At 51.1% G+C, this 69,155-nt stretch overlaps 3 protein-coding genes, 2 long non-coding RNA genes and 1 pseudogene across 5 annotated transcripts; 5 read left to right on the top strand and 1 right to left on the bottom strand.

The window, feature by feature from the left end:
• Window positions 1–18,994: 18,994 nt before the first annotated feature.
• Window positions 18,995–20,799, top strand: LOC135974029 (uncharacterized). The gene is made up of 3 exons (XR_010591139.1): window positions 18,995–19,091; window positions 20,385–20,535; window positions 20,742–20,799. It is a non-coding gene; the product is annotated as an uncharacterized LOC135974029 (long non-coding RNA).
• Window positions 20,800–21,559: 760 nt separating this feature from the next.
• Window positions 21,560–22,705, top strand: LOC135974027 (maestro heat-like repeat-containing protein family member 1). Its single transcript, XM_065559853.1, has 3 exons — window positions 21,560–21,665; window positions 22,132–22,181; window positions 22,516–22,705. The coding sequence occupies exons 1-3, from the start codon at window positions 21,572–21,574 to the stop codon at window positions 22,678–22,680; spliced, it is 309 nt and encodes a 102-aa protein (XP_065415925.1). The 5' UTR covers window positions 21,560–21,571; the 3' UTR covers window positions 22,681–22,705.
• Window positions 22,706–25,319: 2,614 nt separating this feature from the next.
• LOC135974028 (uncharacterized) lies at window positions 25,320–26,808 on the top strand. Its single transcript, XR_010591138.1, has 3 exons — window positions 25,320–25,442; window positions 26,129–26,208; window positions 26,694–26,808. It is a non-coding gene; the product is annotated as an uncharacterized LOC135974028 (long non-coding RNA).
• Window positions 26,809–26,981: 173 nt separating this feature from the next.
• On the top strand, window positions 26,982–35,311 carry LOC135974091 (maestro heat-like repeat-containing protein family member 1). The gene is made up of 13 exons (XM_065560399.1): window positions 26,982–27,044; window positions 27,572–27,667; window positions 28,164–28,519; window positions 28,926–29,020; window positions 29,256–29,405; window positions 30,091–30,245; window positions 31,534–31,690; window positions 31,780–31,946; window positions 32,633–32,764; window positions 32,909–33,023; window positions 33,369–33,524; window positions 33,708–33,890; window positions 35,300–35,311. Exons 3-13 carry the CDS (start codon window positions 28,405–28,407, stop codon window positions 35,309–35,311), a joined length of 1,437 nt encoding a protein of 478 aa, XP_065416471.1. The 5' UTR covers window positions 26,982–27,044; window positions 27,572–27,667; window positions 28,164–28,404.
• On the top strand, window positions 35,281–41,604 carry LOC135974026 (maestro heat-like repeat-containing protein family member 1). The gene is made up of 5 exons (XM_065559852.1): window positions 35,281–35,527; window positions 36,372–36,506; window positions 36,781–36,850; window positions 37,561–37,620; window positions 38,758–41,604. Exons 1-4 carry the CDS (start codon window positions 35,402–35,404, stop codon window positions 37,578–37,580), a joined length of 351 nt encoding a protein of 116 aa, XP_065415924.1. The 5' UTR covers window positions 35,281–35,401; the 3' UTR covers window positions 37,581–37,620; window positions 38,758–41,604.
• Window positions 41,605–47,469: 5,865 nt separating this feature from the next.
• LOC135974090 (paired amphipathic helix protein Sin3a-like) lies at window positions 47,470–61,342 on the bottom strand (annotated as a pseudogene).
• Between the last annotated feature and the right edge of the window lie 7,813 nt (window positions 61,343–69,155).

Genomic DNA, 69,155 nt, shown 5'->3' with positions numbered 1-69,155 from the left:
TCATTACTGTTTCCATCATGTTCTTTTAGAGGAGAGTGTGTTTGAAGTGGGGAAAGGGGGTTGGTAATTGGAGAGGACAGTCACCTTTACCAGGGTACGGACACGGGGGCAGGTTCAGCAGAAGGTCACACACACATTGCAGTCACTAGGAACCCTGGTCAGTCTGGGAGGTGGTTTTCATGTTCTGGGGGTGACGGGGGGAGGGCTATGTGACTTTGTGGCGGGGGAGGGCGGTTAGAGATCTTAAGCAGCGGTCCTTAGCCTGGATCACAGAGCCACGCAGCAGGGGATCTGTAACCGTCCTCCCCCGCCACAAAGTCACATAGCCCCCACACACAGAGTCCCGAAAAGGAGGGGTGACAGGCTCCGTTGAAACAACCAGTCCACCACTACGGACCACTCTAGGAGCAGGAGCCTGTCATTACTCGAGTTTAGAAGCGTTCTTTCCATCACTACGCCCGCTCCCCACCACAGTCTGCGTCCCAGTTTCAACAATTTACCACGAAATCCGTAATAAAGAAAATGGTGTTAATTAACAAAGTTCCATTTATTTTATTTTTAAACGTGTGTTGGAAGGGGGGAACAGGGTGAACGGGGTATATAACTGCAGAGGATAGTCAACATTAAGTGGGTAAAGAAACAGGGGCAGGTTCAGCTTCTCTTTAAACAACCTTAATAGTCACAAGTTACCCTGCTCACTGAGGAACCTAGCTTTCAAAGCCTCCAGGATGCACAGCGCGTCCCGCTGGGCTCTTCTAATCGCACGGCTGTCTGGCTTGGCGTAATCAGCAGCCAGGCTATTTGCCTCAACCTCCCACCCCGCCATAAAGGTCTCCCCCTTGCTCTCACAGAGATTGTGGAGCACATAGCAAGCTGCAATAACAATGGGGATATTGGTTTCGCTGAGATCAGAGCAAGTCAGTAAGCTTCTCCATCTCCCCTTGAGACGTCCAAAAGCACACTCCACCACCATTCTGCACTTGCTCAGGCGGTAGTTGAAGAGTTCTTTTTCAGTGTCCAGGGCGTCTGTATAGGGCTTCATGAGCCAGGGTATTAACAGGTAGGCAGGGTCCCCGAGGATCACTATAGGCATCTTCACATCCCCAACAGTTATTTTGTGGTCCGGGAAGTAAATACCTTCCTGCAGCCATCTAAACAGACCAGAGTTCCTGAAAACAAGAGCGTCATGAACCTTGCCCGGCCATTCGACGTTGATGTTTGTAAAACGTCCCCTATGGTCCACCAGTGCTTGCAGCAACATTGAAAAGTAGCCCTTTCTATTAATGTACTGGCTGGCCTGGTGGTCCGGTGCCAGGACAGGGATGTGAGTTCCATCTATAGCCCCATCGCAGTTTGGGAATCCCATCGCGGCGAAGCCATCTATGATGACCTGCACGTTTCCTAGGGTCACTACCTTTGACAGCAGTAGCTCAACGATTGCGTTGGCTACTTGCATCACAGCAACCCCCACGGTAGATTTGCCCACGCCAAAGTGGTTCGCAACAGACCGGTAGCTGTCTGGCGTTGCAAACTTCCAGAGGGCTATGGCCACTTGCTTCTGGACAGTCAGGGCTGCTCACATCCAGGTGCAGGGGACAGCAACTCACAAAGTTCCAGGAAAGTTCCCTTACACATCCGAAAGTTTCGCGGCCACTGTGATTCATCCCAGACCTGCAGCACTATGCGGTCCCACCAGTCTGTGCTTGTTTCCCGGGCCCAGAATCGCCGTTCCACAGCATCAACATGACCCATTGCCACCATGATGTTCACAGCGTGGGGTGCCATGCTTTGTGAGAGGTCTGTGCCCCTCTCAGACTTAAGGTCCTCACCGCGCTGCCATAGCCTCCTCGCCCGATTTCTCAGCATCTGACTCTGAAAAAGGTGGACGATAAGGTGCAAGGTTTTGACAACGGCCATAACTGCAGCGATGGTCACAGCGGGCTCCATGCTCGCAGCGCTGTGGCGTCCGCGCTGTCACTCACCAGAAAAGTGCGCGAACTGATTGCCCGCCGGCGCTTTCAGGGAGGGAGGGCGGGAGTGACGGTTGAATGATGACAGTTACCCAAAACCACCCTCGACACATTTTTTGCCCCAGCAGGCACTGGAGGCTCGACCCAGAATTCCAATGGGCAGCGGGGACTGCGGGAACTGTGGGATAGCTGGCCACAGTGCACCGCTTCCAATGTCAACGCTTGCCCCATTAGTGTGGACTCACAAAGTCGAATTACTGTCCTTAGTGTGGATACACACGTTCGACTTTGTAATATCGGTTCCACAAATTCGATTTAAGTAAAATCGAACTACTCTCGTAGTGTAGACATACCCTGAGCAATATTTTTATACTCCTTCCTGGTCATTTGTCCAATCTTCTACTTCTTGTAAGCTTCTTTTTTGTGTTTAAGATCAGCAAGGATTTCACTGTTATTTACTATTCTTTCTACACATCGGGATGGTTTGTTCCTGCAACCTCAGGAAGGATTCTTTAAAATACAGCCAGCTCTCCTGGACTCCTTTCCCCCTCATGTTATTCTCCCAGGGGATCCTGCCCATCAGTTCCCTGAGGGAGGCAAAGTCTGCTTTTCTGAAGTCTAGGGTCCGTATTCTGCTGCTCTCCTTTCTTCCTTGTGTCAGGATTCTGAACTCAACCATCTCATGGTTACTGCCTCCCAGGTTCCCATCCACTTTTGCTTCCCTACTAATTCTTCCCGGTTTGTGAACAGCAGGTCAAGAAGAGCTCTGCCCCTAGTTGGTTTCTCCAGCACTTGCACCAGAAAATTCTCCCCTACACTTTCCAAAAAAGGAATTTTTTACCCATATGTCAGAGAATAGCAAAGCTGGCCAGGTGCATTGTGGGGATTTCACCTTCCCCTTTGCTGCTGCAAGAGGCAAGATACTGGAGTGGACTGACACAGAATGATTTTGCACCTTGTGGTCAAATCTCCTTTTCTCATGTCAGACAGGGTTTGTGGGGAGGCCCCGGGGATCCCTTGGATTAAAATTCCCAACAAAAGCCACGAGCAATCCTCCCTTAATCCAATCTGGGGGATGCAAACCCCAAGGGCCCTAGCCAGACAGCCCCAGCCCACCTTGCCTCTGTGATGTCAGCAGTGGCCCTGTGACACGAAGGGGGCAGGCAGCCTGTGGTTCAGTGTGCTCTGGGAGCTGGAGGAGGGAGCACACGGCTGTCTGGGCTCTGCTTTTCAGACAGTTGGGAGCGTTTTTGGGAGCACATAGCACCTGTTTACACAGAACTCGTGAAGGAATCCACATCCTCACTGTCATCTGTGATTATATGTGAGACATCAAAATTCTTCTGTGGCTCGACCATCCCAGCACAGGGGTGAGGGACCTTTCCTCGTGTATCCTCAGGGTTAGGAAAAAGAAGTACGAAATTATACCAAGCTCTGAGAATCAGCCTTTCTTTAGGTAAATATCTAAAAAGCAAAAATGGAAAACAAGTTTAAAATCACTGATTTAAATCAAGATTTCCTGTGCTTGCTGATTTAAATCACAATGAAAATCATTGATTTGACTCGCTCTGATTTAAACCAGTGCATACTGCCGTGAACTTGGTGTGGGGTGGAAAGGGGTCATTTTAAATTGTGTTGGATGTCAAGTAATTTTATCCCAAAACTTAGTACAAATATTTAGTTTAGAGAAACAAGAAATGCTAGGCTAGTTCTTACTCTCTCTTTTTCTGACAATTCAGGGTGTGACTCCACTATTTTAGTCACAGGGGCTCTTTTACATACCTTAGAGGACACCGTGATTAAAGCCAAGCAAAATAATCACTGTTATTAACCATGGCTATTTAAAGAAAAGAAAACACTAAACAAAACAACAAATGACAGAACACAAATGATAAAAGGCTCATTTCTGTCCAGTCTCATCTGTATGCTCCTCTCTGGAGAGCTTTTAACAGATTACACCTTTGTGAGCAGGCTGGCCTTTGATGGGGCACTTTTCTTTTGGTAAATTGAAACCAGGTCTTATTTCCCAAAATTATTGTGAGTCATAGATACTAAGACTGTTTATGGATGGGCAACATAATTTTAAGAGCAGGCGGATCCTATTAATAACTAGACTGTTTATATAGATGGGCAAAGTAAGCAATTTTAACTCAATCCTCTGAAATAGAAGAAAGTAGTTAAATTACTTAGTTAGAAGAAACCATTTAAGGAGCTGGCTTGAGACTGGCCAATTAACAAAATATTTAGAATCTTAAATTCAGTTAAATCCCACTATTTCTCCGTTTCCCAATGATTAGCCCTTGTCTCTTTCCCAAATGCATGGTCTAAGCATTTAGTGGTTAACAGGAGAAACTGTTAACATCTTAAATTACAACAGCATTTCCATATCACAACAAAACTGTTGCAAGAGTTTATCACTCTAATCCCTTGGCAGGGTTTTAGTTAACTTCTCTTACCAGCACATGCTGAAGTTTTGGGGAGGTTTCCTTGGGCTGGTTTCTTCCCGAGTCTTCTCTCTTCTGTCTGTGTCAGCTTGCTTGTAGAGAGGGAGAGGATGAGTTGAGTTTGAGCAGGGTAGCAGAGCGTGTGCAGGGTGCTCACTTAGAGTTTTTATACTCGTCTCTTCCCTATTTCTGTGCAATTTTAGAAAAACACACCTCTCTCGCCCTTTCATTGGCTCCGTACATTCATGGAGCCTCTTCATCTTATGGACAGGTAGTTTGTTAATGTGTATATGTGTTAGGGTTGTACGTCTTTCTTGACAGTTATATTTCCTTTGTTTTTGTTGGAGAGATTCTCAGAACATCTTCAAATTTAGTCTTTTAACTCTTAACTTATTCAGTTCATTTTCTGAGGTATTTCTTCAGTTTCATTAGGGTTCAACAGGAAATGAGATTCTGTTTTTAAAAAGTCCAAACCTGTGGTTTATGTACAGGTTTTTAGTTCTCGAAGCAGTCTTTTAAAATTAAATCATTCTTAACGAGTCTTTAGCTTAAATACGATTGAAGAAGTTGTTGATTCTCTAGAACAATTGTTGATGATGATTCTTCTTATCTTTCTGAGTTGGGGGAAGGAGTGGCTAGAGCTCTGCCAGCAACTAATTACTTCCCCATTAATATAATAAATAGTCTAAACTTAAATGTCTTCTTATAATCAGCTGAGCAAGGTCATTAGATTTCATGTTAGTACATAATGCATTTTACCACATGTAGTAATGTATTAGAAAACCAATTAGATACTTTGCATTCAGTTAAAATACTTTGCAAATATGCAAATATGCCCTCCAAAACAGTTTGCCATTTCAATATTTTAGAAATCAACTAAGGTTTTCTACAAAACTTTTTCTCAACTACACGCATTCTTCTCTAAAGTTTTAAGGACACAAGCAGAAGGTTTTCTTGCAAAGAGGGGCTGGTAGAGCCCACTTTACAGCCTAGATTTATTGTTCTAACACATCCCTACATTCATTTTGGAATATCCAACATAAATAACATCCTCACCTTCTCCTACAGGGCCAGATCTTTCCTAAAACATTTCTCTTTATAACATTTCTTTTATTGAGATAAAGGATTAGATCTATAATAAACGGGCAGCTTATAGAAGAGAGAAGTGTTCTGCTGTGAATAAAACACTCTTTTGGTTGGTTTGACTCTTGACCCAAGCGGTTTGTTATAGCAATTAAACTTCTCTTAAATATTTTGTGCAAAGCACAAATGCCAATAATCAACACATATTTTAAACATAGCACAGAAAGAAACTAGTATAAAAGTTAAAGCAGATTAAAATGAGCACAGCTGCCTTTTAAAGTTTGTACAGACACTCTTGGGGGACATAAACAGTTTTGTGGTCAAGGAGATGTTATTTTCCGGACATTTGCATGTTTCTGGATGACAGAAAGCTGAAGACTTCTGCAATGTCTTTGATTAGCGTGAACATTTTATAACCTAGCTAACTAAAACTGGGCTACTGTTCTATTTTCAAGCCTCCTGGTGACAATATACTTATAGCTATGTTTGAATGTTCAGTAAAGGCACAAACATGTTTGTAATGACCTAACATTATAAAAAGAAGTGATAATAATGCTATTCATAAAATTTTACACCAATATTGAGGTCTCACCACCTCATAGCGGTCTTGTCTCTCCAGCCAGGCAGGCAGCAAAAGAACTACGCCTGGGTCCCTTGGGCCCACCTAGAACCGTGTGTGAGTATGGTGGGGTCTGTGTCATGGGAAGGAAGCCCCAGGGACTCATTCATGTTGGTTCTTGTCTTAGGAGCCGATATGGATCTTTACGGCCACCTCCGCCGACTGCTGGTCCGGTCTGGAGGTGAGTAGGAATTCTCCCCAGAAATGGATCCTCCTCTCCTCCCATTGCTGTCCTGTCCAGAGCTACCTGCAGGGGACCACTGGGAATCTGCATGGAATCTCCATGTACTTGGGGAGTCAGGGTCTCCTGATGGAGGAGGTTTGTTTTCTTGCAGCATTTTAGCTTTATTTAAACCCCCAGACATTTCTAGCCCTTCTGGACTGGCAGGGAATTCTCTGGTGGGACCCCAATGCAGCACTGCCATCCCGGCCTTGTCTGCACTCTCCTTGTCTCCTGAGGGAGATCTGTTATTAACTAGAGAAGCGGGGACAAGCAGAGCTGGGGAAGTCCTGGCCTCTTGGGTAAAATCTCTAATGGAATCCTGCTGGTTAGGGAAAAATTGGGGGCAGATTCTCCTCAAATTTCCCCCTGGCCCCTATTGCCCCTCCCCATGTTATCTCAGCTCCCTACCTGTGGGGTGAGGTGTTTGTCAAATGCCTTGGCGATGAGTGTGCAATATAAATTCTCTAGGCTGTGACTGGTGGAAGTCCCTCTCCAGAGGTGCCCTGCAGTGTGATTAGTTCCCCACACATATTGTCTACCTCACCCCCCTGGGATTTCTATCAGTGACCAGGCAAGGAGGAAATGACCCCTACCCCTTTGCACTTATCCACAGCCACAGACCAGGGGAAGGAGGATACAGCAGCAACTGGGTGTTGCAGCCCTTCCCTGTCTGGGCCTGCTTCAGGTAAGTAGGAAACAGGGGTACCGACGCCTCAGATTCACCCCGTTTCCTGCGTAACCTTCTGGAACCTTCATGTTGAAATGTTTCCAATTCATAGTAAGTTGTTACAGATAAGGCTGCAACAAAACCCAGGTTCAAGCCACTAGGTCAGTTACAGAAAATGTATTTAGGCGACACTATGAATGATAAAACCAAACTTCATCCAAAATAAAACGATTAGTTAAGCAAACAGGTGCGCAATTACCACCTACACTGTCAACACTAACTGTTGTATTGTGGATCAATGCGGGATCAGTCCACTGACAACAGCGTGAAGTACAGCCTTAGAACCCTGGGACATAACGGTACCGTTGGGGCGTTAATTGGAGCGCTCACCGAATTAACAAAACAACTCCCAGGAGAAGCCATTCTCATACTATTGAACGTGCAACTGCCCCTTACACTAATTATATTTCCATCACCTCCTTATTGACTTTACATTACACGTGGTTTACATTAACATCTGCACCAATATCCTTCCCATACTATTAGTATAGATAACATTTTAATAAAACAGTCACAATTCTCAAAAACACTCATTAAAAGCCCTGCTTAAGCCAGTTATAACCAAAACCTAACAGTAGCATAATCCCGGGCCATGTCCTTGCTAACTCTTACTTTCCCATAACAGGATCTCCAACTTATGGCTAACTTTCCTCACACTAACAACTTCAGTTTTCTAAACTCTTCTACACTTAAGCTAACTTAGGCCCCAGACCTATTTTCTACTTATTTCTTAACCTAAACCATCCCATAGGTAGGCCAAATTCACAGCCATGAAAAAGTCATGGACCATGAAATCAGACCTCCCCCATGAAATCTAGCTATTGGGGAAGGGCAGGCTACTACCATGCCCCTGACTCCAGCTGCTAGTCCCCTCTGGGCTGGGGAGGGACGGAACTGGCACTTCCCCTGCACAGCCGCCCTCGCCGGGGAGATCAGACCCCCCCTCTGGGTACATACCCCGGTTGCTCGGAAGGCAGCGCGGAAGTGAGGGTGGCAATCCCACAACCCCCCTATAACAGTTTTGCGACTCCTCCGCAACTCCCTTTTGGGGCAGAACCCCCACTACAACATTGTGACATTTCAGATGTAAACATCTGAAAACCTGAAATTGGGTTTCAAATCCTATGGCCACGAAATTGATCAGAATGGACCGTAAATTTGGTAGGGCGCTACCTATAGGCTATACCTGCCCTTTGCCAACTCCCTCCAGTGGGTCGGCCCCCTCCTTCCCATTACTGAGGTTCTGCTTGTGCCTGGCATTCGACTTTTCCAGAGGCCTTGTGGTCTGCACTGCCTGAATGAGGAGGGCTCTTGGAGTCTCCATCTCCCTGCGGTTCTCCCTCCCCAAGCACTGCACGCGCTAGATTTCTAAATCCTCCAAGCTGTGTTTGCTGCAAACTAGTCCCCACCCCCTGCACTGCTGAGACCCCATTGTATACTGTGTGGGAGTCGGGGGCTGTGATTGTTGGCCCCAACCTGTGACAGTGAGAAGGAGAGCTGGGGTGGCTTTGCCTCTGTTTAGAGAATCGCTCCTTTCTGGGTCACACAGGTGTTCTCTGTAACTGAGAAAGTTCTTTGGTGACCCAGGTGTGACTGTATTTGTTACTCAGTGAAATCAGGTTCATTGAAGTGTCACAAGAGGACTGGAACCTGCTGCTTTGGGTACAGAAAACTCCCTTCCCCTCAGCACTATCATTCACATCATTCCCCTGGCGGTTCAACCAGAGACCTTTAATGGAGAAATTTAACCCTTCTCTTCTATTGACAGACACAGCAGTGCAGGAGACTGCAGTGTCAGCCAGAGATGGCAACCCACCTGTCACAGAGTCTCCTGGTCCAGGTAGGCAGAAAGCGGCATGATACACAGCCAGAATTCCTTTCCAAGGCCAAAGTTGCTGTTCATCTGCACTGTCTTTTACAGAATCAACATAATGTTTAGTATCGGGGGCAGCCATGTTAGTCTGAATCCACAAAAACAACAAGGAGTCCGGTGACACCGTAAAGACTAACAGATTTATTTAGGCATAAGCTTTCGTGGGTAAAAAAACACTTCTTCAGATGCACAGAGTGAAAATTACAGATGCAGGCATTATATAATGACACATAAACTAACATAATGTTTAGTTCTAGTTTGTGCAAACAGTATACTTCCCATGGGATCCTTCGGGGTGAACAGTGGTATATTAACGCAGGGTGCTATATTAGAGAATCACAACAGTTATTATGAGAGTAAACATCTCATTAGCCTCAAAATTCACAAGGATGTCCACAACTTTAAACTAGCTTTGACGGGGACAGGTGAGCAAAGCCCACAGGTAAGTGGACAACATGGAGACCTGGGAGATGGGTCAGAAATAGGAGGGGGCGTGGGCTATAATGGCAGAGAGAAAGGAGGGTCAGGGCAAAACTGGGAGGCAAGCTCAAATCAGTATCTTAGATGCCTATATACAAATGCGAGAAGTATGGCTAACAAGCAGGAAGAACTGGAAGTGCTAATAAATAAATACAACTATGACATTGTTGGCATCACCGAAACTTGGTGGGATAATACACATGATTGGAATGTTGGTATGGATGGGTACAGCTTGCTCAGGAAGGATAGACAGGGGAAGGAAGGGGGAAAAGGGAGGAGGTGTTGCCTTGTATATTAAAAATGTACACACTTGGACTGAGGTGGAGACGGACATAGGAGACGGAAGTGTTGAGAGTCTCTGGGTTAGGCTAAAAGGGGTAAAAAACATGGGTGATGTCATCCTAGGGGTCTACTACCGGCCACCTAACCAGGTGGAAGAGGTGGATGAGGCTTTTTTTAAACAACTAACAAAATCATCCAAAGCCCAAGATCTTCAACTATCCAGATATATGTTGGGAAATTAACACAGCGGGGCACAGACTATCTAATAAGTTCTTGGACTGCATTGCAGTCAACTTTTTATTTTGGAAGGTTGAAAAAGCTACCGGGGGAAGCTGTTCTAGATTTGATTTTAACAAATCGGGAGGAACTTGTTGAGAATTTGAAAGTGGAAGGTAGCTTGGGTGAAAGTGATCATGAAATCATAGAGTTCACAATTCAAAGGAAGGGTAGAAGGGACTACAGCAAAATAGAGACAATGGATTTCAGGAAGGCGGATTTTGGTAAGCTCAGAGAGCTGATAGGTAAGGTCCCATGGGAATCAAGACTGAGGGGAAAAATGACCGAGGAGAGTTGGCAGTTTTTCAAAGGGACACTATTAAGGGCCCAAAAGCAAACTATTCCGCTGGGTAGGAAAGATAGAAAATGTGGCAAAAGACCACCTTGGCTTAACCACGAGATCTTGCATGATCTAAAAAATAAAAAGGAGTCATATAAAAAATGGAAGCTAGGACAAAGTACAAAGGATGAATATAGGCAAACAACACAGGAATGTAGGGGCAAGATTAGAAAGGCAAAGGCACAAAATGAGCTCAAACTAGCTACGGGAATAAAGGGAAACAAGAAGACTTTTTATCAATATATTAGAAGCACTAGGAAGACCAAAGACAGGGGAGGCCCTCTGCTCAGTGAGGAGGGAGAAACAGTAACAGGAAACTTGGAAATGGCAGAGATGCTTAATGACTTCTTTGTTTCGGTCTTCACTGAGAAGTCTGAAGGAATGCCTAACATAGTGAATGCTAATGGGAAGAGGATAGATTTAGAAGATAAAATAAAAAAAGAACAAGTTAAAAATCTCTTAGAAAAGTTAGATGCCTGCAAGTCACCAGGGCCTGATGAAATTCATCCTAGAATACTCAAGGAGGTAACAGCGGAGGTATCTGAGCCTCTAGCTATTATCTTTGGAAAATCATGGGAGACAGGAGAGATTCCAGAAGACTGGAAAAGGGCAAACATAGTGCCCATCTACAAAAAGGGAAATAAAAACAACCCAGGAAACTACAGACCAGTTAGTTTAACTTCTGTGGAGTCATAGAATATCAGGGTTGGAAGGGACCTCAGGAGATCATCTAGTCCAACCCCCTGCTCAAAGGGGGACAACTCCCCAGACAGTTTTTTTTTTAAACTCTAGTTCCCTAAATGGCCCCCTCAAGGATTAAACTCACAACCGTGGGTTTAGCAGGCCAATGCTCAAAGCACTGAGGGAGGTATCCCTGTGCCAGGGAAAATAATGGAGCAAGTAATTAAGGAAATCATCTGCAAACACTTGGAAGGTGGTAAGGTGATAGGGAATAGCCAGCATGGATTTATAAAGAACAAATCATTTCAAAGCAATCTGATAGCTTTCTTTGATAGGATGACGAGTCTTGTGAATGAGGGAGAAGCGGTGGATGTGGTATACCTAGACTTTAGTAAGGCATTTGATACGGTCTCGCATGATATTCTTATCGATAAACTAGGCAAATATAACTTAGATGGGGCTACTATAAGGTGGGGGTATAACTGGCTGGATAACCATACTCAGAGGGTAGTTATTAATGATTCCCAATCCTGCTGGAAAGGTATAACGAGTGGGGTTCCGCAGGGATCTGTTTTGGGACCGGCTCTGTTCAATATCTTCATCAACGACTTAGATATTGGCATAGAAAGTACGCTTATTAAGTTTGCAGATGATACCAAACTGGGAGGGATTGCAACTGCTTTGGAGGATAGGGTCAAAATTCAAAATGATCTGGACAAGTTGGAGAAATGGTCTGAGGTAAACAGGATGAAGTTTAATAAAGACAAATGCAAAGTACTTCACTTAGGAAGGAACAATCAGTTTCATACATACAGAATGGGAAGAGACTGTCTAGGAAGGAGTATGGCAGAAAGGGATCTAGGGGCTATAGTGGACCACAAGCTAAATATGAGTCAACAATGTGAGGCTGTTGCAAAAAAAGCAAACATGATTCTGGGATGCATTAATAGGTGTGTTGTGAGCAAGACACGAGAAGTCATTCTTCCGCTCTACTCTGTGCTGGTTAGGCCCCAATTGGAGTATTGTGTCCAGTTCTGGGCACCGCATTTCAAGAAAGATGTGGAGAAATTGGAGAGGGTCCAGAGAAGAGCAACAAGAATGATTAAAGGCCTAGAGAACATGACCTATGAAGGAAGGCTGAAAGAATTGGGTTTGTTTAATTTGGAAAAGAGAAGACTGAGAGGGGACATGATAGCAGTCTTCAGGTATCTAAAAGGGTGTCATAAGGAGGTGGGAGAAAACTTGTTCATCTTAGCCTCTAAGGATAGAACAAGAAGTAATGGGCTTAAACTGCAGCAAGGGAGGTTTAGGTTGGACATTAGGAAAAAGTTCCTAACTGTCAGGGTGGTTAAACACTGGAATAAATTGCCTAGGGAGGTTGTGGAATCTCCATCTCTGGAGATATTTAAAAGTAGGTTAGATAAATGTCTATCAGAGATGATCTAGACAGTATTTGGTTCTGCCATGAGGGCAGGAGACTGGACTCGATGACCTCTCGAGGTCCCTTCCAGTCCTAGAGTCTATGAATCTATGAAAAACTGCTTATTAACTCGTGTGCACGGTTGCAGCAATTAGCTAAGCAGTTGCAGTGACTGCTTGTGCAAACGATCATTGTGATCTGTAACTGGCTGACTGTGTGTCAAGCAACCATGGCTGTGGTTGGAACTGTGGGTGCTACTGAGCACACACATTCCATTCCTGGAAACAGACACCAATGCATTTTTCGTCACTGAGATGCCCACGTTTTTCATATGTATATTACAAATGGCTTTGTGAGTCATGATCAGATTCTGTCTCAAGCACTGCTGGTTTGGTGGCTGTGCAGTGAGGTGGGCCAGAATAGGTAACTTCTTGGTCAGAACCTACCTTGTAAACTCAAATACCTCATGGAACCAAATGCTGTAGGTGATAGAGCCGCCTTGCTGAATCCCAAGGAAGAGGAGAGGTACCACAAAGATTTTATCCTCAAGGAAGGGGGATCCCACATTTCAGTGCTGCAGCTCTGTACATCTACCTCCATCCGAGCCTTGCAATGTCTCTGTCTCCTTGGGGTTCTCCATCTCATGTGTTACGTCCTTCTGGCTGAGGGGGACTCAATGGAATCCCCTTCAAAGCCCCTAGTCAAGCAGAGAGCCTCCCCATGTAAATGGAGGTTCCCCCCTACCTGGAGCAATTCCAGCCATCTTGGGAGCCGCAGACCAGCACAGAGAATTGAGCCTGGGTCTCATTCCACATGGCAATGCAGGGCACCGGGCACCAGAGCACTGGCTTGGCCTCCCAAGAGTGAGGTGTGAATGTTCTGAGGTCTGTGCAGTAGAAGAGAAACTCCTGTGATCTGTTTACATTGGTTCTTGTCTAGGAGTCAATATGGGGTTTTTGGACCGTCTCTGCCAAAGACTGATTCAGACTATTGGTGAGTAGGAATTCTGCCCAGAAGTGTCCCCCACGATACAGATTTACCCCAGTTCCTCTCTGATTCCTATTGCCCTTACATAGAATCAGTCCCACGACACCTCACCCCACCACTACCCTTCTGAATTACAGGATGGACACCTTTCCGAACGGACAGGACAAATCTGGACTCCAGCCAGCCAGGCCCCACTGACTCTTCTGTCCCAGGTAGGAGTCAACAGCCTTTCGCTGTGACAAATCACCACATGTCTATTTCTGTCCCATCAGGAAGTTCCATCCCAGTGCACACGCGATCATTCAGTGCCTCAGTTTTCCTAGCTTCATAATGGGGCTAACAAGACTGACAATCTTCACTGGGGTCTGGAAGGTGTGGGTAATGTTTGTAAAGGGACTGGAAGAGGAAATGCCTGATCTCAATGTTAAGTAACATGACACTGTCTGGGCAGTGATTGGTGGAAATCCCTCGCCAGGGGTTCCATAAGGTGCAGACAGTTCCCACACAGTTGTATGTCCCTGTCGCCCCCAGGGCATTCTATTAGTGACCATGATTGCAGGAAATTAACCCAGCATCTGCCTGTATCCACAGACACAGAGGAGCAGAAGGCGGCCCAAAAACAAGACCCGGCGCCACAAACCCTGGCTGCAGGAGCGGGCAGCCACTGCAGCACTTTCTGTGCTGAACCTCCTGATCCAGGTAGGCCCATGCCCAGTATTGAGTGCCAGGAATAAAGCCGGGGAAAGTAGCCACAGTGACATCCAAACCCCAGTGCTGAGAGGGCAAGAAGAGACTCCACCCAGGCTCTGTGCCCTGCCCTCTGCTCCACCTTACACGCCAGCCTCCGTGCCATCCCACGCTGGGCTAAAGCCCTGCTGCCACAGGGCAGCACTGGAATCATCACCGGGCAGCCTGGGTGCCAGTAAAGGGGGAACTGACCCAACAGGCAGCTCCCTCCACCAGCTCAGCTCCCCAGTGGCTCTTCATAAGAATATAAGAATGGCCATGCTGGGTCAGACCAATGGTCCATCTAGCCCGGTACCCTGTCTTCTGACAGTGGCCAATGCCAGGTGCTTCAGAGGAATGAACAGAACAGAGCAATTATCAAGGGATCCATCATCCCCTGTCATCCAGTTCCAACTTCTGGCCATCAGAGGTTTAGGGACACCCAGAGCATGGGATTGCATCCCTGACCATCTTGGCTAATAGCCATTAATGGACCTATCCTCCTTGAATTTATCTAGTTCTTTTTAAACCCAATTATACTTTTGGCCTTCACAACATCCCCTGGCAATGAGTTCCACAGGTTGATTGTGCATTGTGTGAAGAAATACTTCTCTTTGTTTGTTTTAAATCCACTGCCTATTAATTTCATTGGCTGACCCCTGGTTCATGTGTTCTGTCAAGGGGTAAATAACACTTCCCTAGTCATTTTATGATATTATCGGTCTTATTATCTATCCCTTTCCTAATGATTCCCAACATTCTGTTAGCTCTTTTGACTGCCGCTGCACATTGAGTGGATGTTTACGGAGAGCTATCCACAATGACTCCAAGATCTCGTTCTTGAGTGGTAACAGCTAATTTAGACCCCGTCATTTTGTATGTGGGATTATGTTTTCCAATGTGCATTACTTTGCACTCATTGACACTGAATTTCATCTGCCATTTTGTTGCCCAGTCATCCAGTTTAGTGAGATCTCTTTGTAACTCTTTCCAGTTTACCTGGGACTTAACAATGGTGAGTAATTTTGTATCATCCACCTATTTTGCCACCTCCTTATTTTATCCCTGAACAGCAAAGGCCCCAGTACAGATCTTTGGGGACCCCACTATTTATCTCCTTGTGAAAACTGAAAATGTATTCTTACCCTGTCTTTTAACCAGCTACAGTCCATGAGAGGACCTTCCCTCTAATCCCATGGCTGCTTACTTTGCTTAAGAGCAACCTTAGTTTCCTGCTGTTCATTTTAGGCACCAAGCGAAAGGCCTATTTGTCACCCAGGGGACAGCTTGCCCCAATCAGCGAGGAGGAGGAAACGCCAAGGAAGATCAGCGTGAGTGAGGAGAGAGCGGGAAATCCACAGCACACTGGGGAAGTTCCCATGGCACAGATGGTACAAGGTTCCCTCCATCACCAACTCAGCCTGGACTCCCGCCCCCTACTGCCTTTCCCACGACACACTGACCCTCTAAGGCTCTGACTCCCTTTCCTCATCTCTTGCTCCCAGATTCACTGCCATTCTCTGGCCCTAGAGAACATGCTCTGACCCCCCCTTGCCAGGGCAGGTGTTGCAGATGGGAGGAGAGAGGCGACTCCATTCCCAGCACCTGGCTCTGGTTTCTTTCTTCTTTGCTGGCTGGTCAGCAATGGGCTGCATTAGGGAACCAGGGAGAGAAATAATCCTGAGCTTCACCTCTCCCCAGAGTGTCCCGCGCACTCACCTCTCCCTGGGCCCGGGGCAGGGTTAGCTGTTAGCCCAGCTATACCTGTGGAGAGCAAGGCTCCGGGAGGGGAAGTGGCTGGCCCAAGGCCAGAAAGCAGGAGTGTACATCCCTGGTACACTCTGGAAGTGACCATTGTAGGAGGTGAGCAGGCAGAGACAATGGGCCAGATCCTTGGCCCCTGGTAAGGCCGCATGAAGGGACATTAAGCTCTCCCTTCCAAGCTCCCGCGTGGTTTCCTCAGCCCAGCGCGGGGGCAGGGAGGAGCCCTTGGATGCTGTCTCCCCATCCCTGACCTGTCTGCGTGGGTCTCTAGACTGTCAGCCCTTCAGGACAGACATTGTCTCTGTCTGCGTTGTGCTGCACCCAGTGCAACAGGGCCTGATCCTCACTGGAGCCTCTGGGTGCTGCCATAACATCAGTAGTGATAAGTAATCAGGGCAGGCCCCGCTCTTCCAAACCGCGCCCCGCCATCCCTGCCATCCTCTCAGCACACACCACCCCAGCTGGCGCCCGGTACAACTATCCTGTTGAACCAACCATAAGTGATACTAGGCTAGTGCAAACCAAGGGGTCAAATGCCCCTCCCAGAGAAGGGAGAGTCCGGCACCAGCTGGAAGCTGCTCTCCACCAGGCCATAACTTTATTCCTTCCAAGTCTGGGTAGTGGTAACCCAGCTGCTGATGGAGACTCTACACATTGGGGCTTGTCTGCCTGACACGTCATCGCCATGCCCTGCGTCTCTTCTCTTGCACAGGGCCTTGCTTGCGTGAGGGACATGGATGAGGCTGCCCTGAGGAAGGACATTGGCACCCTCTTCCCAGCACTCCACTCCATGGTAAGAGATGCTGGGATCACTCAGGCAAAATCCCGGGGCCTGTTGGCTTAAACTGGGTAGGCTGTGGGAAGAGCTGTCCCTGCCTCATCCTGTTCCCATTGGGGGATGGATCCTAGAGAACTCTCCTTTGGTTTCTTTTCCTCCCACTCACCCCACCCCCTTTGACCGGGAACATCAGCATCCCGCACCTTGTTCCAACGCTCCACATCTTCGGTTCCTGACCCGTCAAACTCTGCTTCTACATGAGCCATGGCCCCCGAAGCCTCGGCGTCACTCATAGACTGATCCAGCTTGCTGGCCTGTTCTTTAGATGGGAATTAGAATCTGCCTCTCCACCCTCACCCCTTCACTCTGTCATCCGAGGGCTTGGCCTGAGAGACACTTGATCTAGTTTGCCTTTGCTGCTGTTGCTTTCTTCCCCTAGGTGTGTCATCTCCCCAGAGAGGCCCTGGAGGAGCGGAGAGAGGCCCTGGACTCTCTGATCCATCTGGGTAAGAAACCCATTCACCTTTCCCAGAGAAGGAGATTTCCCAGAGCCTGCGGAATTTCAGAGCCCAGGCATAGAACTATATTCCCTTCCCCTTTATGATTCACTCACCCCAGTCTGATTCACTCCTCTTCCTGCAGCTCACTTGTTCCTGGTGGAACTGCTCGTGTTCCTGTTCAGGAGGCTGAACAAGGACGAGGAAGAGGAGACCTGCGCCAGTCTCTTCATTCTGGACCGGATAGTCCAATCCAACAGTAAGTGACCCCACAGCGAGGCCTTGTCTTTTGATGTCTTATGGCCTCTTGTGCAGTTAGCAGCGCTTAGCACTGGGCCTCACTGGGGTCATTTATACCTGTCTGCAGTAGATAATCCAAGTCCTGCAGCCAGGGCCGTAGCAACAAAGAACGTGGCCCCCTCCGAACGGTGGCCCCCTCCGAACTATGTCCGGGCGGAGCCCCTTACAATGCAGAAACTGGAATGTGGTATTTATTTTGCCACTTTTAGGGGCCCCCTTCCTTGCGGGGCCCCCTCCGGTCGGAGGATACGGAGAGCGCTCGCTACGCCTCTGCCTGCAGCCCCTCAGCCGATGCTGCGGCAATGAGAGAGGACAGTCACTGCTGGAACTGCAAGCGTGGGCAGATGCAGCTGGTTACCCATGGGGGTAACCTGCCAGGAGGGTCATGTAGGGACATTGAGGTTGCTCTAAGGTTCCTGAGATCTCAGGTCCCTGCACACCCCAGTTTAACATCAACCCTGCCGAGCCGTGTGTCTGTGTCTCTTACAGTTTCCGAAATGACGCACAATACCGAGAAGCTGTTCATAGCCCTGGGGCCACTCCTGCAGAGCACAAGCATACGGGTGAGTCTGGAACCATGGCCAACGCGGCCAAAGCTAGTGAATGTCTGCCTGCCAGTGCAGAGCCTGCCAGGACCCTGTGCATCAAAACAAATGACCCATCAGTGCTCCATAGTGTAGGGCAGAAGGTGGGGGAGAGAATCCCTGCAGGGCTCCGGCTGCATTGTCATCTCTGGGCTGCCTAGCAGTACGTCACCAAACCCCCTGCTGAGAAAGGATCCCAGCCTGGACTGGGAGGGGACAAGGTCCCTCCACACTGTGTGCAAATCATTTCTGTTTCTCTCTGGGTCTGGCAGGTCAGAGAAGCTCTTGCTTATTTTATAAGGACAATGGGGGCGCATGGGCTCTTGGAGAAATCTGCCTCAAGACCCTTAATTGACTTCTTGGTGCGTCAGTGCACCCTGACCCTCGACAGCATGGTAAGAATCCGCAGAGACTTGGTGACGGGAGTCCGTGAACAGGGCAGAACATGGGGTCAAGGGATAGGGAAGGGGAGCAGCTGCAGATGGGGATGGGCAGGCGATGGGCAGCAAATAGGACTTGGGGAGCAGATGGAACTGGGGACGGCACCCTCCGTCTACTGATGGAAGATGATGACAAATAGAAGACAGTGTTTTTTCCTTCCAGCCCATTCTCTCTGATCCCTCTCCCAGTTGCCATGCGTGCTCTGTCCCTTGAGCAGGAAGGGCAGGACCCCTGGCTTCCTCCTTCTCTCGCCTCACTGTGATCATCCACCTTAGGAGACTAAGCCATGATGGATCTGGTTTTCACCAGGCAGAGGGGTGGAGCCTAGAACTGGCTCCACACAGACCCTGGTCTGGTTATGGCACAGTCACAGCCAGGGTTGCGCCTTTTCTCTTCAAGCCCCATTTTCACCCCCTGCCATGCCCATTAGAGTTACCGTGCCACGAAGCTCTCCACCGAATCTAAATCTCCCTGGTGTCTCCCTTACTTCTCACCATCAGGAGGAAGCAGATGGGAGGCGCACTATGGAGCTCGAGGTCCGCCAGCTCTGCTCCAGCACCCTGCAGTCCCTGGCTGACTCCCCCAGAATGGCCAATGTAAGTGACCCTGCCCCTCTCCATTGGACACAGGCCTCTCTGGGTCTGAGCTTTTCGATGAGACAGGCCACAACCAGACTTATTTATCTGAGCCTCCCCGCTCCAGAACATCATGGGGTTGGTTAAAATGGACCCTGGATCCGAGCCAGACCTGGGTCTTTGTAACAGGGAACACTCACCGGCTGAGTGCCCCTGCACGCCAGCGTTTGGTGTCACAGGGGCTCTTCCGCTCGAGTATCCCCTGTGGTCAGTCAGGCTGGTTCTGCAGCTTCCATAGCTCAGTCCCTCTTCATTGGTCCTTCTGTTAACTTTTCCCTGGCTGTTACAGGCTGGGGTCTATACAGCCCATCACATTCTTGTTTTGCAAAAGCCAACCCTAGCCCAGGAGTTCCTGCCTCTCACCCACACTACCCTGGTGCCTACAGGAGAGTCCACTGAGCTGGGAGACACTACATCCAAATCTCATCTCTGCTGACCATTGCTTAGGTTTCCACACACTGCACAGACCTGATTACTGACCCAGGCGTCAGAACGAAGCCTAAGCAGTCAAGTATTAGCCAGCCCCCTCCACACACTGAACAAATTAACAGCGAGGTTGCGCACAGTCACTTCAGGCAGAGCTGAGACTAGAAGCCACATTTCTAATAAGGCAGACCCAAGTATTGTGCACTCAGCTACACTGTCTTTCAGATTGAGCATGCCCAATATACGTGCTTTAGTTACTACAGGTGGGGATAGACCCCCGGGGATTCCTGATCTCCACTCTTCTATACAGTCTAGCAAAGAGTTGTGTAACCCTCTGGCACAGTGTGTGTTAAGTCCCCCTCTTGTCCACACAGCAGACAGCAATTGCGTCTGTGCTTCAAGTGGCGCAGGTCTGTGTGGGGATGTGAAGGTCAGAGCTCAAACCTCCCTGAGCACCTGTCATGGTTTCACTTGATAGTATTGGGTTTCCTAGTCTCCTCTTTATTTATCAAGCTGGTGTATTGCGTTCCTGCCGTGAGAACACAGCCTTTCCCAGTGGGACTGGAGTTAGGAAATACTGTGCTGTCAATGACGATGCTACACTCTACAAAAGGCGGGGGGTCAGTCATGTGTCACTTGATTTGGTGCTGGAGGCAGACACTGATAGGTGTGAAGGGGGAGGGAGTGGGGATCGCTGCATGGTTCAGGCTGGGTAGAGAGGTCTGGCTGGCGGTGGCGAGGCCAGGGGTCCTGTCTAGTGTAGGAAAGAGAGAGCTGGTGCAGGAAGAGGATATTTCCCTACTGAGATGGCTTTTCTCTGCTCTGCAGGTTTTATGGCCTGGGCTGCTCCTTCAACTGAGCCCAGCAGCCCATGGGCCAGCCCTGCCTCTCCTCCTGCAGACCTCGGTCGGGGTGGTAAAGAGGATGCAGGAGGAAGGCAGGCTGCCCTTGGCCAGGAGGTGCGGCAAGGCGAACAGAGGTGAGTCCCAGTATTTTATCCACCCGCTCTTAGTCCTTCTGTAGCGAGAGGCATCTGCCCCCAGGTGGGGTGGGGATCAGCTCTTGGCTCTGGTTCCGGCTCACTGCAAGGACACAGCCAGCCGTCAAGGGCGCAGGCAGAGCTCAGAGACGAATGCAAAAGATCCCTCCAGAGCCTGATGGGATGCCCCCCCTTTCTGTTCACAGGGTGTCGGTCAAGCCCCAAGTCCACTCTACCCCAGGAGCTGCTGGCTCGGCTGCTGGTGAGTAACCCGCAGCCAGGAGGTTCCTTATGCTCAGTGGGAAGGGGCCGCTCCTGGAGGTGGCATGCAGTGTGTGGTGGCTCTTCTCCCTGCAGCCCCCAGAGGAGCTGGCTCGTCACATTCCTCGCGTTCATAGCACATCGTCCCAGCGCCTCTCGGCATTTAACAGAACCAGAGAGCTCTCTGAGCCAGCCACCTTCCTGGCTCCCCTGATCCTGGGGCTGGAACGGGTCCCCCAGCACCAGTTAGTGCAGCCCTCGGACGGCTCCAATAGAAGCCAGCTGGAATGAGCCCTTAGGGACTGTTGTGCAGGCCCCCTCCTGCCCCCTGGCCTCCAGCATCCTCCCTTACCAAGGGGCAGGTGGGGAGTCCCTTTATGGCCCAGCTGCCTCTTTTGGGCTGCTTCAAGCTCCCCTTGTGCTGCTCTAACCTAGGCCAAGGATCTGACCCAGCAGCTGCCTGACGGCCTCTGGATAATCCTGTCTCCCTTCATCTGAGCTAGAGCCAGCCCAGGAGTGAGAGGATGGAAGGAGCCAATAGCTGGTCCATGGAGTGTCCCTGATCAACTGAAATATCCATCTCAATCCTGTCCTGGTTGTCAGCTCCACCTCCCTGCTGTCTCCTTCCCTCCATCACTGAGCTCTCCCCCTGCACCTGTAGGGAGCTCCCTTCTCACACTGCCTCGCAAGGGAGGGGTACAGCCACCTCTGCCTCTTTGTCCGCCAGGTGCTCGGTGCGTCTTCGTTTATGACGGTGCAGGTCAGAAGGGCAGCCATGTTCCTCCTCTTCAAACTGATGAGCATGTTCCAGGCCGGGTCGGGCCGGTTCTGGAATAACTACAAGACGGAAATGCTCCTCTACGTGGAAGGTGAGGAGGGAGTGTCTCCCCTTGCAGGAGCAAAGGGAGGGGACACCGTGATGCTGGGCTCAGAGAGGGAGAGGCCAGGGCCTCCCTCTGAATCCAGTATAATATGATGCTGTGACCTTGGAATCCGAGAGGATCATGTCAGGATCATAACCCTTGGTTCATCTAGCCCAGCCCCCCATGCCTAGACAGGAAGGATCCTTTCCAGGACCGTATCTAACCTTCATTCGACATCTCACACCCTAGGGAAGGATCTTGGCAAGCAGAACTCCTGGGTATTTCACATCAAGGGGTTTGGGTCTGAGGAGCATTGTTGTCCATCAGCAATTTGCAAAGAGCCATGGGTCCCCTCGGGGCCCGTGAGTCGGCAGCTCCTCCCCACCCCCTGCCAAACAAGAGCCAAGTTGAAGGCTGCTCCTCAGTAGAAGGGTCTAAACACAAAGGAAACTGACCTGCCCATCTCTTCCAGATCACAAGACCTGCTTCTGCCAGAGGGAGTGGGAGCAGCAGCTGCTGCAGGTAAGGGTCAGAGAAATGGAGGGCTGGAAAGGAACTCAAGAGGTCATCTAGTCCAGCCCCCCCCCCCCCCCCCCACGCTGAGGCAGGATTAAGAGGCCCCTCAGCAGCACTACATTGTGGGACAGAGGAAGCGGCTGAGTCCAGCAGATGCAATTGGAGAAGCACCAGGGGCAGCTCACAAGGATTCAGAAGCATTAGGAGGGACGTGGGGGGTGACAGTGCACGCTCCCTCTTCCCCTCCCCTCCCAGCTGTGGTGGGTTCCTGGCTGGAGCTATTGAAAGGACCAGTTTCTTGGCCCCTCTCGGTTCTAACTGGCTTTTCTTTCCCTGGCAGTTCCTGGAAGACCTTCTCTTTTTCATCTCGGACCACACCTGGCTGGGTTGTTTCATCACTAGTATCAGGCGCCAGCTGGCCTACGGTGATAAGCGGCCCGGTGACAAGGTCAGTGACCTGGAAGGAATTGGGGTTCAGTGCCTAGTTCAGAACAGCAGTCGCTAACCAGGGGCAGCTTGGGGTCAGTGAAACAGACAACTATACCCAGTGGGCTCTGTGCATGCCCCAATGCATCCAGCATGATGGTGTCTCTTTCACAGAGCTTTCTCTACAAGTGCTGGGGCACCGTGATGATGTTTTTTCCAGCAGAGAGCATCAAGCCCCAGCTATGGCTTCTGGTGGAGATGGTCGATTTCCGAGAAGAAGAGGAAAGAGAGGTGAGGTCTTTGCTCCTCCACTGTCAAGTGATCCCTCATTCTTTGTCAATCCCCTGATGCTACATGTGTATGTTCTGCCTTGGACAAGGTCCAGTGGATTGAAAAGATCTTCCTTATACCCATGCCCATGGCAATGACTTTGAGAGCCCATCTTGGCCCCTTGGCTTGTTGCTCAGCATTCCCAACCTCCATCTTTCTGTCTCTCAGGGATTCGCCCGAGCACTTGGGCTGTGTGCCAGGCAACAGCTATACGAGATTTTCGCCATCCTGGAGCACTGGGAAGAGTTTGTCAGCAGGGTGCAGCTCCAGCCTTCTGCCGGTGGCTCTCTGGAGGTACGGTCCCACCTAGCATCTCTGTTCTTTCATCCATCCCTTCACCAGCCTTTGCAGGTAAAGGGACCTGCCAGGGAGGACCCTGCTTCCCAGAAGCCTGTTCAGCGAAGAGCTGAATTTCCAAGCAGTGGCTCAGCCTCCGTGCAGGGAGCCCTTTCCTTACTCCTCCGTGGAGTTGCAATCACAGCACAATGGGATGGATCCAGGGGGGAAGGTGGGTCCTGTTGTCTAAGCTCTCCAGGGTATCTCCTGGGGAGCTCAGACATGCTCCATGCAGCCCCATAAACAAGGCTCAGAGAGGGCCCAAAAGACACTGCCAAGCCATCAGCCCCCGCTGACACATTTCTAGCAGAACAGACCCTTGGTCTTCCCCTGAACTGGGCTATTTCACAGACCTTCCTGGCAGACTCACCAGGGCTGGCATGTCTGACATTAACCTGCATCCCCCCTTCCCATGCACCACCACCACCACCTTCCCAGTAACTCTCTGGGCCAGTGCAATCCACTGTAGTCCCAGTGACATCTCTGGAGTTAGGCTGAATTAAAGCAGCTGCTATTGCGTCCCCTTCAGCTGCCGGGTCACCTCAACCACCCAATCCTGGGGAGCTGGGAAGGGCCTCGGAGTCCAGGCAATTCAGCTCAGCAGAGTAGCCTTTGGTTGCTAAGCCGGATGGGTGAAAAATCCTCCCCTGGCCCCATTTGTAAGTTAGGAGCAGCTGGAGGCCATCCCTTCTCCTCACTCTTTCCTTTGCAATTCTCAGGAGCCAGCTTCCATCGAGCAGCTGAGAAGCCTCCTGCTCCTCACCTATGGGCACGTGGTCCACTCAGGCCCCACGGATCTCATCCTAGAGACCATAGGCTTCAATATCCTGGCTCCCATGCGACAACATTATTTTCTGAGCCCAAACGTAAGTCAGAGCCCTCCCCTGACCACCCACACAGCACCTACCCGGGCTATGCACAGCAGCACAGAGCTATGTCTTTGCATAAACTCAGCTCAGAGGGCTGGCCCTTTGCCCCAGGAGGGACAGGAGACATGGGAACAGCACCATTCTCTGTGACTGCCCCATCTCAATTAGCTTCTCTGATTCCAGGCCCATGGAAGCTAATGGAAGGACTCCTATCTGGGCCTTGTTAGAGTGTAACTGAGCATCACTTGGTGCTATTGTCCCAGAGACGACTGTACCCTGTTTGGTACCTCTAGGCTTGTGCTGCACTCACGGATCAGAAGATAAAGATTTAGGGCCTTTTTCCCCACACACTGCCGTCAATGGTGTAGCTGGACACAAAAGGCGCACAGGGGGATTCAGGCCCCTAGCCCGGTTGACAGGCTCTGGTGCTGAAGGGGGATTTTTGAGATAACTCTAGGTTGTTTTCTTGCCATCGGAGGTTTGAGGCCAACGTTCAGTCCTACGCTGGTTACGATGCCCCTATGTGCGTCCCAGCGAAAAGGAGAGGGGATGCTACTTTGGTTTAACTGAATGTTCTCTTTGGAGAACGGATGCCTTGGTAGGGAGAGCCCAGCCAACTGCAGAGAGCAGCAGATTCCTGTCCCAGATCGGCCAATTACGACCTGATTGTCAGGGGAGCTGAGCAGTCCCAGGGCCCACTGACAGCTCTGGGAACTGCAAGTGCTCAGCACCTCTGGGAATCAGCCCATTCCTTGCATTCATCTCCAGAGATATTCCCCTAGGCCAGGGGTTCTCAAACTGGGGGTCTGGACCCCTCCGGGGGTCACGAAGTCATTACATGGGGGGGTCGCGAGTTGTTAACCTCCACCCCAAACCCCACTTGCCTCCAGCACTTATAATGGTGTTAAATATATTAGAGAGGGTGTTTAATTTATTAGGGGGGTCACACCCAGAGGCTTGCTGTGTGAAAGGGGTCATCAGTAAAAATAGTTGGAGACCCACAGCCCTAGGGAATGCAAAGATGTTCCACTCGGCAAGCCAGGTCCTTTCCCTTAGGGTGTGAGGGCAATCCCGCCTAGGACAGCAGCTCCCTTGTAGAGACTCGCCCTGTAGCCTTGTGTCTCAGCTCTCTATTGCCTGTGGCTGTTTCCTCATTGTTCTCTCCCCCTCCTGCCTGTGAGCCCAGGACCCACTGGTGAGATCTGCTTTTCTGAGAAGCCTCGCGCTGGTGGGTGAAGCTGTCACCCAAGTGAGCAGGATTCCCTTGGTGAGCCAGGACACATACACCGTGCTGTCCCCCCTGCTGGTGAGTGAGCACGCTTGGGTCCTGGGAGGGGTCCCTAGGGCAGATGCACGTGCCACAGTCTCTAGCGTTTAAAGGCCATGTGCTGTGTTTGCGACCCGGTGCCCAGGGTTCTACATTGTGCACTGCAAACCCAGTGCTGATGCCAGATTCTTCTGGTGCGATTCCAGCCCAAGGAATTAAATGACACTATTTTCCATTAGCGGATTCATGCAGCTTACACCTGGGACCATTCCCCATCCCACTTCTCAGGGATCTGCCTAGAAGCCAGAAAGCGCCCTGGGGATTAACTCCAAGGGTTTTCACTCCGGGACATGATCCTGAGGAGTTAATAGGCGCAGCCCTCCCTTGGTTTGCAGGAAAATATTCGACCTCAGCTGTTCAGGACTCTAATGCTCCCCGTCACAAAATCGCCTCTGCCCAGATCCCCCTTCCCTGCTCCGTGGCAGATGCTGAAGTTTCCAGATGTGCCGTCAGGAATGGCGAAATAGGGGCTCTGGTGAATGTCTCCTGCATTCTGGCCACATGGCCGCTCCCAGGCCATCTTCCCAGCTCCGTGCCCCAGTGCACTGCACGCTGGGGCTGAGGGTCGGTGGGGGCGTCAAACTGCGTTTGGAGATTCCACATCTTGCTGAGGAACTGGGCTCCCCCAAATTCTTTTGCTTTTGACTCTCTGCTTTGTGCTGCAGGAGATGCTCAGAGGCAAGGACCGGGCCCGGCTGCAGAGCCCCGATCACCAGCATGCCCTGCTGGCCATCTCATACATAGGGTACGTCCATGGGGCCTGACTCAGCTGCGGAGCCCAGCAGCCAGGGAGGGGCAGATGGAGGGAGAGGAAGTGGGGGAGGGACGAGCTGCAATAAGAACCGGAGGATATTTCTCCCTGGTGGCTCACTAACGAGCCATACCCTACTCGGCCTCTGGGTCTCTTTATCCAGCCCCCATCTCTGCGTCTTGCCTGGTAAGAGGGAGCCCCTCCCGTCAGCATGAAGTGCTGTGAATGGGTGCAGCCGCAGAGCAGGGCCCAGGATCAGCCCCAGAGAGCAGCTTCCCCAGCAGAGCCCCTGCCGGGCCCAGGGGGCAAAGGCATCTCCAGACAGGACCATTCCCTAGGCGGTGGCTCTGCTGGAGATGCCCCCTGGAGCTCTGCTGCTAAGGGAGGGAGCTGTCCCTCGAGCCATCAAACTCAACCTGACTCATGCCAGGACCTGTCTCCGGTCTAATGGCCCCGTCTGCTCCGTTCCTCCCAATCAGGAAATTTGAGCCTCGCCTGTCTAAGGAACAGGAGGCTGAGACCATCGGGACTTGTATCGCCAGCGCCATGATTCAGCGCCCAGCCCTGGCGAAGCTGAGAGGGATTGAGGTGGCAAAAAGCTCCGCTCTCCGGGCAGAGGTTAGTGAGGCATGGACAAAGCTGCAGCTTCCACCTGCCTCCTTGGCTGGGAAATTCAGCCACCCCCCTGCTGAGTAGCTGGACCCTGGCCCGATGCAGAGAACTGCGTGTCCAGCCAAATCCAGCCCCTCGGTTTATTTTCCAAAGGGCTGGTGACAAGTGGCTACGCAGTTAACTCTGCAGTGGGGTTGGCAGGGAGAACAGCTGTAGAGGTGAATGTCTGTGAGACTGTATAGAATTACCCTGGATTCTTGGCACAGAGAGCTAGAAGCTACCCCCGTTTACACCAGCTGAGGCTCTGGCCCAGAGCGTTAAATAGCATTTGGTGTAAAGGGAGCAAAGCATAGATTCGGGACAGCCACACGGCCAGGCCATGACTCGCCCTGCCACAGAAACAGAGATTGGCTGGAGCGGGATGAACAGCTCAGCCCTTGTGGAGCCAGCGGGGTGTTGGGGGGCAGCTGGGGCCCCTCCAGAGCGGGAGGGAGGAGGCCTTCCCTCCAGAGCCCAGCTCAGTACATGTGTTGGGGAGCCCAGGTGGGAGGAAGGATTCTTTGGGGAAGGGCAGCCCGTGGTCCAGGTGAGACCCATGTCTATGTGCAGGGGGATCAGTATCACCTGGGTAAAGGGACCCCGAATACCAACAGCACCTGGCTCCAGACGGGGGGATCCACTCGTCCCCCTGCCTCGTGCACCCCACCTCCCTTGCTATTTACTTCCCTGCTTCTCTCTGCTCCAGTCTCTCCAAGAACTGCCCTGGGAGGGCCTGGATCTTGTGCTGCAGACATTCCTGGAGCAGCACCTGACCCCCACCACGCTACTGCATCTCTTTCTGGTATGATAGGGTGGGGGGAGGGGCCCATTCACACTGGCCATCTGGGGATGGGCCGGCTGGTCAGGTTCTACCCGAACCACAAGAGGGAAGGCTCCAGTTGATCCCGAGGGGGCTGAGCAGGCCTCCCAGCTGCTATGAACTAGCCAGTCCCCCTGGGGCATACACCCAACCCTGGGATCCAGCAAGACAATCCTAGTCCTGCTCCAGGGGTGTCACTTTGGCCTCCTACATTTGGCCTGGAGCCCCTGTTCCCCTGAAGGAAACAGCCCCGAGACCCTACAGGATCAATGGGGAGAATCCTCAAAGCACTGAGCCCAAGACCCTCAGACCTGTGCCAACGCCCCCCAGACAGGAGAGGAGCGCTGAGTTCCAGTGTCCGGAAGCGGAGGAGAAGAGGTTAAATGCTCCATGTCCTCTCCCTGCTGGGGCAGGAAGCAGGTTCTGGAGGTCGCCCCAGCATTGCTGCCGCTCACACGACTTTCTCCCTACTCCCCAGCACTTGCAGCCGTGGATCTGCTCTCCCCGGGCCCAGGAGAGGAGCCGAGCTGTGAGAGCCAGCGCCCGGCTCTTCATGTTCTACCGCTTCAAAGCCATCACCAAGGTGAGCAGCGCAGACCCTGCTGCCCCCCCCACCCCCCCCAGCACTCACGGGAAGTGGGGGGAATACAGACAGAGCTGGGCTCGTCCCGACCTATGCCCTCAATTTCTGTTTGGTGGCCCATTAGGACCTGAAACCCATGGTAGAGCAGGGCTACATGGCCGGGCTGCTGACAAGCCAGGCCTTCGATGCTCAGGAGGCCACCAGATACTGGGCATCTCAGGCTCTCTACTGGCTCTTCACGCCTTGCAAAGGTAAGATAGAGCGGAAGCAGTCGCCACTTCTCAGCCTTCACAGCCCCGGCTGTTACCTAGCGAGCAGGGCTGCAGAGAGAACATGGCGCCTTCATCGCAGCCCTGACCAGAGGGACACAGAGCAGAAGTGGGTTGGTACCTCCCGGGCTGACCTGGCATCTGCCCTTCACCAGGTGCCTGGGACCATCTGGGACCTCCCCTGATCCCACCCCAGCCCCAACACACCTTCTACATCAGGGTGAAGAGTGGGCAGTTGGCCTAGAAGCCAGCTGAGAGCTCACCCTAGCTGGTCGTTCCCAGCTGCGGCTGGAGTCTGGCTCTTTGGCACCTCTGATCTGGCTCGAAGGGGAGGGGGAAGAATCCGGCCCTGAGAGCTCTGCCTGAGCACTGCTGGTTTCTTGTGCAGCTGTCGTGTACACCAAGACAGGGGCGGTGGTGAGCGTGCTGAGCAAGACGCAGAAGGATGCCAGCTGCAGAGAGAACCCTGTCCATGTTGCTATGGTGAGTAAAAGACTGTGGCTGGCGAGACAGACACACACATGGGAAAGGAGGGTTATTGGCTCCTTCCCTCGATGAGGAGCCGGCAGATGGAAATTCCTGGGTATGGGCTCCAGTGCCCACTCACATAGCCCTGGGCACAGGCTGCCAGTGCCTCTGTCCCCGTTCCCCGAAGAGCAAACCCACCTCCCTGGGCCGGGGCTCGCTGCTCACACTTGGCCTGTGCCTTTCCCTGCAGCTCATCGCGAAGCACCTGCAGTCGAGTGACCTCATGCCCTTCAGCTTCACCCTGCTGGTGGGCCTGCTGGAGAAGGAGGAGTGTGCAGACCAGCTGGCGGGCGTCATGGAGGCGGTGCTGAGAGAGCAAGAATCAGAGCTGCAGGGCCAAGTAATGGCTGGGCATTGGAGGCACCATGCTGACATCTCGGGCAGCTCCATCTTGCCCCGTGCCTAGAATTCCTGGGGCACGAGGGAGGATGTGGAGGGGAGACATCCCTTCTCACCATCATTGATCAATGGGACCCATCCATGCCCTGTCTGCAAGGGGGCCGCTGGGCACGGCCCTGTAATGGTTTTCAGGCTTTGATCCCAGGAGTCTGGCTTGCCCAGCTCACTCCCTGGGAAATGTGCCCTATCTCCAGACCCATCCCCCAGCTGGAGGAACAGAGCCTGCGGTGGGGTCCCCCGTGTCCACTGACTCTTTGCCCAGTGGGCATGGATTGACGTACAGGATGGAAATGCATCCCAGACGCTTAGACCCCACTCTGGTGCTGAAGCAGCCCAGGCATGTTGTCACAAGGGGAGGTACAGCCGGGATATCCGGGGGGTGGGGTGTCACTGGGCAGCGGGATTGGGACCCTTAGTTCTACGGTGCTGGATCACGGGTGGGGGTTTCAAGGTACCGAACCCAGAACCCCCCTCGGCTCAGTCACTCGCTAGGAGAGTTTATCCATGGCCTCCGCCGGGCCATGTGACCGCTGCCTTGTTTCTGAGCCTGCCCAGTTCCTCCTGGCCCTTGCCTGCCACCCACCCACAGCGGGGGTAGGGTCTCAGCCCCTGCTTTGCCTCCGCAGGTGCAGGATCTCCAGGCGGCTCTTTCCTACACACTGAGCCCACCCCGGGGGGGGCGGCTGAGTGAGGGGACGAGAGACATTCTCCACCTACTGGCCAGAAAACACACCAAGACCGCGGTCAGCATCCTCCTGAAGATGCCCTGGCCTTACAAACGGTGAGCGCCAGCCCCAGGGAAAGGATAGAACACCCCACTCCGGCCTCCAAGCCCCCCCTTAATGGGATCACTCCACAGCACCACGGTTACATGCAGCACAGACCCTCCCCTTGCACACAGGCCCCCAGGGAACAGCCCTTCCCCGGCATAGCCTCCCTGTCCCTTGGAGGGCTCCGTGTGCTCTGGGACCCCCGGCTCAGGGCTCCCCCAGCTGAGCTATTCCTAACACAGCTGTCACCCTCCCCCACTTCGTTCTGTGCACTGCTAACCAGTCCACCCCATCCCAGTTCGGCTGTGCAATGGCTTGGCTGGCTGGAGGCCAGAACAGTCTTCCAGCCCCCACTCCCCCCATCACTACACAGACCAGGAGAGACCCCATGTGAGCAGGGTCACCTCCTCTGTCAGCATGGCCCCCCGCTCCCGGCAGGGCATCCCTCCAGGCTGAGGCAGGAGAGGGGCCAACCTAACTGCATTGCCCCCACAGACGCCCCTACACTGAGCATGTCCCCGCAGGGGCACCCCCTCCCCCCAGCTGGGAAATGCCCTCTCCCCCATGGAATCCCAGCCTGGTATCTTCCCCATCACCGCACGCTTTTAGACGTCTCATCCCACCCCTAGAGGCTGGTCTTCTCCGATTCACCAGCCTGCCAGGTTCCCCTGTGCCAGCAGCGCCTTCCCTGCATCCTGCCCAAAGCCGACAAGCACAGAGCCCATTTTACAGCCTTCTCCAAACCCCGCACCCCAGAGCCATGGCGTGGCCAGAACTGGAGCCTTGTTCCTCCTGAAACCCCCACACTCTGCCCCATGGGGAAGGAGCTCCTGCTCTCCTTGGCCGCAGCTCCCACTCTGTGCCACCCCCCCCAGTTCAGGAGATCCAGCCCAGCACCTAGCCCTAGCCCCTCCCAAGGGTGGGCACCTCCTCACACCAGCCCCCACCCCTGAGCCCAGAGTCACTGCTTTCCCCCATGGGGGCTCTAATCCCAACCCCTCTGGTTCCCATCAGGAGAAGGCAGCAAGGGAGGGAGGGGGCCCCCAAGCTGGGAGAAGTGAGTCTGGCCACGTCCACCCATCCCTTTCTGTGACACAGCGCCCCCTGGCAGTGCCCAGGCAGGAGGGTATGAACCCCTTAGGACTGGACAGTGCCTGAAGGGCCTTGAGGTCAGCCACCAGCAGGCTCAACCTGCTGCTTCTGGCCCGTCACCCCTCGGAGGGCATCATCCCTGGTGTGTACCAACTGGGCCCGTCCTCTGTGTGAATTCCTTACCTGCCGTCCCTCTGTCCGTCACAGCCCCAGCAAGGCCATCTGGAGATTCCTAGGTGCAGACCCCATGCTGACCAGGGAGGTACTGCACATCCTGCTGGACGACAGCCCAGAGAAAGGCCGGGCTAACCCTGGGCAGACCCAGGACAGGAGCTGCCCCCAGCCAGCCCGGCTGCCCCCGGCGGTAAGTTCCCATCGCTGGCATTCAGCCCTCTTTCCCGGCTGCATTCTGCGCACGGCCACGGTCTTCTGACTGTATCTTTTCCCTTCCAGACCACATGCGGCCTGTGGGAGCTGATCGGGGCCTTGGGGCAAGCGGACACGCTGGAGGGACGCGAGGACGACCTGTTCGCCTCTTGCTTCCTCGCCATCGCCTGCCCCCCGGCACGGCACCTCTCGGGAGCCCATCAGGACTTGCCCAGTGACACCAGTCCACGCAGGTAATGTGTGGGGCCGATGGATCCCAGCACCCATGCAGTGTCTGGGCTAGCCCCTAGGAGGGGGAAGCTTCCTTCTTGGACCTTCATTGTCCAGGGACTCCCGACACCTTCGGGGGACCGAGGGTTCAGATCAGCCAGGCTTCTCGTGCTTAGGAGCGGGCAGAACTGCCCCCGGATACTCAGGGAGCCAGAGAGCTCCTCAGAATGGGCAGCTCAGCAGGGTGATGAGGGAGCTGAGCTGGGGGTGGGGGGAGGGGGAGCAGAGCTGGGGAGCAGGGCAGAGCTGGCTGCTGTCTCTATTTACTGTCTACTTTGAAGGCTTTGGGACAGGCCCGGCCTGTCACTGAGCCACTTCACCCCTTTTCTGCAGTGGGCCCTGGGGGGCAGGGCTCAGGGCAGCAGGGCATTCAGGGGGGCACTGCATGTACTTTTCTCCCCAGGGTCAGTTTCCTGGGCGGGGCGGGGAGGGGCAATTTTCACATCTTTGGAGGCGAGCGAAGGTCACATCTGCAGACACTCCCCCCTGCCCCCACAGTTGCGGGGGGAGAACCAAAGGCAGAAGTGGGGCAGCTTCTAGGCTCACCCTGATCCCTTCAGTGCTGCAGAAAGGGAGTCCTGCCCGCCCCCACCCCGCCCAGAGAGCAGGAATCCCTGCATCACCATCTCCTGCCTCCTTCTCTTCCCAGCATGGCCGTGCAGGCCCTGGCGCGGGTGCTGCGCCTCAGGGGCAGTCAGCCAGCTGTGGAGCTAATGGACCAGGAGCGAGGCTGGCAGCTGCTGGAGGAGGCCCAGCCCGAGGGGTTCACTCTCCTTAGCAGGTGAGGACAGAGGCTGGAGGAGTCACGTTCTCGCTCTGGAGCCCAGTGGGGCAGAGATGGGAGGGGGTGGCCGGGACCGGGCCGGATTCCGGCACGTGCAGGGTTGTCATGCACACATCAACACGAACTCTTGTTCTCTCCCAGGGCCATAGTGACCCACCCAAACCTGGCCCTGAAGAGCATCCCAAAGCTTCTCCTTCCCAGCCTCCAGGCCAGCCAGGAGGGCGAACGCATGGCCTGCACCGCCCTGTTCGCAGAGGTGAGCCTGGAAGACCAGGGGGGAGGGTTAGCCAGGCCCAGAAGCTGATGGAACAGGGGGCCAATAGCTGGTCAGCCAATGAGAGATGGTCCCGGTGGTGTATTGCTTGTAAATTAATCCCTCTGCTGGGGGCTCTGTGGTGGGATTTGGGAGCACCCCACTGGAAGCAGAGGGAGCGTTCTGCCCTGCACATGTCACTTCTGTTAAGCTCAGCTGAAGCCAGCCCCTCGTGAACAGCAGTCGGTACGGATCTATGTCACCTCCTGGCCCCTGATCATACTCCCTTCCCCTTGCTCCTCCTGGCCTCGCCCAGCCCTCTCTGACAGCTCCTTTCGGTCCCTTTAGTTCCTCGGCAGCCCCCTGCTGATGGAGAATGAGCCCAAGGCCATGCGGAAGCAGGTTGTGAAGGCCATGCTGCAGCGGACAGAGGACAGCAACATCCACGTTCGAGGCAGAGCGCTGCACGGCCTCAGGAACGCAGTGACCGAGTTCCCGGACAAGGTGGGTCTGGAATGGCAGGAGACTAGGCAGAGAGGGCTGGGTAGGAAGCGCCTGGTTCCCCTTCTCCCCAGCCTGTGGCTCCTATGGAGCAGACTAGGCTGTAGGCTGACTTGCCCGGACTCTGCTTACACTCAGGCTGACAGAGCGTTGCTCACCGAGCGGCGTCCAACCCCTTCTCTGCAGGTCAGGAAAAAGCGAGACAAGATCCTGGAGAGTTTTGTCCGCGCCGTGTGCGAATGCTGCGACCCCCGCACCGTTCTGGAAGCCATGGAAGGGCTCTGCTGGATGCTGCGGGACCCCAAGGCGCCTCTGAAGGCTCACGTCGCCGTCCCACTGGCCCTGCAGGCGAGAACGTTCTTTGAGGATGTAAGTACCAAGCAGGGCAGGCCCCATGGCGCTATAGGGTAGGGTTACCATACGTCCGGATTTTCCCGGACATGTTCGGCTTTTGGGGGCTCAAATCCCCGTCCGGGGGGAAATCCCCAAAAGCCGGGCATGTCCGGGAAAATCGGGAGGGAGGGAGGGCTCGGCCGGGGCCTCTTTGGCCGGGGTCGCAGGGCCGGGCCGGGCTGGGCGTGGGGCCGGGCGGGGAACAGGGGGCGCGGTGCCGGGAGCCGGTCTGGGCCCGCGGGGCCGCGCCGCTGGGGGGTGCGCCGGGCCGGGCCGCTGGGGGGTCCGCGGGGCCGCGGGGGTGCGCCGGGCCGCGGAGCCGCGGGGGTGCGCCGGGCTGCGGAGCCGGTCCGGGAGCCGGTCCGGGGCTGCGGGGGTGCGCCGGGCCGCGGAGCCGCGGGGGTGCGCCGGGCCGCGGAGCCGGTCCGGGAGCCGGTCCGGGGCTGCGGGGGTGCGCCGGGCCGCGGAGCCGCGGGGGTGCGCCGGGCGGGGAGCCGCGGGGGTGCGCCGGTCCGGGGAGCCGGTCCGGGGCCGCGGGGCCAGGGGGTGCGCCGGGCCGCGGGGCCGGGGGGGTGCGCCGGGCCGCGGAGCCGCAGGGGTGTGCTGAGCCGGGGGGGCGGTCCGGGGTCGCGGGGCCGGGGGGGTGCGCCGGGCCGCGGGGGTGCGCCGGGCCGGGGGGCCGGTCCGGGAGCCGGTCCGGGGCCGGGGGGGTGCGCCGGGCCGCGGGGCCGGGGGGGTGCGCCGGGCCGCGGGGGTGCGCCGGGCCGGGAGCCGTGGGGGTGCGCCGGGCCGGGGGGCCGGTCCGGGAGCCGGTCCGGGGTCCCGGGGCCGGAGGGTGCGCCGGGCCACCGGGGGCCGGCAGTGCTGGGCGGGCCGGGGGTGGTCGGCCGGGGCCGGCACCCCAGGGCCCGAGCCGACCCAGGCTGGAGCCGCCGGGGGGCCAGCCTGGGCCGCACCTCCTCCCCCCATCCCCCCCCCTTACCTGCTTCAGGCTTCCCGCAAATTAAATGTTCGCGGGAAGCAGGGGAGGGGGCGGAGACTTTGGGGAGGGGGCGGAGTTGGGGAGGGGGGCGTGGGCGGGGCTGGGGCCCCGTGGAGTGTCCTCCATTTGGAGGCACAAAATATGGTAACCCTACTATAGGGCACCCCACAGGGGAAGGTGCTCAGGACCTGCCTTCCCGTGGAGGGGGCTCAGTGTCCGATGCAGGCACATTTCTGGATTTGTGGGGCAGCTCAGCTCCTCTGCTAGGGAAGGCAGGATGCAATCATTCTTGGGCCCTGGGCCCACAATTGTTCAGCAGCCCTGGGGCCCAGCAGGAAAGAGGGGAGTTTGCAGAGAATTGTCCTGTCGTTTGAACTAGCTGAAACCTCTCCGGGCTCCGCAGCTGCCAGGCTGATTCCCAAAGCATGTGAGGGCCTGAGCCTGTCCCCTCTAACCACCCTGCGCCCCCTGTCTGCAGGAGACCAGCGGCCTGAGGCGGGCCTCCATGGAGCTCTTTGGCCACCTCAGCAAATTTGTTTCCAAGAAGTCATCCCTCTTTGGGGCTGAGGTGGAGAAGAGCATGGGGACACTGCTCATCCACCTACAGGACGGGGACCCCCAGGTGGCCCAGGTGAGTGCAGCTGAGGGCTCATAGGGGCAGGGGTGGCTGGGGGCGTTCTAACAACATGGCAAGGATGGTGCAAACTCCCCCCTTCAAGCCCCAGATCTCCTCAGTGCTGCCCTGTGGCACCCAGGACCCCCCACTAATCCAGCCCTCCCCCACCCCACACAGAGTTCTGCCAGCCCTCAGAGTGTAGCTGTGGGGTAGATCTGTGGGGTTTCCTTCTCCTCCTCCATTCCCCACAGGCACCTCCAGTCTCCCTGCCCAGCCAGCCTCTCCGCGGCTGTGGCTCCATTTTACAGCCTGCCCTGTTTAGTGGCCAGGTCCAGGTCTATCTCTGGCCCCTAGCAAGTGACCTAACCCAAGCAGGGCCACAGGGAAGGGCAGGTCGCTGAGGCCGATTGGGTCTCCATTGCTGCTGCCCTGCCCTCACTTGTGTGCTAGCTCCTGTCTGGGAATGACCAGCCTCCTGCAGCAATCCCACCACAACCCGCGCCCCAGCCGAGTAGCAGCCCCCGATAGTGCCTGGGATTGAGGGGAGGCCAAGTACGTTGGTCACCGGGCAGTGCTGTTAACCGCCCACCGGGGACCCACAGGGAATGGCCCCTTCCCTGTTCCAGGAGTGTACCTCCCCGGCCCCAGCACTCGGGCCTGGCTCCCCTCAACCCAGCCAAGCTGGAGATGGGGGCTGTGGGGGCCTGGGGAACAACGTCAGGCCAGAGGAGGTTCTGCAAAGAGGTGGCTCCTTGCTGCTCCGGCACAGCGGAGTCTCCCCAAGCCACACAGAGCCTGCGAGTTGGCAGCCTGTTGCGCTCAGGGACTCAACCAGTTTCCTTCTCGCCCTCTCTGGCAGGCGTGCAGGGTGGCATTGCTGCAGTGCGCACCCTTCCTCAGCTACCAGCCCCTGCGTACGCTCGTGCGGAGCCAGCTAGCCGAGGGGGCGGCCCCTGCCATCCCCGCCTTCCTGAGCGAAGCCTGCAGGATCCTGGTGAGTGAGCTCTGGGGTGTGGGCCCTGCAGGACAGGGGGGTGGGAAGACCTAAGCACACAGGGAGCTTCCCTGCTCCAGGGAGCCCCCTCACTGACTCAGCCCCATCCCCCACCCTTGAGGATGGCTCCTGTACAAGTCATCTCTGTCCCATGGGAGGAATCAAGGGGGAGAGGGCTCTGACAGCCAGGGGTTCCTCACCTCCCTACCAGGCAGCTCCCCTCAGCCTGGGGAGGATGTGTGGCTTGGGACTAACTGGGTTCTTGGCTTCCCAGCTCCAGGACTGCCCAGGGAGACTGAGCAAGAAGGACGCCCTGAGAGCAGCAGCTGCCCAGCAGCTGATAGGTAAGAAAAGAGCTGGAGCTCTTCTTCCTGTTATCCCTCCCTGCCCCATGAGTCCGGGGCCCAGCGCCACATGCACACTCCTAACAGGGGGGAGGGGCTGGCCTCCGTTGTCCACACACAACCACACCCAACTCCCCCTCCACCCGCTCCTTCCCATCTCCCTGGGACAAAGGGGGAACGAATACTCCCTGCAGCCAGATGCGGGAGGGCTCTGTGGCCAGAGGGTCTCCTCTGCCCTGGCCCTGGGCAAGCCCGGCACCTGCAGCAGGAGCAGGCCCGAGGGAGAGATCCTGCCTCCCAAAGGTCTCACCCTGGTTCCCCCGCACCCCACCCCGCACGAGGCACTGGCCCCAGCCAGGTCCCCCTGCAGCCTGTACAGGGAGGGCAGAGATTCACAGGAAGCCCCAGCCCTGCCCACCCCAGCTACCACCAGCCATGCAGGCAAAGAGCCAGGGCAGCAGCTCTGCCACGCTGTGCTTCACGCCAACTCCCAGTGGGGCTTGTGTGCACAACACCTCTCCTGGCCTTTGTGGGGCACGAGGCCAAAGGCAAAATGATCCCAATAATCTTGGGGACTGACTCTCCACCCAGCTCCTTCCCCTCCTCTGCCCGGATGGATTGGGGATGGGGGCACCTTGAAAGACAGAAATCCAAGCGGTGGCTGGTGCCCTGCATGCTGTTAAATAACCAGGCCCGCCTGCCTCCCCTAGGATACATGATGGACAATTGAAGCCAGAGAAGAGCAGGAGGCTTGGACCGCCCACCCTGCTGTGAGTCACAGCTGAGGGGTATTGGTGTGCTGGGAGGAGGGGCAGGGGGAAATCGGGGCAGGGTTCTAGGGGCAGGGGGCAGCAGCCACATCGCACGGTGGCTGAGAGCCAGAACCCAGTTGGAGTGACCTGCAGAGCGTAGGAGCAGGGAGAAAACCCTTGGGGCTGGTTCTGGGGTATCTTCTCCCCGGCTATAGTTTGAAACTCCCTGCCCTGTGGGGTGTTCCCATCCTGGCCCAGGCAGGAGCCATGGCTGGTCAGCAGGGTCTGGGAGTCAGAAGTGAGTTATTCCTGGCAGGCAGGGGGCAGGGGCAAGCAGAGAGGGGGTGGACTCCACAAGAGGGAGGGAAACCACCTCCTATGGGAGACCCGGCTGCTGGAGGAGACTTTTCCCCCTAATCCCTCACCAGCCGCGGTGCCTCTGAGCAGCCCCAGCCAAGGGCGAGGCCGGGGGTTCCTCTGAGCTACATTTGGTGCTAACTCTGCAGAACCCAGCCTGGATTGCTGCCTGCCCCCTGCAAGTGGCAGCTCCAAGAGCCCCTGCACGCACGGAGCAGCTGACAACACCCCAACCCCCCACCCCACCCCAGCCCCAGCTATGCTTATGGGGATATGAAATTCTACCTCTGAGTCTCCCTGCCTTCAACAGCTGATCATGCCCCCAAGGGCTGCACCAGAGCTGAGGAAACAGAGCCAGGTGCTGAGGAAACACATCCCAGGGCTGGAGTGTGCAGTCCAACCCCTCCCCCGCATCACGGGCACTCGTTCTGTCAGAGGCTGACCCTGCCAGCTGCTCACTAGGCAGAACCCAGCCAGGTGCTGAGCAGACTCTCCTAGGCCTGGTGCTTAAATACCTGGAGAGGCTGCAGTCAGCCCAAGAAGGGTGGGCAGGGGGTGGCATAGAGTCGCAGGCTGAACTGCAGGCCGCAAGCAGACCCAGCGTCACTTCTCACAGCCCCAATCCACTGAGCAAGAGGGGAATAAGGCTGCTGCAGCCAGAATTTCCTTCACTCCAGTAAACTCCTCTCCCCACATTTCCTGACACCCTCCCTATTTACAACCAATGCAGTTGGCCGCTTTTTAAAGATAAGTGCATGTTGCAAACTCATGTTTTGTTATCCATTTCCTTCTTTGCAGACAAAGATTCAGGCGGAGAGAAATTCCGGCATAGTTCTTCCCACAGGTCTAGCTACTTAGATGCTCTGCTCACACAGGCAGGCTGATCATATGGGCTGGACCACGCTGCTGTGTGGATGAGGGAAGCCTATGGAAGATGGGGTGTAAAACAGCAGCTGACGTAGCCTAGATGGGCGCATACTCACTGAAGATGCTCAGACCAAACTTGGGTCAGGATGCAATGCTGAAACAGTCCAGCAGAAGGAGCCACCGCAGGAGTAATGGGCAGGCTGCCAGTAGATGTCCCCATATAGGCAAGAGAGCACTTGCACAGACCTGTGAGAAAGCAGGAGGATACCCAGGTTACTGCCTTGCAGAGTTCCAGAAGGGAGGGGTCTCTTTCTCACCAAGATCTACCCGAGCTCTGATCTCTAGGGCAGGAGCCTTTTATTTGGCTCCACAGGCCTCACTCATACACCTGCCAACCAAGCAAGGCTTTCGAGCTCAGTTTGCACCATACAGAATGAACGGGTGGTCAGACTCACTCACCTCTAGGGCGCCCTTTTTGTATGTCTAGGACATTTCCATCTTCTCCTCCTCCACTGAGGAGAAGAGGATGGAAGCTCCAGCTCTTGAATTGGGCTATTAGGGACACACACTGATCACCAGTGACTTATTAGGGAACTAAATAGGGAACCCGGGAGACAAGGGTATTTCCCCAACCTGCCTATGGTGGAGAAACATTAAGATTCAGGTCCCAGGAGTCCAGAACCTCTCGAGTTTGCCCTCTGCAATCCGTTCTCTCTGGATGGAGCCTAACAGAAAAACAAGAGATTAGTGGCCAAGGGCACAGAGGGCTGCCACGTATACCCTCCGGGAACCAAGGCTCAGGAGAAAAGGCTAGTGGCCTGCCAAGCAGCAGCAGTCAGGCTTGGCCTTCTCTGGCCCCTCAACAAATCTTCCCCAGAACCTCTGAGCTACATGCAGGCTGCCCGGAGGGTATCGCTCAGTGAGAATTCACCTCTGGCAGGCAGCCCTATCAAGAGGGGGCGGGATCAAAATTACATGAGCCCAGGATGAGCTTCCTCTCTTGGACAGTAGAGCCGGGCAACCTGCTGCAGAGGCGAATGCTGCAAATCCAAAAAACATCATCATCATGTTCAGCCTCACCTCCACGAGCAGACGCCTGGCATGTAATCAAGGCTCCATTTTGTCCTCATCCAAAACCTGAAATCAAACTCTTACCTTCTCAACATTAAAGACAGTGATAGATGTCCTTGTTGTGTAAACAGGCAGGGAGGTTATGCAACTTGGGCGGAAACAGGCACTCAAATACTGCACTGATGGGGGCCTTATAAAGATGTAGACAGATGATAAGTAGCATCTTTATATAGGAGATCCTTGAACAATGCACCAAGCTATTGGACTCAAAGCAAGAACAAACTTCTCTTGTTCACCTCTCAGTAGGAGAGCTCAGGGAAGAGAAGAGTGAAGCCACAGCTCGTATTGAATCTGCTCTTCAGCAGACTACACGCTGCACATCAGACGTACAGCAGCAGTGTTGGTGAATTAATCTAGTACAGTGGTTCCCAAACTGGGGTTCGCGAAATGTTACAGGTTGTCCGCGGGGAAAAAATTCCCTAATGGCGGACAGAGCTGTCCCTAGGGACCCCGGGCAGCATGGGGCCAGCAGCCCAGAGTCCCTGGATGTCCAAGAGCGAAGCAGATCAAAGCAAGCATCTCTATCACACTGAGATTTAAACTTCAAAACTCCTTATAGGAAATGCAAAGGGAGGTGGATATTTTTTCCTGTTTTTAAAATTAAACAGGCAGCTAATATTGTTTTAAAAATTATTAGGAAGAACAAGTTTAAGCTTTGTTGTAACGTGCGTTGTTTGTCTGGACTGCTCAAGACCTGAATGCTTGTGTAGAAGGAACTCTAAGTTGACTTCTTAAATACCTTCATCAAGGAGTATCAGGTGTGAAACAGCATGAAACGTAGGAGCCTTGTCTTATAACAGACTTATTCGAAGTGATACAAGCTACGAAAGTAAGATCTTGGAAGAGTGTTGCCGTTTTCATAATGTAATAAAATACTGTAATGATAAATAATAATTAATAATGAAGTGTGTAATAAGCTTGTCATCAAAACAAATTTTATATTTCCCAGATTACTGTTTTTATAATTTATACTCAGGTAAAGGAGAAAATCCCTGGCAATATTTATTTTGAGGAAGGGGTTCGCGAGACTTGACATTTTAGTGAAAGGGGTTTTGTCATAACTATAAAGGGAAGGGTAACAGCCCTCCTGTGTACAATACTATAAAATCCCTCCTGGCCAGAGACTCCAAAATCCTTTTACCTGTAAAGGGTTAAGAAGCTCAGGTAACCTGGTTGACACCTGACCCAAAGGATCAATAAGGGGACAAGATACTTTCAAATCTTGGGGGGGGAAGGCTTTTGTTTGTGCTCTTTGTTTTTGGGGGGAGTTCGCTCTTGGGACTAAGAGGGACCAGACATCAATCTATGCTCTCCAAATCTTTCTGAACAAGTCTCTCATATTTCAAACTTGTAAGTACAGCCAGGCAAGGCGTGTTAGTTTTATCTTTGTTTTCCCAACTAGTAAATGTACCTTTTGCTAAGGTGTTTACCTCTGTTTGCTGTAACTTTGAACCTAAGGCTAGAGGGGGTTCCTCTGGGCCCTTTAAGTTTGATTACCCTGTAAAGTTATTTTCCATCCTGAGTTTACAGAGATGATTTAGACCTTTTTCTTTAATTAAAAGCCTTTTTTAATAACCTGATTGATTTTTCCTTGTTTTTAGATCCAAGGGGATTGGATCTGGATCCACCAGGAGTTGGTGGGAGAAAGGAGGGGGTGGTGGTGGTTAATTTCTCCTTGTTTTAAGATCCAAGGGGTTGGATCTATGTTCACCAGGGAGTTGGTGAGAGGAAGGAGGGGAATGGTTAATTTCTCCTTGTTTTAAGATCCAAGGGGTTTGGATCTTGATTCACCAGGAGTTGGTGGGAGGAAGGAGGGGAATGGTTAATTTCCCCTTGTTTTAAGATCCAAGGGGTTTGGATCTGTTTTCACCAGGGATTTGGTGAAGGTTTTTCAAGGTTTCCCAGGAATGGAATCCATTGAAATGGTGGCAGCAGAACCAGAGCTAAGCTGGTAGTTAAGCTTAGAAGTTTTCATGCAGGCCCCTACATTTGTACCCTAAAGTTCAAAGTGGGGATCCAGCCTTGACAGGAGTGGTGGCAGGGGACCAGATCTAAGCTGGTAGTTAAGCTTAGAAGTTTTCATGCAGACCCCCACATCTGTACCCTAAAGATCAGAGTGGGGAAGGAGCCTTGACAGGTTCACAGGTTGTTAAAGTTTGGGAACCACTGATCTAGAATGAGAATACAGTATCTGCACCATCCGGGTCCAAAATAGGGTAAATGCACACAAGGCAGACTTTTAATAATGCTTGGACAATACAAAGCCAACTCCCTCCTCCATGCAAGTTCTGCTGGTTGGATGTGAAGATACGAGGGTGGGGTTGCAGTCGTGGAGGTGATGTTTTATAAACATGCTCCTGGAAGACCAATAGACTGCTTCTACTACACAGCCACTTCCTAGGGGAATCCAAAGAGACTAGGTTTCATTTGGGACACCTTCCAAAAAGCAGCTTAGGAGAGAGGTGCTACAGCTGCCTTGGGAACATGTACTTCCAACAGATTCTCTACCACCCAACTGGGAAAAGTCTCCATGTGTGTCAAAGACGGGACTGCTTACGGGCCGAAACGTCAAATTCCTGGAAGCTGAGAGTGAGAAGTTTTAAATCACCCCATGGTGAAACTCCTCTGATTACCAGACAATGCCAGGATTAATTGCCTCAAGTACCATGTCACTAATCCAGCATGCCAGGGACATCACAGAGTGCAAAGGCAAACACGGTGGTTTACGAGCAGCTGTTTTGCTTGACCTAGATACAGAAATCTGGTTTTGCCTGGGAGGGGAAGAAACAACAGATTCTTTAGAACTTTTGACAGCGCTGCAGCTTTAAGCACTAGAGAAGCAAATGCTTCCTCAGATTTTCAGCCTTCAGTAAGATGTGGCAGCCCTTACAGAGACAAGCAAGAAACTGCCTGGAGACACAGAATGGCTACCCTGAAGTCACAAACCTTTGCTGACCTGTCACCAACTGCTGGCGAAGGAAGCTGCACACGCTGCAGTGCTCCTGGTCTGGCCACACAAACACGCTTGGCAGCGTCACTGAGTCAAGACAGCACTCACCAGATCTTCTGGCTCCCTTGAAAGTACTCCAACGGCCCAGCTTTACAGACATGCATGTGGGGCAGTGGGCTGCACTTCCACACGCATCTTTTGGGGATTTTTTTTTTTAAAGCTGCAGTTCCAAAGGAATGTTTTGGGGGAAGTTCTGGGTTATACAGGCAGTCAGACAAGCTTCTAAGGCCAGAAGGGATCATTGTGCTCTATGGCATCCCTAAATTCAGAGTCCAAAAGGGGTGACTTCAAAGGGAGGCTCAAAGCACTGTTGAAAACCAGACAGGCTATCCAGTAACTTAGAGCACCTTCAGACATTGCCACTATTTGCATCTCTCGGGTCCCCCGATTCGTTATTAATAGACTTACAGTCTGTATTCAGTGCTCCTTAGCTTACGGCTTTGGATACCCAATGACAGCTGGTTGAGCTTTTCTGGTAGTTCTACCTGTGTATTTATACAACACAATTACCTCATGGGGCTTCCTCACCCAACGGGAAGAGACAGAAAGCAGGGAGGAAAAACTATTAAACTCTTCCACAAAATACTGAGCCATATAAAGTGCAATGTTACCATTTAGGCTAAAAAAATGCAACGTTCACGTCAAGGGGGCTGGGAGTTTAGTGGCCCTAAACACCATGACTGTGTTTGTGATAGACCTCAATCTCCAAGCACTGGATGTAGGCAAAGGGAGTGCTGAAGACAGCTCTAAATCAAAAAAGAATCAGGCTAAAGAGAACTGTTAATTTGTTAAGGAACCAAAAAGGATTGATTTGTTATTTAACAGTCCTGCTGCTAACAAGACGGAGGGATAGATTTTTTTTTTTGACATTTCCACTGGCTGGTAAATTGTATTACCCCGTTTCCCAGAATGACTCAAGGGATTTGGGGGGGAGGGGAGCAACCTCTCAACTCCAGTGGAAGAGGTGGCTAATTATTAGCTCTCGACCACCACAGAATGTTGCAACTGCTACAAAATAAAAAGAGTTTATAACCTCTGAACAGGAACTGGGAATTGCTTACAAATTAGTATCTGGAATCCAGAGGCGATACCCTTACATTTATCTGCTAGGGTAAGTCAAACATTGGTCATTTGTGAGGGTCCTAAACAGAGATCAAACTTTCAGGTCTACTACTATCTTCTCCCACCACCTCTACTTCTGTTTTTATTAAAGGAGTGATTCCATCAGATGCATCTTCCTCCCTTTCTTCAGGAGAGTGTGTGTCAAAATTTCATTGTGTATGATCAAGAAGGAAGAAAAATCTGTACACAATGATTAGCCCTGATATTTTAATGGAAATACTGCACTACAGTCAAGTTTACATTTGTATAGAAATCATCACATGGATAGGTGGCCAAGGATCACATTACAGAATACAAAAAGCAATTTAAAGTAAAAAGAAATCTTGCTATTGTACAGGCTGGGATCAGAGCATGGAGCTCAGAAGTCAGACATCGGGAGGGATGAAAGCTTGTCGGAGAAAAACAGAGTTCTCATTCTTTTGTTTAGGTACAGCAAGTCAGATGCTTTATTAACTCTCACAATTGTGCAGAGGGAGAGAGCTAAGCAGGTCTCTCTCAGGTAACTAATTACAGCAAGCATTTATACCTTTCATTACAGAAATAATGAGGGACAGCTGCATTTTGTTTATACATAGGCCATCTTGATATCTTATTTCCTCACTTGTTTTGACTCTAGCCAACATACAATATTTCCTATACCTTATCTATACAAGGTCACAATGACTTCATACACAGTTCTTTCCCACCCACCTCACACAATCCTCGCTTCTACAAATCTCGCGTTATTAGGGTTACAGTTAGCCTGACTCTTGCTAACGAGCTGTCATGCATTACAGTTCCTTTCTGTCAGTTCTTTCTCTGCTTCCACAACCTGTAGGTGAAAACCCTGCTGCAGGAGGAGATCGCCTTGTGTTTTATTGGGTTTTTTTCCTGGGTACCTTGAACAGCAGGAATCCCGCCATGTTAATCCCATTCCGCTCAAATAACATGCAGGCACAGACTCTTGGACAAAACACCCACAAAGCAGCAGCAGCTGTTACTTCCAAGCTGGTAAAGTCTAAATCATCCTGACTTCCACTTCCAGATCAGCTTTAACATATATTAAAAAGAAACACCTGAGGGTGGGATGAGGCACAGGGGAGCGTGTGTAAAACCTTTGAAATGGAAGAGGACACAATAAAACCCCCTTCCTGTCTGAACACAGCAAAAGGAGGAGAAACGGGACAGGTAACTTATTGCTGGCAAACTCTGAAAACTCCCCTGTGGGCTCTTTACTCTCTTTTCCTCTCTCCATAGGAGGCTCCCATTCATCACAATGGCTGGAATTACTCTCTGTACATTTCAGAGTAGCAGCCGTGTTAGTCTGTATCCGCAAAAAGAAGAACAGGAGGACTTGTGGCACCTTAGAGACTAACAAATTTATTAGAGCATAAGCTTTCGTGGACTACAGCCCACTTCTTCGGATGCATATAGAATGGAACATATATTGAGGAGATATATATACACACATACAGAGAGCATAAACAGGTGGGAGTTGTCTTACCACCTCTGAGAGGCCAATTAATTAAGAGAAAAAAAACTTTTGAAGTGATAATCAAGCTAGCCCAGTACAGACAGTTAGATAACAAGTGTGAGAATACTTACAAGGGGAGATAGATTCAATGTTTGTAATGGCTCAACCATTCCCAGTCCTTATTCAAACCGGAGTTGATTGTGTCTAGTTTGCATATCAATAAGGACTGGGAATGGTTGAGCCATTACAAACATTGAATCTATCTCCCCTTGTAAGTATTCTCACACTTGTCTGTACTGGGCTAGCTTGATTATCACTTCAAAAGTTTTTTTTCTCTTAATTAATTGGCCTCTCATCCGAAGAAGTGGGCTGTAGTCCACGAAAGCTTATGCTCTAATAAATTTGTTAGTCTCTAAGGTGCCACAAGTCCTCCTGTTCTTCTTTTTTCTCTGTACATTGGCTGCCAATGACTAGTGACCCTTATAGGTCATGCATTTTCACCACTCTGCTCTCCCAGCTGCACAAAGGCTGGAGCCATTGCCTTCCCCCGACCCTCTCTCCCCAATTTCTCCATCTCTCTGCCGGGGAAGGGAAGAGAACTCAGTTCTGAGGGGACAACCAGCTGTCTTGAAATCCCTGGGACAGATTTCAGAAGTGGACTTTGAAAAACAGCAGAGCTGCATTCACAGCTCTCCAGCTGGGACACGGAAGCTGTTCGGGCACAACTGGCAGCATTGTTTTGTGCAAGGAAAGGATGCCTCCTTTGAGGAGAGACAGTGCAGTTGGGTCTGTCGTGGCTTACGAAGTCCATGCCAACTTGTCTGAAAACCAAAATCTTCCAATGCTTAAATATCTGCCAGCACTAAACTTCTATGCTTAAAAAAATATATATCCCATTTGTGGATTTCACTAGTGAAATGCATCACACAGCCTACCCGCCTTGCCGTTCTCTCTCTCTCTCACACACACACAGACATAGACACAAAGCAGCTCTAATGAAATACTGGTTTGGTACTTAGGATGTTTTCTCCAATACTGAGAGGGAAAATACATAAGCACAATCAACCCCAGCTAGGTAGCTCAGCAACACTTCAGATTATGAAGCCAATAATAAAATGGTCAAATGTCCCCTCTCCGCACTGCAAACTGCATGGTGCCTTTCAGAACAGGAACAGGGCCGTGGGTGAGCGAGTGTCTTCCTCAATAAGAACCAAGATGTATTTTTATTTACAAAAGAAAGGAGAGAACAATTTCCACACAAAATCACTACAACGATAACTCCCTTTGGTAAAAAGTGTAATAAATGTCTGCATAGGTCTGTTTGTTGGTACTAACTCTCAAGCCACCTGGTACTATGGTACACAAGAAGCTGGTACAGTTATACTAGCACATCAAGCATATTTCCTTTAATAAAAAAAGGAAAAAAATTGACAATATGTACATTTATTTACAAAAAAGGAAGGGGAACATGTTAAAATTGTGTTGTTTCTGCTGAGAATCCAGTTGTGATAGGCACCTCTGGTTTCACAACATATCTGAGCATATAACTTTAAATGCACCACTCCGGTCAGGATGTATGCAACATCCAGTTCTCTTCCCTTGAAGTTCAGGCCATTGAGGAGTTAGTCTCAGAAGTGCTGGTGCATATGAGCTAGCTGCATTTCTCTAGGATCACTCAGTTCTGAAAAGGGTCCTTCCCTCCACAGTGCACGCTGAAGTCAGAGGCCTGTTGGCAACAGTTCCAGCTTAGGGTTGTAGAGATCCGTTTTCCTAAACCGAATCCCGCTGGTGACAGGATGTACCAGCTGTGCACTAGTCAACTGGCCACGTTACGGAGATACACAGTGAGGGGAGAAAGGCATCTTCCTCGTTTCCTTGATACGCACACACATACACACACCACGTGATCTTCCCTCACTCAGGGACTTTACGGTGTCTTGAATATTGTGCCGTATTTGACACGGTACTTGTTAATGCTCACAAAGTGCAGGGTCTCTGTATCACAGGTAGTGGTACAGGGCACCAAACCCTCCAACCCTTCTCCCATTAGCCACTTGTTTGTCTCAGCTGCCATTTCACGGGTCACATGCTTCCTGGTCCATTTGTCCACCCAGGCTTGGAATCGCTGGTGCAGCCGCTTGCTCACTCTTTCATGGGACTACAGAAACGGGAGAGACAAAAGATCATGAAACACTTAAAAAGCGAAAACAAATCCACTTCCCTAGACCAACAGATTTGGCATGTTTAGCTCTGCTGGGGAACTGGCAATACAAACACTGACCCTTGCCGACTGATCAAGGGAAAGCATCAGTAAATTGGAGGCAGTGTATGAACAAGCAGGCACAGCCATCCTTATTCCCAACTGGAAATCCCCAAAAGCCTCGTGTTAATGAAAATTAAGTCCGTGAAATCAAGTGCTCAGAAGTCATCAAAGTCAAAAATCATCAAATGTTTGTTGAACTCTGAACCAGAATGTTAACTCTGCCACAGTGTATATCCTGTATATTGTATGAAATGGATTCAACACTCTGCTAATGATCAAAACAGGGACACACAAAACATACATGTGCACCAGAACAGAATTAAACACCCACCAGAAGTAATTTCCAGAAGTTCCTGACTTGACTGCTTGATTAGAACCCTAACGCTGCAATAATGCTAAGCTTCTCATATCTTTTCCCTGATTAATGGCAGTGTCAGGTGATGCAAGACTGTGTTCAGCCTTCAATGCAGGTGTTTATACAAAACAATACAGAAACAGTCTCACGTGCGTGCAAGAATTCCAGCTGGAATAGAAGAGGGGAGTGCTGAGACGGATATATTTGTTCCCAACCTCTCACAGCACATGCGCGCATGCACACGGCACCCCCACTAAAATAAAGTTATTTTTGGACCGAAACAGAGCCTAAGAAATTTCAAACCAAAAAGGAATCTGAGTTATGAGTAATTTAAGAAAGAGTTAGTTAAGTTTAACACTGACTTAATTACAGTAGTCAGTCCCAGTAACTACTACACATATTCCCATAGCTGTGCTATTCTGTTAGAACCTGAACTTCTGAGTCCTGGGAAAATATGCATTGTGACATTTCCAGGGTGGACTGATTTAAATCAGCATTTGTATTTCAGCTGTTTTCTAAAGAAAGATGCACTCATTAGTTGATATACCCATTAAAACACCTTGACTTACAACTAAATAGACACTTTACAGTAGATTTGGTACATCTGTTTGCTACCTAGAAGTGTACACCATAACTATATTTTCAGATTCTTATTAACCAAACACTTTTAGTATGTTAGAAAATGGTGGTTTTGTTTTTTGTTTTTTAAGAGAGGGTCATGGATTCAGCATATTTATTTCTCTTATTATAATCTTCTAAGTTTAGGCCTCAACATATTTTGTATTAAATTCTGATTTCATTTTAAACTGGCTCATTTTTAAAAAAGAAAAACTTATAAGTAACAAAAATTTTTAAAAAGGAATTTTATTTAATTTTTAAAAAAGTCTTCCAATTTTTATCCACCTTGGACCTTTCTGTAATTATGACATCACTGCGGCTATCCTAGTCCCACACCCAGCACTTTCAAGCAGCTGGTATATTCGTTTGCAGTGCTCCGCTGCCCGGGAGCAACCCTAGACTCCCATTCTCAGTGACTGCAGGGTCGAGGCACAGCTCCTTGATGAGATGAGCTTGGAGGGCTATGTCAGAACACGGGTCAGTTTTTCAGCATTTCAGTTCTTTGCTATCCCCTTTTTTAGGCTCACCCTAACAAGGGGGATTAGCAACCAATGTGAGGTGCCCCTAGGCAAGAAACCTACGAGTAAAAGGATGCTAAGAGCTGTCTACTCTAACAGGAGAGTTTGGGAAATGGAGGGGGAGGAAAGGAAGGGTTACATCTCAGGAACATTCAGAGGAAGTTTACAGCATCCAGTGGACTAAACTATGTCGTGTCCAGTCCTCAAAGCAATATGAAGACTACTAAATGTTACAGGAGAACAACCCCTCCCTCCCCCACCCCGGACACTTTATCTGACTCTCCCCAGATGCCCTTTGGGAGCAAGAGGTTCAGGGAAACACCAGCTGCTCATCCCATTCCTTTCACTCAACTCCTACCTGCTGAGCACGCAGCAGAGCAGTCCTTCTGTACATGTAATCCTCCGATTTGATCATGTACACCAGGGGTCGGAAATCTCTGGCACGCGGCTCGCCAGGGTAAGCACCCTGGCGGCCAGGCCAGTTTGTTTACCTGCTGCGTCGGCAGGTTCGGCCGATCGCGGCTCCCACTGGCCGTGGTTCGCCGTCCCAGGCCAATGGGGGCTGTGGGAAGTGGCACGGGCCAAGGCATGTGCTGGCCGCGGCTTCCCGCCCCCCCCATTGGCCTGGAGCGGCGAACCGCGGCCAGCGGGAGCCGCGATCGGCCAAACCTGCCGACGCAGCAGGTAAACAAACTGGCCCGGCCCCAGGGTGCTTACCCTGGCGAGCCGTGTGCCAGAGGTTGCCGACCCCTGACGTGCACCATCTTATAGGAGTTCAGTTTGAATTTACACTCCAGCTTGTCCAAGCTCTCCACATTCTCCATGGACTTCTTACTGTTTCCCTCCTTCCCTTCCTTCTCCTGCTGCTCCCGACCACGCTGACACTTACGGATCCGCCTCAGGTTCCTGTAAACCAGAGAATCCCTGCTGGGATTAGTGCTCATCCTCTGTCCACTAGGCTGGGCATATCTGGTGGCTCCAGGCCAGCCCTTCGGAACCCAAAGTATTGCTCAGAGTGGAATGGTCACAAATTAAAGTCGGTTAGGCTCATGTGTCTACCATAAGCCAACCCACTGATCTCAGCTGTTTACAGAGAGTGAGGGCCTTTCAAAGCTGTTTTGCAACCAACTTCCTGCTAGCGAAAAGCACTGACTCAGCACCTTCTGCACTCAGCTAGAGGGCTATTGGAAGCAAAGGCAGGATTGCCAAAAAAAAAACGGGGCTGGTGACTCCCCAAACCCTGACCTCTCTGCAGCCTGTGGACTATGCTCTCTCTCAGTCACTGGAGAGCAGGAGCCCAGGGTGGGCTCTTGGAATAAACAGCAGCACTGTGTCTCTATATGCTACTCCCAGGTTAATGTCTTCTAAAGTGGCAGAGTACTAAAAACAAACAAGAGACTGCAATAGCCAACACTGTGAAGGAGTAAGATTTTCTCCCTCTGCTGACATGGGTACTTGTGGTCTGTGTGTCACTTTTCACAGCCACAGCTTGTTCACTCACCTTGGCAGGAAAACCGGCTTCTGGGCCAGGTGTTCCCGAAGTTCGGGAGAGGTAGAATCAGAGTTGACGTACCGCTCTATGTAGTCTGACCAACGCTGAAATTGGGCACAGAACACAAGGGGTTAACCAACATCTGCCAAATCAAACAATTCAAACCCAACTCTGAAGGGGTTTGGTTGGAAGTGGATGAAAGAAAAGCAACCTTTGGAGACTCCATATATTTCACACAGGTCCCACTCACTCTCCCCCCATGGATGGATATACCTAGATCATAGAACTGGAAGGGACCCTGAAAGGTCATTGAGTCCAGCCCCCTGCCTTCACTAGCAGGACCAAGTACTGATTGTTGCCCCAGACCCTTAAGTGGCCCCCTCAAGGATTGAACTCACAACCCTGGGTTTAGCAGGCCAATGCTCAAACCACTGAGCTATCCCTCCCCCTATATGCACCTGCACTGTCTGGTTTTTGAAATTCTTAATAAGAGATGCCAACAAGGCTTGTTCAACCCAATTCACTGAGTGCACTGTGTCACAGAATGAATGTGTCCTGTAGGACGAGAAGCAGGTCATAAACTATAGCATCTGAAACACTGACAGCTCTGCCATCTTCATCCAGTTATACCCCCATTTAAACTTTACATTCTTAATAGCTGCAGCTGAACTCCAAGGACAATCGGCTCTTACCTCTGCCTCTATGGAGTCATCCGAGTTCTCCTCTTCGGTGTCCAGCAGCTCGATGGTTAATTGGACCTGGCCTCTGCTCTGAATGAACATCAGCTACAAAGCAGAATGCGGAAGGAGACTTAGTAACCAATTATTCAGAAAAATAAATCCAATAAACTTTATGCAACTCTCCAGCATAATACTGTGCCTTCCACTCTGCTGGGAACAACGGTAGGATACTAGCCCCAGTTACACAATCTGAACACAGAAGGAGTTTTGACAATGAGTGGAAAGTTCTAGATCACTAAGGAGCTAATCTAACAGAGGGTAAAAGGATAAAGAAATTATTCTACATATATGGGCAGAAGAGAATTCCTGGATAGAGAACCATGACATACTTAAAGAGAGGTGGAAGAAAAAAGCATGAATTGCTGCAGTGAACAGTTGGTATTTTATTAACGATCAGAAAAAATCTCTCTGTTACCCACAGAGTTTGCTCGAAATTGGGATGTTTATAAAGGCAAAGCAAGGAGCTGGACCCCTTTTAGCAGCATGCTGTTTTCTGATCAATTTGTGCAGTTTCAATTCTTTGCTTCCCTGCTTATTTTGAGACTCTCATCGGGAACACAGAGACGCCCTATAAATATCAAAGCCATTATCAATGAATTTCACTAGTTCAAGATGGGCCCGGCCACTTCTGATTTCACAGCGACGAGAAGTATGAATTTGATTTGAACTGAGAGTCAGGTTTATTTAATGCAGAGGTGACAAATATTAGTAAGAGACCGTTACAGTCTACAATGGATGAGATGGAGAAAAAGGCGGAAAGCGTCAGTGACCCACCCCACGGGAGGGAGGGAGAGACAGAGATTAAAAGCCTAGTGGCAGCAATCACTCAATACAGTATTACTCTGGCTTTGGGACACTGAGAAATACAGGGACAAATCCCAGCTTTCCTTCAGGATACGTATTTTTCCATTTTCCTTGCAAATGTCCCATTTCCGAGGAACTCTTTATAGAAATATTCTTCTGTTTTTCCTGTTCGTTCTACAGTTCCTGTCTGGATGGATGCAAGCCCCGCCAAGGGCTATATTAAGACCAACAGTCACAGAGCAGGTACTCGGCAGCTCCACCAGGCTAGAATGCACAATCAGGTCGCCCTCTCAAGCTCTAGGAGAGCTGCGGAGCACACAGGTGTCCAGAGGTCCTTGGGATATTTGGAGAGTTACGTAAAATGAAAAGCTGAGCCCATTCTCCTTTCTCAGCGAGCCTTCGTACTTCCCCTCCTCTCTCAGCAAGCTCCTCCAGGAGTCCTCCTCCAAGCGTCACTGCAGGCAGATATGGTTTTTACCTTGAAACAGTTCTCGTCTGACATGGGCTGCTCGGCTTTGCGCTGGTACTTGGCCTCCACAAGGGCCCGAGATGACTGTGAGGACAGCAGGCCTCCGGTAGCTCCGTTGCTATTCTCCGACAGGTAAAGCTCTGTCACCTGCATGCAGATCTCATCGCTCACTGTGTGCTGAAGCTGGGAGCAGGAAGGACACAGAGAAGAGGAGTTAGTGAAGTGGTTTTAAATGCCTCTGGACTTGGTGCACTGTATACTGCAGTAGCCCCCTCTCCCCAACCCAAGTCAGTCAGAGGGCTTTGCACTAGTGTGCACTATGGACAACCTGCCTTCTGCAGTCAGGCTGTAGACAAAAGAGAACACTAAGAAAATCTCCAAAATAAACTTCTCCATGTGGCAACAAGCAGAGTTTGACATTAATCAAAACAAGCCAGGCTGAGCCTTCATCATTTGCCTGCACTTCTAGACTTACATGTTTGCATGCAAACACTTATGTCAAAAGCTATAATTGATGAGAAACTATTTTATCTCCCCTGCATACATATACGCTGTGGCAGAATTGGTCAGATTTCCAGTTCTTCTCCACTATGCACCACGCAAGTCTCAGAACCAGCTAAAGAATATGTCCATCAATGCAGATTAGAAATGAACATACCCTTCAAAATTCCTGCTTCAAACCTCTGCCTGGTCAAACCACAGCAAAAAAAAAATTCTAACCATCTAAGTTTTAAAACTAAAAAACAATTATTTAGGTTATGAACATAGTAGCCTCTTCTACTGTGAATTACTACTACACCCATTGGAAAACATTGTGTCCTTTAAAATAAATAATGATGCTGGCAAAGTACAGTTACACATACAAAGTAAGTACGGATTAATAACCTTTAAGTGAGCATTATGAAGGAAATGCCTGACAGCTGGCAAAGATTTAGACCATCGAGGTACGCGGGAAGGGCTTGTTAGGCAGTTCTCTTGTCATGGAATCGCTACACCAAATCCAAAGGTTGATTAGTTGGTTGTTTGTGGAGGGGAAATTAAAAATAATTAAATCAAATTCTAAATATTAATTATATTCCCAAATTTAAATAAAGAGCCGGTTGACTGCCGATTTCCTGTCAAAACTGAAATTAAGAACTTGTTTTTAGCCCTGTCTTTATACTCTAATTTGTGCTTAACAATTCTCCATAGAAATTGGATCATCGAGGTAGCCAGCATGTGAGAGTCGACACTTGGTCTTACAGAGTTCAAGTGACAACAAGCAGCTGAAAACCACAAATATACCAGCTTCAAGAGCCAGCCAGCGTGTGTGAAATCCAGAAGCAAGTTGTTATTCAAAAGAAATACAGAACCTTTTCCAAGAGTCCTTACAGTTTTGGTCCTTGTGTTTACAAATGCTTCAGGTTTTCTAAGAGCAAGAGAACACTTCAAATGTGGTCCCACCTGACACTAGGCATCTCTTGGACAGTGGAGGACAGTCTGCACTTGGTAAGGCAACTCCCATCTTTTCATGTGCTGTATATTTATACCTGCTTACTGTATTTTCCACTCCATGCATCTGATGAAGTGGGTTATAGCCCACAAAAGCTTATGCCCAAATAAATGTGTTAGTCTCTAAGGTGCCACAAGGACTCCTCCTTGTTTTTACTGATACAGACTAACACGGCTACCCCTCTGAAAGCTGGGTAGTAATCCTCCACATCAATATCCACTAGAGGAAGAGAAGGTGTAACATGAACTACATTGTAACACCCCTCAAAGGCAGTTCCTACAGGCACACTATGAGTTCTGGGAGCAAAAGGGCCACATGTTGAAGGTCTCAGACAAATTGATGAATTACCAGAATGGTCAATAAAATGAGGAACAACGTTGTAAGACTTTAAATGAGAGCTTTTCAAATTAATGCCAGGTCTGTAACCCGTCAGAGGCCTCACGGAGGAGGGCAGAGGTGGTAAAATTCTCAGAACTAAAGAGAACTAAAGAGGTTCTTGCTACCAAAACAACATTATGCACACCATTAAAGCAGAGACCTCACCAAAAAGATATGAACACAGATATGTCCTAAGGCTCTTATGAAATATACGCATTGCACATTATTATTAACTTGTATTTCACTAGCACCCAGAGGTCCCAAACTATATCTGCGACCCCTCTGTGCTTGCCACCATTCAGACACACAACCAACTAGGCCCCGCCTTGAAGAATGTAAAACAGAGACCAAGGGGGTTGGGGGAAGCAACTTGCCTGAGGTCACATAGTAACTAAGTAGCAGAGCTCAAACTAGAACCCAGGTCTCCTGTTTCTCCAGCACCTTATCCAGAGCAAGCTACACAGACAGTTACCGCCTTTCCAAGCTGAATGTGCTAATGTAGCTTCTAAAAGGTTTTGTGGGCTGTAGCAGAAACATAGTAAAAGGGGGAGGAAAATGAAAAAAGCCATTCAGGGTACACCCAGTTTTGAACTAACACTCATCACTGCGGTATAGGCATCAAGGGAAGATGAAAATAAAGTTTTTAAAAATACTGGTTAAGGAACAATGCCAATTTAAAGGGAATTTGAAAAGTTCTCTGTGTTTTCTGTTTGTTTTTAATTGTTATAGGTTCAAACACCTCTGCATCCCTCAAGGCCAACAAAGACTGTCCACACTTCCTCCTTTGCTTCAATCCAAATTAGCTACTTTACTCCGGTTTTAGCTGGCCGGAAACAGGCAGCCATAGGCAGTTTAGTACTGTAGCATTATCACCACTAAGGAAACCAGCCCTTGGAGAATTCTAAATACATATATTTGCTGAGACCACTCAGATTACACGAACATTGTAACAGAAAATGGAAGATCAAGGAGGCTCTTTACTGGTCTACATAGGACTGCCTGGACTTACTTGGGTTTGGCCTGCCCTGCTTTCTTTAGTCGGTAAATCATTTGAACACCAGTTTAAAAGGAGACACACTTTTTAATACCAGAGCCAAAACGGACTGCTTTGTCAATTGCCAGGGGCTGACTCCTCCTCTGAGATATTTTATAACAAGCTTGGGGCAAGAGAAGATTTTTATCCAACTTGTAAATTCATGAGGTAGAAAAATAGCGCAACCCAAAATTAAGAAATTCAGCTGGCAAGGAGTGTTAAAGCAATACAAAATACCACGCCTCTCCCCCACAGCCCCATGAAGTAGGATGTTCCAAGCCCCAGGGTCAGGTCTAGAGATCTCCTCCTTGATAACATGCTGTGCTACATTCAGTACCCACCAGCATCCTTATATTTCACATTTTGGAAACTACCAGAATGCAGGTACCGGATTTTACAGAGACAAGACCTAAAGGCAGGTGAGAGGGAGGAACACAGATTCCTCAAGACACCAGGAAACAGATCAAGTACCAGATCCACACACTGGGCTGTCATTCTTGTCTCATTTTATGCCTAGCACTTCCCGCTCCCATTCCCTTTCCCGGTTCTCCTCTTCGATTTGCCGCTCAGCCTGGGTGCAAATCCTCAGCAGCAGCAAGCATAGGATTTGGTGAAGCCGCATGAAGATGTACCAGTTGTTGTTGACATAGAAGAGGTTGTACACTTCATCCCCCCTCCGCCCCTCCCCCCCGCCCGGTAGCTTCTGGGCCACTGTGTTGCTGAACAGCAGCTTGGCTTTAGGGAGGCTGCCCCCAACTCCGTTGTGCTTTTTCGCAGCCCCAGTGGCTTCATCCACATCCATTTCCTCCTCCACGTCTGAGAGCTCGCACCACCCAGCAAACAGCATGTCCGGAATGAAGTGGTACATGATCTGCTTGATTTTGTACTTGTCCTCTTTCTGAATTCCTGTCTGCTGTCTGCTGTTTCACGTGGTGGATGATAAAGAGAAGCAACATCCTCCAGAGCATGGGTGAGTCTCACATATGCAACTTACCACGTCTTTAAGACCCTTGTACAAAGCACTGCCAGTGAACTGGATTTCCTCTTTCATTACAACCCCAAACCCTATGGGGGAAGGGCCAGAGTTCACATTATCCATCACAACAACCCAAGTTCTGGTGTCAAGGGCCTACACATATTGCATACAGGGCCTTGGTGTCATTCTGTTTGAAGCTGATGCCCTGGTGATCCAGGGATTTCAGGTAATGTTTCTCATTCTGCTCCCTCCAGACCTTGTTGAATCCTCTCTGGGCTTCTCGCCACTCTTCCTCTTTCATCTTTAACCTTAGCAGCAACAAAAAACAAAACAGAAGCTACGAGATGCTAAGATACCACATTGATGGGTGTAGGATAAAAACCTAGACCAGACAAGCTGGAGGCAGTAAGGCTTCTGCTCAGTGCCCATTGCCCACTGAAACAGCAGAAAGTTTCAGAAGGACTTCAAATGAGGTACAACGTGCATAGCAAAATTCTCCAGGAATGGCCATGAATCTTTAGATTGGTTTTGTGGCTATGTTATTTTACAGAAGGTTAAATAGGCCACAAATGCATGGCTATACCCCACTAACCAGGGTGATGATGAGGGCATTCAACAGAACATAAACCAAACTTTTTTTTTCCCCCCGTATACCTCCTACAGAGTCCCAGGACTGGGTCTGGGTTCATTGTCAATATCCCAGAATTCTGCTTTGTGAGAAGTTACAAATAACAGAAATCTCAACTGTTGTAACCAGCTGCCCCAAAGAGTCCCTGGTATCTGTGACATCCCATAATTTATTTAATACATGGATTTAACCACTTGCCAGACATTTCAGAGCTCTCAAACTTCTCTGATACTTGTTATGGTCCTGTAACTAGATATTCTTTTCACCCCATGCAACACAGGCATACACAAAACTCTGAACCTCTCAGCCAGCTTATACCTAGCCTAGAAGAAAGAAGTCCATTCTGTCACTTCACAAAGAGTGCACTGTAACCAACTTGATCATGTTTAAAGGAAAAACACCACAAGTTGGGAATCAGACAACCCTCGACCTCTCACATCTTGACATAATGGAAAAAACAGCTCTTTCTCTTCACTGAGGATTAAGGAATCACAATTTACATCTAGGCAGCCTACATACTTTTGATAAGACATGGGAACTTTGCAGAGATATAATTGCTGAACATTCCAGGAGTCTAGAAGCACACAGATCCCAGAAGTACCTCTTACTTGGCAGTCCCTTCGCAAACCTATATCCCTCCTCTAATCTAGTTTTCATACCATGTCCATACCCTGGTGTCTAAGAGCACCTTCTCATAGTCTTACCCCTCTCCTTTCATCTCTCGTTTCTTTACGTCTAGTTCTCACATTATGCCCTGCCTCAGTAGAGAACCTGCTAGAGACTGCAGATGTCCTCAACATGATGCAACATAAAAGCAAGTCCTTCCGGACATGAGTTCTCTTTCTGCATTTGTATAACGGGGCCCCAATTCTGACGGGGACATTAGGGAGCCACCATAATAAAGATCTGACAATCTGCAACTACAATGCTAAAGGGAATTACTTTCATTTCTAATTATCCTTTGTTCTACATTGTTAGAGATGTATCGGGAAAGTGGAAAAGTATGATGACACGGTTCCATCAAAATGCTGTTGTAGCCTCTTGCTGTGTAAATCCAGAACCAGCCAGGAGGACAGAGAAGCTATAAAGAACACAAAGGTTAGTTTCCATTCATTTATGGACTATCCCCTTCAGCCGGTTTAGTAGGGGCACATTCCGCACATTCTTTGAATACTGTAGTTCAATTTCCACCTTCTCTTTACAGCTCACTGACCATGCTCAACAAGGAACTGGGTGGAAGACAGCACTTAAACTCAAGAGTGACACGTGGTAACCACTAGGGGGTTGGCTCTTACTCCACTCTACCATGGCTGCCCTCAAGGGTAAAAAAAGGAAGAGCTAAGGAAGTTCGGAAAGTCTTGTGCTAAGGTTCTAAGACACAAGAGAAAACGTCCTACACAGATGGTACTAGAGAAGAGAACTTCCTTTCATCAATTTTACATTTCCTGCCTTTCATTTTCACATTTTCATATCCCCTTGTCCGTATATGAAAAGGTAAATAGCAGCAGCAATCAGATTTTGTATACCTCTGTAAAAACGCCTCTGATACCACTATCTCTCAAACCTAAACAGTCTCATTACCATCAATCACTTCTCACAGTCTTCCCATGCCTCATCTTCCCCCCCATGCTCATTTCTGAGTCCTTTATTACTGAGATGTCCTTCTTGAGATAGGGTGACCACTACACAGAATTCCAGCTAGGTGGGGGATTTGTTAGTTTTTCAATATACAGTAATGGCATATTTGCTTCAATTCATAGCAGAGATTGAGGCTGTATAAGAAGATTCTGTCAACCACCTCTCTTTCTATTCAAGACCACATTGACGACCTGTAGTCTATAGATCAGGAACCTATGCTTTAAAGATTGTAAAAGTGTCCAACTTTTGACTTAGCTTCCACTTTCCTACGTCTCATATCACAGTACTAATTTTTGGTATGATCCCTTCCACCAAGGATGCTGGACTGATATATATTGTGATCGCTACCACTCAATGGTTTGACCATAGTTATTTCTTGATTCAGAATCTAAGTGTTATTCAGGGCTAAATCAATAACCTCTCCTCTTGCGTAGCTACAGACTAGCTATTACAAGAAGCAATCATTTAAAATATTGAAAAACTCCTTCTCCTCACCTTCTCCAGAGGTTGACATTTTATATGTGGGGAGTTGAAATTGCCCGTTATAACTATTATTCAAGAGAGTGGTCTCTGGCCCCCCCTCAATATTGTGCACTCACTTCCTTTTTCTGACCAGGAGGCTGGCAGTAGAACACAGTAATTTTTGAGTTGGAACCTGAATCCAATACAGACTCTACACTTCAAAGTCTTTTTCACTTTCACAGATGGGATTTATAATGGGATCAAACTCAGTTGTGTCCAAAACTGACAATACAGAACCCCACCCCAGCTTGATTTTTGAACTCAAGACTGCCCTATCTTGGGTAGGAAAAATAAAAAATCCTTCTCCTGCCAGCAGGGCCAGTGATGTTTTGGCTTTACTAGACACAATAGTAGCTGGGTACTATGAAACGCAACCACTTATTAGAACATAAAAAGCATCTGCATTTCTCAGACTGTATGCTTTCCTCAACTGGAGCCTCTGTGTGTATTATACGTTTGGATAGTGCCTAGCATACGATGAGTTTTACTCAAACACAAGTAATAATGCCGAAACCTGGGAAGTACCATTTCAACACAATAGGAACGGCAACAAATGAATTTTTCCTCAGCCCGTCTATGATGTCGGCCGCTTTGTCAGCATATATCCTCTGCAGCGCCTTGCGATGGATCACCTCCGACGTGCCACCCAGAGTGTTGTCCAGCTGGAATTTGGCTTGCTCCTCAGCAGACAAGCGGGGAGTTTCTTTGGATTGCCTCTAAGACTCTGATTGTTGCCAGGGTGGTCTCCAAGACAACATCCAGATGAAGGGGAAAATGTGTTAGCCATAGTACAATATTACTTTCTGGAAATAAAGGTCGGGTCTACACTACAGACCTATATTGGTGTAACTATGTTGCTCAGGGGTGTGAAAAATCCACACTGAGCAATGCAGTTACATCGACCTAATCCCCTGTGTAGACAGCGTCATGTCAACGGGAGAGCTTCTCCCATCAACACAGCTATCACGTCTTGGGGAGGTGGATTAACTAAGCTGATGGGAGAAGCTCTCCCGTTGGCATAGGAGTTTCTTCACTTAAGCACTGCATCAGCACAGCTGCAGTGTTTTAAGTTTCAGAGTAGCAGCCGTGTTAGTCTGTATCCGCAAAAAGAAGAACAGGAGTACTTGTGGCACCTTAGAGACTAACAAATTTATTAGAGCATAAGCTTTCGTGGACTACAGCCCACTTCTTCGGATGCATATGCATCCGAAGAAGTGGGCTGTAGTCCACGAAAGCTTATGCTCTAATAAATTTGTTAGTCTCTAAAGTGTTTTAAGTGTCCACTTACCCGAACATTTAAGTGAACCAAAACAAGAACTTAATACTTCTGTAACGCTGTGCACGTAAAACAGGAGGCACTTGAGAAATGGTTTAATATTTCCACATCTGCTTATTCTAATCTACCTATATTTCATCTGCTTCCTATACAGTATTGCATCTTTTCACAAGAAGTTACAGGCTACTAAAATGCTTCCTTCAGGAAATAAGATTTTCCATGGGTGGGAGGTACACAATTGACAGCATTACTACAAAAGAAAGCGATAAATCTTAGCATAGGCAAATAATTGCTGTGCTGAGTTCCATTTGGAGTGTCAATCATTTAACACTCTGTGAATGTCATTCTTCAGATTTTTAACAGAAATATATTTCAGCCTCTATGTACTAATAAAAGGAAGCATCAATTATGCACCTGCCATTGAACAGTTTCATTTGGAATGACCTAAAGAGAAGAGAAAGAAAGCTGTGCCAAAGCTACCGACCACGATAAAGTCAATGGGTTGGAGGGGAAGGAGTTGGTCATCAGAAGCAGTTACTTGGATTTTGATTCTTGTATTCACAGAGGTTGAACAGTCCTTAGGTAGAAGCATAACCATGTCCACCAAAGGCAGGACAAGTAGTAATGGGCTAAATCTGCAGCAAGGGAGATTTAGATTAGATATTAGGAAAGCTTTCTAACTATAAGGGTATGTCTACACTACGGGATTAATCCGAATTTATATAATTCGAATTTGGGAAACAGATTGTATAAAGTCGAATGTATGCGGCCACACTAAGCACATTAATTCAGCGGTGTGCATCCATGTTCCGGGGCTAGCGTCGATTTCTGGAGCGTTGCACTGTGGGTAGCTATCCCATAGTTCCCGCAGTCTCCCCCGCCCATTGGAATTCTGGGTTGAGATCCCAGTGCCTGATGGGACAAAAAACATTGTCGCAGGTGGTTCTGGGTACAGCCTCACCCCTCCCTCCCTCCCTGCATGAAAGCAACGGACGGCAGACAACCATTTCGTGCCTTTTTTCCTGGGTGAACACTGCAGACTCCATACCACAGCAAGCATGGAGCCAGCTCAGCTCAAGACAGCAGTCATGAACATTGAAAACACCCCGCGCGTTCTTGTGGAGTTTATGCTGAGCCAGGACCAGAAAAACGAGGCGAGGAGGCAGCGGCGGCGGCAGCGCAGCGACAAGCGTGATGAGAACATGGACATGGACACGGACACAGAATTCTTCTAACTGCGGGCCCCGGTGCTTTGGAGATCATGTTGTTAATGGGGCAGGTTCTATCCATGGAACGCCAATTCTGGGCAAGGGAAACAAGCACAGACTGGTGGGACCGCATAGTGTTGCAGGTGTGGGATGATTCCCAGTGGCTGCAGAACTTTCGCATGCGTAAGGGCACTGTCATGGAACTTTGTGACTTGCTGTCCCCTGCCCTGAAGCGCCAGAATACCAAGATGAGAGCAGCCCTCACAGTTGAGAAGCGAGTGGCGATAGCCCTGTGGAAGCTTGCAACGCCAGACAGCTACCGGTCACTCAGGAATCAATTTGGAGTGGGCAAATCTACTGTGGGGGCTGCTGTGATGCAAGTAGCCAAAGCAATCACTCAGGTGCTGCTACGAAAGGTAGTGACTCTGGGAAATGTGCAGGCCATAGTGGATGGCTTTGCTGCAATGGGATTCCCTAACTGTGGTGGGGCAATAGATGGAACCCATATCCCTATCTTGTCACCGGAGCACTAGGGTACCACTAGGGTACCCACTACATAAACCGCAAGGGGTACTTTTCAATGGTGCTGCAAGCACTTGTGGATCACAAGGGACGTTTCACCAACATCAACGTGGGCTGGCCGGGAAGGGTTCATGACGCTCGCGTCTTCAGGAACACTACTCTGTTTAAAGGGCTGCAGCAAGGGACTTACTTTCCGGCCCAGAAAATAACCGTCGGGGATGTTGAAATGCCAATAGTTATTCTTGGCGACCCAGCCTACCCCTTAATGCTATGGCTCATGAAGCCATACACAGGCAGCCTGGACAGGAGTCAGGAGCTGTTCAACTACAGGCTGAGCAAGTGCAGAATGGTGGTAGAATGTGCATTTGGCCGTTTAAAAGGTCGCTGGCCATCGTTACTGACTCGCTCAGACCTCAGCCAAATCAATCTCCCCATTGTTATTTCTGCTTGCTGTGTGCTCCACAGTCTCTGTGAAAGTAAGGGCGAGACCTTTATGGCGGGGTGGGAGGCTGAGGCAAATCGCCTGGCTGCTGATTACGTGCAGCCAGACACCAGGGCGATTAGAAGAGCACACCAGGAAGCTCTGTGCATCAGAGAAGCTTTGAAAACTAGTTTCATGACTGGCCAGGCTACAGTGTGAAATATCTGTTTGTTTCTCCTTCATGAAAACCCGCCCCCTTTATTGACTCATTCTCTGTAAGGAACCCACCCTCCCCCTTCCCCCAGCTTGCTTTAAAACCAAATAAAGTCACTATCATTTAAAAATCATTTATTCTTTATTAATACATTATAAAAAGAGAGAGGGAACCTGGGTGGGGTTTGGGAGGAGGATCGGGGGAAGGAAAAGGCCACTAAAAAAAGGTTAAAAAAATGACAGCCTTTTGCTTGGGCTGTCCACTGGGGTGGAATGGGAAGGTGTACGGAGCCTCCCCCCCCGCATTCTTACATGTCTGGGTGAGGAGGCTATGGAACATGGTGAGGGGGGAGGGGGGTTATACAGGGGCTGTAGCGGCACTCTGTTATCCTGCTGCCGTTCCTGAAGCTCCACCAGACGCCGGAGCATGTCTGTTTGCTCACGCAGCAGCCCCAGTGTTGCATCCTGCCTCCTCTGATCTTCCTGCCACCACCTCTCATCTCGAGCGTCTCTCCTCTCCTCACGTTGGTCCCTCCTGTCCTCACGTTCACTGTCTTCTTTCCTATACTTTGAAACCGTGTCCTTCCACTCATTCAGATGAGCTCTGTCACTGCGGGTGGATTCCATGATTTCTGCGAACATCTCGTCTCGCGTCTTCTTTTTCCAACGCCTTATCTGTGATAGCCTTCGGGACAGAGGAGGGAGGCTTGAAGAATTTGCAGCAGCTGAAGGGAGGGAAAAAAGGAGAGAATTTTTTAAAAAGATACATTTTGCAGAACAATGCTTATACTCTTTCACGGTGAACAACACTATTCACATTACATAGCACATGTGATTTCTGTGCAAGGTCGCATTTTGCCTCTTAATATTGAGTGCCCGTGGCTTTGCTGCTAGAGATCACAGACGCAGGTCCGGGCAACAGAATTCGGCTTGCATGCGGCCATGGTAAGCCATTGTCTTTCGGCTTCTGCGCCCTCCTTTCCCATATACCAAGCAAAGCCCGTTGAGTGCTGCGGTTTTCCTGTTAACATTCAGCAGCAGAAAAACTAATCCCCCGCCCCCATCCAATTCTCTGGATGATCGCTTTATCCCTCCCCCCACCGCGTGGCTGGTATCAGGGAAGATCCCTGCAGGAACCAAACACCCCCCACCCTGCCATGAATTCTCTGGGATGATCGCTTTACCCCTCCCCCCACCACGTGGCTGGTATCAGGGAAGATCCCTGCTAGCCAAACACGAAAAGCTCTGGGCCAATTCCCCCCCACACACCCCCTGCACTTGGGTAACTGCAGGGAAGGATTTCTTTTCAGCCACAGGCAAACAGCCCAGTAGGAACGGCCACCTCTGTCCCCTTAATTAAATTCCCGTATTTCAACCAGGTTACCATGAGCGATATCACTCTCCTGAGGATTACACAGTAAGATAAAGAACGGATGTTGCTTGAATGCCAGCAAACACCGGGACCATACGCTGCCAGGCTTTGTCATGCATTGATACCAGATTACTTGCTGCAAGCATGGCGCGGTCAAGTGTCCTACCATGGAGGACGGAATAAGGCTGCATTGCCCAGAAACCTTGTGGCAAGGCTTTTGGAGTATCTCCAGGACAGCTTCATGGAGATGTCCCTGGAGGATTTCCACTCCATCCCCAGACACGTTAACAGACTTTTCCAGTAGCTGTACTGGCTGCGAATGCATCCCAAGGCCTCAGGGCAAAGTAATCATTAAAAACCCTTGCTTTTAAAACAAGTTTTATATTTTAAAAGGTAAACTCACCTGAGGTCCCTTCCATGGGGTCGTGGTCTTGGATACTGGGTTGGGAGGGTACTTCAGTCAGGCTGAGAAAAAGATCCTGGCTGTTGGGGAGAACGGAGTGCTCGGTGCTCTCTGCAAGCTCGTCCTCCTCCTCCTCCTCTTCCCCATCCGCAGAATCCTCAGGTGTAGCTGATGAGATGATCCCCCCCTCGGAATCCACGGTCAGAGGTGGGGTAGTGGTGGCGGCCCCCCCTAGAACTGCATTCAGCTCGTCGTAGAAGCGGCATGTCCGCGGCTCTGACCCGGAGCGACCGTTTGCCTCCTTTGTTTTTTGATAGGCTTGTCTGAGCTCCTTGACTTTCATGCGGCACTGATCTGAGTCCCTACTGTGGCCTCTCTCCATCATGCCCTTGGAGATTTTTTCAAAAGTTTTTGCATTTCGTCTTTTTGAACGAAGTTCTGCTAGCACCGAATCCTCTCCCCATATAGCGATCAGATCCAGTACCTCACGTACGGTCCATGCTGGTGCTCTTTTTCGATTATCGGCCTGCATGGTTACTTGTGCTGATGAGCTATCTGTGGTCACCTGTGCTCTCCATACTGGGCAAACAGGAAATGAAATTCAAATGTTCGCGGGGCTTTTCCTGTCTACCTGGCCAGTGCATCCGAGTTCAGATTGCTGTCCAGAGCGGTCACAATGGTGCACTGTGGGATAGCTCCCGGAGGCCAATACCATCGAATTGCGGCCACACTAACTCTAATTTGAAATGATAAAATCGATTTTGGCGCTACTCCGCTCGTCGGGGTGGAGTACAGAAATCGATTTAAAGAGCCCTTTATTTCGAATTAAATGGCTTCGTTGTGCGGACGGGTGCAGGGTTAATTCGATTTAAATTCGTAAAACTACAATACCCACCTGGGGAAGTGAGGAAACAGATTGAAAGAGCAAGACGGGTACCCAGAAATCACCTACTACAGGACAGGCCCAACAAGGACAATAACAGAACACCACTGGCCATCACATACAGCCCCCAGCTAAAACCTCGCCAGCGCATTATCCACGATCTACAACCTATCCTGGAAAATGATCCCTCACTCTCACAGACCTTCGGAGGCAGGCAGTCCTCACTTACAGACCACCCCCCAACAGGGCCGGCTTTAGGAAGGGCGGGGCCCAATTCGAACATTTTTGGCGGTGCCCCGGCAGGGATGACTAACAAAAAAAATAATGTAAAAAAAAGCCTTTCATTTCTTCCATGTATTATTTACTTTCCATAACTATATAAATAATAAAATTATATATTATGTACATTGCATCATATATGCTGTTGATCGGTTATTAATGAGCTCCGTTTCACATGTGTGGGTCCCCGCCACTCCCTGGGGGTGTGCTAGGGTGACCAGATGTCCTGATTTTATAGGGACAGTCCCGATTTTTGGGTCTTTTTCTTATAGGATCCTATTATCCCCCTGTCCCGATTTTTCACACTTGCTGTCTGGTCACCCTAGTGGTGTGCACATGTGTGGGTCCCAGCTGCTCCCTGCCCCCCTCATTGAAGCAGGTGTGCAGGGTTACTGCCCTGGGAACTGCAGGGCACCAGTGGACATGGGGCTGGCTGGAGGCAGGGCAGGGGCTCACTGGAGGTAGGGTCTGGCTGCAGGCAGGGCAAGGGGTGCGGGGCTGGCTGGAGACAGGGGTGTGTGGGGCTGGCTGGCTTTGGGCAGGGCCGCAGGGGGGGCGGCAGGGGTTGCCTGGAGACAGGGCAGGGGGTGCGGCAGAGGCTGGCTGTGGGCAGGGGGTGCAGGGCTGGCTGCAGGCAGGGCAGGGGGGCGGGGCTGGTGCGGGCAGAACAGGGGGGGCAGGGCTGGAGGTAAGACAGGGGTGCAGCAGGGGCTGGCTGCAGACACGGGGTGCAGGGCTGGCTGGAGACGGGGCTGGCTGCGGGCAGGGCAGGGGGTGCGGGGATGGTGCGGGGACGGGGTGCAGCAGAGGCAGCTGGAGCCCCGGCACTTTAAATAGCCCCCGAGTCCCCCGCTATCCCAGGGCTCTGGGGGCTATTTAAAGGGCCCAGGGCTACCCTGCTTCTACTGCCCCGGCCCTTTAAATAGCCGCGGGAGCCCTGGGGAAGCAGCGGGGCTCCAGTGGCTATTTAAAGGGCCGGGGCGGTAGAGGCAGCGGGAGCCCTGGACTTTTTAAATAGCCCCCAGAGCCCCGCAGCCCTACCCCAGGAGACCCTGGGATCTTGGGAGCCAGGGCTTCTCTCAGCAGCCTGGAAGCCCAGACCCCCCATCAGCCTGTCAAGCAGGTGGGCAGGCGGGCGAGCTGGCAGGGAGCCAAGCAGCTTTCCGTGCGAAACCTGCCTGCTTTCTGTCTGAAGGTTTGTCCAAATCGACATGTTCCCACGAAACGTTTGGATTTTGACAAGCTGGCAATTTCTGATGGAAAAACAGTTCCACTGGCAAATTCTGACCAGCGCCTCTCCTGACCGCATAGCTCCCTGCATCTTTGCTGAGCATGGAATCCGAATGGACTTGACACAGGTGGTTGTGCCCTGGGATGCCATCTCAGCCCAGCTCCCCCAGTGCTCCGGCGCTCACATTCTCCTAGTGGTGACGTCTGACCCTGGGGAGATGAAAGGCCTCTGCAGGTTGTTTCCTGCAGTGTGAGCTTTGGCTGCAGGCTTCTGTCCCCAGCCATGGCATGAAGGAATCTGTCTAGCTAGGCTGGGCGTCCTCCCTCATCTGTGGTCAGAGGTCACACGGGCCCTTCCAGTGACAAGGTGGCAGCATCTGGCCCTGGGAAAACAGACATCTGCTGTGTGCTCACCCCAGAGATTTCTTTCTTTCTGCAAACTGAAGAGGCCTCTCTCCTGTAGCCTCAGCAGAGGCTGCGAGGAGGCCAGCAGGCCCTGTGCCCCCCCGCAGACTGGGGGAGGCCCTGACCAGTAGCTCTAAAGGCCAGAAGACCCCACAGGACAGGTGCGGAATGGGACTGTGACGTTACGTTGCTGTTCCATGGTTCCTTTCTCCTCAGCTGAAGAAGAAACTGAGCCCTGAAGCAAGGCAGCAGACTGGCTTGTCCGTGCGGCTGACCCAGTATTCACCAGAGGCGGGAGAAGGAACAGTGAGGCTGGTGGGTTCCTTCTTCTAAAAAGAAAACAAATCAGAGCATGTTTTTACATCCGGCTTTTGACTCCCCGGCCAACGGGTGTGAGCATCCCAGGTAGAAAAGTCAGCCTGTAATGCCCGGCTCCTGCTGGCTGCTCCGATGGAGACTCCACTTCCCCTCTCCTCCCCGTAAGGCAGGGGAACTGCCAGCCACTGCCTGTTACTGTCTGCACCCAGCAGCAACACTCCTCTGCCTCCCGCCGCCCTCTCCTCTGCTGAGGTCCCCCGTGCCCTGCCCTGGCACCCTCTCTGCTATGGGGTCAGACACGCGGGGAGAGCAGGGCAGGTCTGTGCCCTCAGCCCCGGGGCTCTCGCACAGAGCTCTGCCCGCAGGCCCAGCCCTGAACATCACGGCGTCAGAGGCGCTTCTCCCACTATCACGGCAGCTCCTCCTGTTGGTGCCCAAAGCCCGGGACTCGCACTCAGCCCCTGAAAGCAGGGCCAGCTCCAGGCACCAGCCGACCAAGCACGTGCTTGGGGCGGCACCTGGTAAGGGGCGGCCAATCTTGGGGTGGTGGGGATTTTTTTTGCGGGGGGAGTTTGGTCGCTGGGGGTGGGGTGGGTTGTTTTTGTTTCGTCGGCTGGGCGTGTAGGGGACACTGGGGGGTGGGATTCGGCAGCAGTGCTCCGGGGGGGGGTGTGGCGGTACGGCGGGGCGCTCGACGGGGGCGGGGGCGCTGTTTGGCAGCGCGGCTCAGCGGTGGGGTGTTTGGCGGCGCGGCCCTCGGTGGGAGATATGTGTGGCGGTGGGAGGGTTCAGCAGCACGGCGCGGCGCTCCGCCGGGGGGGGTGTTCGGTGGCGCTCGGTGGGGGGGTTCGACGGCACGGCATTTGGCGGCGCTCTGCGGGGGGGCGGGTTCGGCTACGCGGCGCTCCACGGGGCGCTGGCGGGGTTGGTGGCGCTCCGCGGGGGTTGAGTGTTTGGCGGCGCTCTGCGGGAGGGGGGTGTTTGGATGCGTGGCGCTCCTCGGGGGGCTGAGGGGTTCAGCGGTGTGGCACTCCGCGGGGGTGGGGTGCGTTCGGCAACGCTCTGCGGGTGGGGGGGGTGTTCGGCGGCGCTCCGCGGGAGGGGGTTGTGTTCGGCGGCGCTTCGCGGGGGGGCGGGGTATTCAGCTACACAGCGCT

This window comes from Chrysemys picta, chromosome 10 (genome assembly GCF_011386835.1).
Source record: "Chrysemys picta bellii isolate R12L10 chromosome 10, ASM1138683v2, whole genome shotgun sequence".
In the NCBI taxonomy this organism is placed as follows: Eukaryota; Metazoa; Chordata; order Testudines; family Emydidae; genus Chrysemys; species Chrysemys picta.
Note: the sequence above shows the minus strand (reverse complement) of the source record. Positions and strands in the feature narration are given on the sequence as shown.

What these genes read in the sequence shown, in the direction of transcription:
- LOC135974027 (XM_065559853.1), top strand. Translation starts at nt 21,572, where the DNA reads ATGTTCCTCCTCTTCAAACTGATGAGCATGTTCCAGGCCGGGTCGGGC. An exon ending in AATGCTCCTCTACGTGGAAG is followed by an intron (nt 21,666 to 22,131) that starts GTGAGGAGGGAG and finishes CATCTCTTCCAG; the next exon opens with ATCACAAGACCTGCTTCTGC. An exon ending in GGGAGCAGCAGCTGCTGCAG is followed by an intron (nt 22,182 to 22,515) that starts GTAAGGGTCAGA and finishes TTTCCCTGGCAG; the next exon opens with TTCCTGGAAGACCTTCTCTT.
- LOC135974091 (XM_065560399.1), top strand. Translation starts at nt 28,405, where the DNA reads ATGGTAGAGCAGGGCTACATGGCCGGGCTGCTGACAAGCCAGGCCTTC. An exon ending in CAGCCCGGCTGCCCCCGGCG is followed by an intron (nt 31,691 to 31,779) that starts GTAAGTTCCCAT and finishes TTTCCCTTCCAG; the next exon opens with ACCACATGCGGCCTGTGGGA. An exon ending in GCACCGCCCTGTTCGCAGAG is followed by an intron (nt 33,024 to 33,368) that starts GTGAGCCTGGAA and finishes CGGTCCCTTTAG; the next exon opens with TTCCTCGGCAGCCCCCTGCT.
- LOC135974026 (XM_065559852.1), top strand. Translation starts at nt 35,402, where the DNA reads ATGGAGCTCTTTGGCCACCTCAGCAAATTTGTTTCCAAGAAGTCATCC. An exon ending in GCGAAGCCTGCAGGATCCTG is followed by an intron (nt 36,507 to 36,780) that starts GTGAGTGAGCTC and finishes TTGGCTTCCCAG; the next exon opens with CTCCAGGACTGCCCAGGGAG. An exon ending in AGCTGCCCAGCAGCTGATAG is followed by an intron (nt 36,851 to 37,560) that starts GTAAGAAAAGAG and finishes TGCCTCCCCTAG; the next exon opens with GATACATGATGGACAATTGA.